Source organism: Vicugna pacos, chromosome 24, assembly GCF_048564905.1.
Source record: "Vicugna pacos chromosome 24, VicPac4, whole genome shotgun sequence".
Taxonomy (NCBI): domain Eukaryota; kingdom Metazoa; phylum Chordata; class Mammalia; order Artiodactyla; family Camelidae; genus Vicugna; species Vicugna pacos.
Genome location: NC_133010.1, coordinates 5752138 through 5819973, shown reverse-complemented (window position 1 = coordinate 5819973; position 67836 = coordinate 5752138). Strand labels below are relative to the sequence as shown.

Sequence of the window (67836 nt, the reverse complement as noted above, 5' to 3'; positions counted from 1 at the left end):
TTCAAGTTAAGCCATAAAGCTTAGACTATGGCTGGAATCACATCTTTCTTTTAAAATTTTTTTCAGTAAATATTAGTTGACCTGAGTAAAAAAAGAACTTTTTTAATTTTATAAATTTGAGCATAGAATCATTCTACTGTACCATTTATCAGGGGCAGAGGGTAGTTTAAAATTAGTAATCATATGTGTGTCTGGATCTTTTGTCCCAGCCAGCTGTCAGCCCAGGGTCTACGCCTTCAGCCTGATAAGGCTGTTAACCAATATTGATTGAGTCACTTAGCTCCATTGATAACCCACAGGGTGGAAAAGGTAGCCAAGCTCTGGCTTATATGCAGGGAACTAAAACATGAGATTTACCTAAAAACTTTCCATTTGTGTAACAAATGTTTTAGGGGCATTGATAATTCTAAGCCATTGACACATTTGATAAATGTCTTTTACTTTACTTGTTTTTTGAAATTGATTTTAAACTTTGTTGGAGAAGTTTTAAGGCCCCTCATTTAGTAATACGTTCCAATCGGGAATCCAATCCAAAGCCTTTCCATTTCCATTTTGATTCATTTTTCTTTGTGTAGGTTATAGGTTTTTGGCGACATTAAGATGAAAACAACACAATTCTTAAATATCAGTTTAGAAAATTAACAAATAATGAGTACTAAAACACTTTTTATCAAAATCAAAAGTTAGAGTTCTTTTGTTTTATGAATAAACAGCCAATCGGGTGCACTTTATTAAAAATGTAAAGTGAGCCAGGGGAAGGATGATGAAAATGTCTATCATGGACCCACAAAAGCTGGGATTTGAGATTGGTGGAAATGACAGGGAGGGGTGAATACTCAACCCGGTGCCACAGCCTCAGCACAGAATTCTGTCTTCAAATGGAAAGCATCTTAAAACATCAACCATGTGTTTTACCAGATGAAGTAACTTTGTCCAGTGTGGCTAAAGGTTTAGGGACACACAAACCAAGCAGTGACAGCTCTGGAAACAGACACAAGATTTCATCACTTCCTTAACACAATCAATTAGATCTGTTAAGTTACAGAACTAGGTGGAATCCAATCTTCAATTTTGTTGGAGAAAAGTAGAAGGCGGCAGGGGTAATCCTGGCATCTTCCCAACTCCAGGAATCTCAGTTCACCACAAAGTCATATACCAGAATATGTAATAAACTAACAAAAGCTTTTATTAAGCATTGGTTTCAAGTGAGAGTAATGCGTGGCCTTTTCAGAAGAGAGTTAAGTGCGTTTATTCTTGGTGAATAACGTGTTCTCCTGACTGCAGTAGTTCTAAGTAATGAACAGTTGGGACGTGACAGGTCTCTTTTTGCATCCTATTACTAAACAAGGCACATTTTGCTTAGGATAACATGGGAATTAAGAAAGAAATGCAATTTCAGACAGAAAATGGTACTTGGATGCCAGGCAGGTCTCCATAAAACATTTAAAGAACACTAGAGCAAGATGGTTTCTGGAGGAATTTTTCTGGGTTTGTATGACGTGTTTTAACACACAAAAAAAGTCTTTCACAATAGTTTTTAAAGAACAATGTTCCCAATAAAGACCCTTTTTTAAGAAAAACCACATCAAGTTCTGATGCTCAATGAAGTAACTGGCCACGTGTCACTCTAACTATAATTGAACCAGAATCTGTATATTCTATATCATCACAATAAAAATTCAAATAGATTTATTTTATTAAAAGGTCCTAAGGTTTACTGAGTTTTACCATCAGAAGCTCTGTCCTGCCCCCACTTTGACCTTTTCTAAGCGTGTAAAATTAATCACAAGATGACAACTTATTTCATTTTCAATAAGCGTTTTTCTGTTTTTGTGTTCATTTCTTTATGCTTCCCTAAAGTTAACACTAATCAGTACGACTTTCTGGGATGCAAAGAAAACATCTTCAACCATTTGTACAGTTACTTTAACAGTCATCAAAGGGGTTTATCTTCTTCATTCACCTGAATAAATAATCTTATTCCCACTCACCCATTCCACACTCTGGGTTAGAAAAAACAAAATCTATTAGAGAAATAGATTTCTATGCTATTACAGGTCGTGTGGAAAGTAACAAAAGATGGAAAAAGAGAGTAGAACCAAGCAATTTTTAACTTAACTACAATTAAGGAAGTTTTTATAGATAACACAGCATGTGGGTGACATAATGAGCAATACATAGAACACATGAAGGCAGAAATGACAGATGAGCATCTTTGATTATATACATAGATAATGGCTTAATTCAAAGCATGGAGTTGAAGTAGGGGAAAAAAAAACATGGCTAAGGTATTTTTAGTGAGTAACATTTATGTTTAGGCTATAAAATTATATTCACATCAATAGGGTGCTTTAATTGTAAGGCAATGGATTTTAACTTACAGTAGTATTTCTCAAATTTAAGACCTTGTGGATCTTCCAAAAAAATTCCAGTGATCTCAAAAACATAAATTCTGGTCAAATTAAAAGTTGAGTGAGGACAACCTAAGTGAATACTTGAAGCATCTTCATTGTAATAAAAAATGGAAGCATTTGAACGAAAACCAGGTAGCAAGTGTGGATTACAAAATGGCTGTCCAGAATGATCCAGAATATGTTTGCATTGACTTATAAATTGCTATTTAAATGAATTTATAAAATTATAAAGGAAATCCATAGAGAGATTTTATACCCATATGGCAAGGATCTGTAAGACTTAATTTGAGTCACCGTCTTATGATCAATGTAAAGCCATTGAAAGGGAGCAGGACCCTGTGCCCCACCCCCTGTCTCTTGTTTATAGAAAAGCTGAAGGCCCCCAGGCCTCCCTCAGTCACAGAAGAGGAGGCTCCAGCAGCTATCAGGACAAGCCTGCAGGTTGGGAGGGATGGCAGCGACTCCGATCACCTAGCTCAACAGTTAACTGAGATTATCCCTTCCTTTCCTTTTGAAACTTTCAAGGCTGAACAGAACCCTTGGGAGATTTTTTTTTCCTAGTGGGGGGGATGCTAGGTCCACTAGAGTACAGGTGTTTTGATTAAAAACTTTCCTCTTTGTTACCAAGACTGTTGCCCACGGAATCATACCCCTGCCCCTCCCTCAAATAGAAATCAATTACTCTTATCTAAGTCTCAGGAGGCAGCTGCAGAGTAGAAATAAGAACTGGTTGGAACCCACCCAGTCTAAGACTGGTGGGGGATTTGATGTCCAGTGGACCTCGCGCTTCATTACATGGCCATTGAAATGTATTAATGTGCTGAGTGATACACCCACCAGCTTATGTTGACAATTGCCATGACAACCACCAGAAAAACCCATACAAGGACTGAAAAACTTGGACAAGGACTGACTGACTCCATCACACCCAGAAGGAGGACATATGGCAAAAATCTTCTCATAAAAGTCCACGTGCCCAACCCAGGCCAGAGCTGTCCCTACCAGCCATCTTGGCTGATTACTCACCACTCGAGCACCTTTTCTTCGCACCAGTGCTTTTCTGTCCTCCTCCGTCCTCGGGCACTTTCCTTCCATTTCCCCTTCTGAGCATTAAAGTGGCTGTTTACTTCATCCCTCTGCTGCTGCTGTGCAAATTGTTTCATAGTCAGTGGCAAGAAATTTAAAGGTCCCCCCCACCATCCGCTAACATCATTAAAGTTTAAAAGTACAATCAAATTGGCACTTCAGAAGAAACATTCTAGAGAATTTCCTTTTAAGGAGGCACTGGAGAACTTTTGAAATTACTTGTTAATTAAATTATTCTATTAATTAACACTTAGCTGAGGCCCTGGATTCCACCTAGATGCTACCTGCTAAAGACAGAATGATGAATACATGGTCCTGCCATAAAGAAGCTCATGGTTGGGGGGGAGGGTGTAGCTCAGTGGCAGAGCTCATGCTCAGCATGCATGAGGTCCTGGGTTCAATCCCCAGCACCTCCTCTAAAAATAAATAAATAAATAAACCTTGCTACCTTCCCCCAAAATAAATAAATAAAAATAAATTGTACAAAAATGAAAAAGAAGAAGCTCATGGTCTAGTTGACAAAAATAGTCCTCGACATATAAAAATAATAAAATATGGAGATGCAGTGGTGAAGAGATGGGCAGAGAAGTAGCATTTAACCCAGCTTGGAAGCCAGAGAAGACTGAATCATTATGCTAAGTGGTAAACAGCAAATTGAAACTGTGTTTAAGTTTGGGGCAGCGGGGGGTGTTGGTTGGTTGGGGGTGGGCCCCTTAAAGATGAGAGGACAGCGTGAATAAACTTCCCTTTGGTGTTGCTAAAGTGAAAAGTTTGAAGCTGCTGATATTAGGGAATGAAACTGGGCAGGTGAAGAGCAAGCAGCTAGATCCCTGTGGTTTTAGTAAATTGGTGTTCGGGTGCTGACTTTGTCTTTGAGCCCTGGAGAGCTCTTAGCAAATGGGATGCAAGAAATGACATAGCTGACTTGGTATTTTAGCAGGATAACTCGAAGGAGAATTTAAAGGGAAATTCAGAGGGGGCAGATGAAGACTATTATAATATTACCCGAAGTGATGGCGAGTCCCTGCGCTGGGATACTGGTGATGGAGACAGAAAACAGAAGGAAAAAATTACATATAAGAGGTGAAATCAGTAGGATACTAACTATGCATGGGGAGTGATTGAAAGGAGGAAATAAAGGATGAACGAGTTTTTCAGCATATAGGTATCTATCAATTGAGAAGAAGAATATAATGACAGGAAAAAACATTGAAGAAAAAATGAGTTTAGTTTTGACATATTGAGAGAGTACCATCTGAGGATTGCCCAGTATTCTACTGGCATTGGAATATACAAACCTGAAACTTGGGCAAATACATTTTTAAGATTCAACAATTTAATAGTTGAACAAGTTGAGGATGTTTAAGACAGGTGTTAATTATTGAACAATTAGAGAAGACTGAGCTCTTTCCAAAGTCCTTTAAATGAACTATCCCATTCAAGACATACTACAAATATATGGAGCAGTTCCTAGTAATGTTCCCATATTACAGATGAGTAAACTGAGGATTGGTGTCAAGAGAGGAACTGACCCAAGTTAACAAAGCTGGCTAGTTGGGGCTGGGGCTCAGACTGGAGCTCAGGAAACCTGACTCCATGGAATCTAACCATAACCAGTCAACTAACTATACGGTTTCTCTGAGAAAATGTATCATGAGAAGAGCTGTGGGCAATAGCAAAACCCTGGAGAATGCTGGAATTTTGTATTTTATATTTATTATTGTACTAGAAAGTGAACCTATGAGTGAGGCAGAGATCAGAGAGATTCATAAAGAACCAGGCTGCATCGTGTCATGGTGGTCAGCAGACTGGAGAAGCAAGCAGTGGTCAATTATGTAACTTGCTTGAGAAGCCAGTGAAAAGTTAACATTTGATTTGGCAGTTAAGAGATGACACTTGTGAAAGTGGCTTCAGTAGAAATTTTGGAATATAAGGGATACTATCATTGGCGAGGTGGGAATTGACTGATGTGATAGTAATGACTGTTTTGGAAGTTCAAAAGAGAAGAGAGAGAGGGGTTCAGGGAGACTGTATGTTTTGATTTGTGTTGGTTCCATTCTGCATGGTTCTGTAACGTCCCTATCTTCCCTAAATCCAGCTTGTTCTAAATAACCCTTAGTATTATTTCTGTTAACTTGGAAATACCACAATTTATCGCCTCCCCTTTAATCTCAACTGGGCTCAACCTGTCCCCACCATCTAAGCAATCCCCCTGCTTTTGCAAGGACAGAACAAGCCAACCTACAGTCTATTCTTCATAGAGCAGCCAAACATAAACCACGTCGCATCTCGCTCACATTCTCTAATGTCTTCTTATTACGCTTAATGCAAAATCTAAAACCCTTACCAAGGCCGCCATGTCCTTCCTGATCTGGCCCGTGCGACTTCTGCAACTTTACATCTTAATGACGCTTCTCTCTGGAGTATTCTTTCCCCAAATATTTACACACAACTTTTTCTCTCATTTCCTTCTGGCCTCTGCACAGATGTTACCTTTCAGAGAGGACGTATTTGAATTCAAGACGATAGTAACTTTCCCATTACTTTCTACTCCTCTTTTCCTGCCTTTTTATTGTGTGTGTGTGTGTATATACACACACACACATATGTACAATTTATATTTTAGAAGAAAGAAATATATATATTTGTTTCTTCTAAAATACAAGTTCCAAAGGTCTCTACAGCTGGAACAAAATCTTACCCAGAATACATCTCAAAAAATATACAAATGAATAGACAAAGAAAGGAAATAACGTTTATAACAATGTTGCTCATTGCTTGCCCCCATTAGAAGTTTCCTTCAACTAGGAAATAATTTTCCATGGCTATATTTATCATCACATGGTCAAGCCGACAACATGAGGTAGCAGGACTTGATCATCCATACAGTCCCACTTCTTCACCAAGGTCTGAAACTTCAAGAATGCAAAGTAAAGCTCTAAGCACCGTTTTCTTTTCTTCACATAGAACAAAACCTGCTATGGTTCTCTAACTTCTGTATTTAAATTGATGCAGAATGAAATTACAAGCGTGATGATTTTAGTTCAACTCAAACTAGACCCTGAATGCCAAGGACAGTGTCAAATACCGACAATGAAGTGCCATTTTAGAAAGGGAAATCATGGGATGATCGAAAAATCATGTCTGTTCTCAGGTCACGCAGGGTGTATTTTTAACCAGACTGAATGCAGCAGAGGGTAAGACAAGCAATCTTTATTTATCTTGTTATTGATATGAAATCATGGTTTGCCTGTTTACCGCAATATCCATTAAGTGTATCAGCTATTATGTAGTGAATTTCTCCAACACAATGAATACATTCAGTTGAAAATCACCAGAGCAACCTTTTATGGAATGATAATGCCTGTGAGAAATACAGCAGCAATTCAGTCGGTTAAATGTCTGCCCATAGAATTGGATATTTGCTATAATGGTCCACACGCTTCCTGCAATTCCAAGCCACCTTTATATTTATCAGTTTGTTTTCCATACACAACCAGTTTAACCATCCCTTAAACCTCGGAAAGGAGCTGGTAACTAACCCTTTCTTGTTACACTTGTATAAAACATGACTCCGAAAAAAAACTAACAAAGAAATGAACAAGCATATTAGCTTTTCTTGTGGTTTATGTTACTTCAAAGAAAAATGTTTATTTTTCTCAACAATTCCCTGGATTCCTCCAACTGAATAATAAAACTCATGTAGACTTTATTCCACTGCATCTTTGAAGAATGAGAATTTCCAGAGACTTGTTTCAATGGTTCCATTTCTTTGAAATTTGGAAGTCAATATTTTTAATACTCCTAAAGACCCACTTGTTCAAACCTGCCCTGAAGTCAGTCTTAATTTTATTTGATAACTCTGAATTATTAGAGTTTAATGTTTTTATTTTAACTCTAACCTATAGCATTATCCTCAGAGAGGCCAAAATAAACCCAACCAGATCACAGGTTCTCGATTTAAGGGGTCTACAAATTTGAACGGAACTAAAAGAGAACATATTTCTTTTCAACTAACCTCTAGTTAAGAGGTGGCATTTGTTCCATTGTGAGGGTAGACAACCAAAAGGAGAACTGTGAACAGTGCTTGCAGCGTTGTCACCAATAGAAATAACAGTTTTCTAATCATCTGTAGTTTGTGCCGATTCCTTGAGGTAGAGCTAATGATTATCATTTCTTTGAAATTACAGTATTTTGCCTTCTAGTTGATTTTATTTTATGTATTATTAAAGGAGCATTTACATTATTATATCACATCTTCAGTTTTGTGATAAATGTATTTCAATATAATTGGTTTCCTTTGAAACTTCATCTCCTTTATTTTACATCTCTAAGAGCATTATTCTGAGACTTATTCATGGTTCCATGGACTTGGCCAGTTTGTCAAAGATATCTGCCACCCAAATATGGCAGTGGAAGCCTGATTTTTTTTTGTTCACATCCTTCGTCTTCATTTGAATCAGACAGCTGCCAAAAGAAGTTGTCACCTTTCAAAATATTCCTCAAAATCTCCAGGTATTTTAATTATGGGTACTTTATTCCTGAGCAGTTCACCAAGAAAATTCTAGATTTGGGGTCTTATCTTCTAAATCTTTTTCCAGATCTGCTCCTTAAAATTGTTGGCAGAGTTAAAAATTCAGTTCATCATTTAAGGCTGAGAATTCTTTGGAGATTTTTATGACTGATACAGAACTGCATAAAGGAAATAAAACTTCCCTTTTTGTGGTAAATGGAAAGAAGTCCTTCAAGTCCTCAGGAAATCACAACCCTAATGTTACAGTGAAAAACAAAACAATCATTTAGCAAGCTAGTCATCGACTCCAGCCAGCCAGCTAAGATGAATTTCTGGTCTAGTTTTTGGTTAGAGGACTTTGGGAATTTTTCCCCTATGCTGTTTTTGTTTTTTCTACAAAAATTTCCTGTCTCAAAATCTCTGCTTTTACATTCCACCTGCTTATACAGCATCTCATTTTCTCAGGATTTTTGCAACCTCCTATATCTTCCAAGGTGATAGCTAATTAATCTCTTAATAGAATTGATGCTAGTAGAAAAAAGAAAGAAAAAACCCTTCACATCCACTTAATCTTTCATTCAACATTTATTTAGCATTTTCTAGGAGTTAGGTTCTATATGGAGAAACAGAAGGATAAAGCGTGGTGCCTCTCCCCAAGTCCATCTTATATACCCCAGTCCACTCCTCTCTGCATTATTACCCACACATCCCCTTGGCATGTTTTAACAGATACCAAAAATAACTGAATTTTTTAAGTGAACTTAGAGTATTAAATTGCTATCTCTAGCTATAGAAGTGTGACTTATGTACTGGACTCTCCAAAGGGCCATGCTTCAGCTGTCTGAAGAGACAGCAAAAGGGTTGCATAAATGAGAGCATTTAACGTCCCTATCTTCCCAGTCAGATGAAAATCCAGCATCCCGCTTCTTAGTGTCAGTCCTTGTGGATCCAGGGAAGATTGCTCCAACTTCTGTAGGTATTTTTAAGCAAAAATGAGATCACACCATACATACCATTTTTAACAACTTTTTCAGCTAATAAGTTCCATTTTCCATTTCAGTAAGTGTTTACTTTATCTAAAATTCAGACATATCAGATGTCGCCAATGATTCCTGAAATATATTTTGTAGCTAATTTGTCCAAACTAGGATTCTATCCGTAACTATCATTGTCCCCTGTTGTTTTGTGACTTTAAGGCTTTTGAAGACATACTACCAAAACGTGTCTTTAAATCATTTATCATTCTTAGCTTTGTAGTTGTTGTCTAAAGCCAAATACATCATATTTCGGTATCATGCTTACACGTTCCCTGAGAATAGTTCATTTGAACATAAATAGTGCTCACTCTTTTATTCCTACCATGGCCACCATTGCCAGTGAAAAATCCATTCCTTCATACAAATCTATGTATGATTCAAGCAATAAAGTAAAATATTAGTCTATCCTCTCATGAAGGACTATGAACAGCTGGCATTTTTTTCTATATCCATGAATGAATTCTTTGACAAGAAATTGACTCTTTTGTAAATGTGAATGTTTAATTAGTTGGGAAATTGTAAGAGGCTTGGATATAGCCAATCCTGAGCAAGCTCAATACACACATATCTTATATTATTGAAGACTGGCTTTTTATAGGAAATTAAATTGAATTCTGCCTTAAGGCACACAATTTAAAAATTCAGTTCCTGTATACTTCTGATTGTTTCTCAGCTTAAACATACATGGATATTATTTTCAGTGTAATTTTATTGTGATTGAAATTGTAGTCACAACCATCACTCAAAATTGCTGCCATCTTGCCTCTTGCCAGAAAGTTTCACCCTGCCTGCCACCCCCCAAGTTTGTCTAAGGACTCTGTCAGTCTCATCAAATGAACAGACATGCCCTCGCTTTTTAAAACGGCACTGCACAAGAAAGAAAGGGGAGAAGCATGGGCTTTTTGAAGATGATTGAATTTTGTATAAATCCAAAGCTCATTTCCTTTTTGGCTTTAGTGAATAAAAAAGATATTTGCAAAATCCTGCAAGAGCAAATATCACTTTTTATCATTATAATGTGAAGCCAATTCAATAGGAACAAGCTGAGATGGAGGACAATTAAATAGAGGTCTGGCTTTAGAGTGTTATTAGCACACCTAGAAAGGTCCCTTTTTCTGACAATATCTAACTTCTATTCAATTTCCTCTACTTTATATTGTGTTACTTACAGCTTCACATTATTTGGAATCTGAGAGTATATTAATTCTTTCTTCTAAAGAGCTTAAAATGGAAGTGAAGCTTAGATATACAGGAAGATGGCAGAAACAGGGCAGTCCTCAAAAAGTGTTGACTCTGATTTCTGCAGCTTAAGGTGCTTATAAGATGTCCCTCTTCTAGACCTGCATCTCTACAGCCTTCTCTCCTTGACATTAATATTTTTTCCATTAATAAGTATTTACTGGGCATCTACTCTATGTCAAACTTGGGATACAGCAGCAGTAAACAGAGTAGAAAAAGCAAAATCCCCGCCCTACATAGTTTATAGTCTAATGCGATATGTGTGGCAGGGGAGGGGATGAGGGTGATAAGACGTAGACAATACGGCCAGAACAAAAATTATAATATGAATCCTATTGGGGTATGGTAAGTGACAAGGAAACACCTAATGCTGAGAAAGGGGCGATTACCAGGGACAGCCTCATAGAGAAGGTAACATTGGAAGCCCTGCAGGTGGTAAAAGAAAAAGCAGCTCTCTAGGTATCTGGAGGGATAGCGCTAGCCATGGTAAGACATACTCCTGTAACCAGAAAGGGCTGGGTATAATATTACATCCTCGGGGAAGTCCAGAATTTACAGGATACAATCTCATTCCTTTTTGCTGCCACTCTGAGTAGTTTGCTGAGCGACTGGATCACGTGGGAGGCTCCAGTGGATTCTACTTTTCCTTTTCCTCCTGAGTGATAATAAAAATCATAGCTACTTGAGTTGTCAACTCTTGTCAAATATTTTTAACTTCTTTACATATAGTGTTTATTTTAATCCTCTCATCAAATTCCTTGAGACAAACTAGGGCATCTTATGTACCAAGGGCACTGAAATCTGTGCTCAGCTAGCAGACATCAGAGTCAGATAAAAACCCGGATCCAAAGCCCAGTGCCTGCCTCCATTCTGGGAACTACTGACTTCTCTGCCATACAAATACCCACACATCCTGAGATATGTGTGGGGATATATTCATATACAGGATGGATGACGTTTGTATAGGATAGTCAATTTTGAAAATAACATCAAAGATTTACTAGTTTTTTTTTAAGAGGCTCAGTCCAAAATTTTCAGTCAAATCTGATATGACCTATAATTTCTGTTTTGTTTTTTTTTCCACAAAATCTGTCAGAATAAGTCCAGGAATGCGATGATAAGAAGTAAAGAAGACCTGTAAGAAAGCTTTCTATATTGTGCATAAGTAGATGTTTTTCTATAGAATCTTCCACCAAAAGTAAGAAAGGGTTGTGTTGGAGGGAAAATTTTCCTCTACCTTTCTAGATTCATCTGATTGGTCTAAGAGTTAAATTGACAAGAGACAGATTAACAGGAAAAGACAAAACAGAAGTTTAATAACATGTAGACAGGGCAGAGACCCAGAAAAATTGAGTAACTCCAAAATGGGTGAAAACCTTACCTTAAATATCATCTTCAGTTAAAGTAAAAAAAAAATAATAGATGTTAGGGCACTGATTTGGGAATTCAAACGGGAGGAAGACAAGTCACACGGAGATGGAAAAGCAAATGTTTGGCAAACAAAAGTTAGCTGGGCCAAGCAAAGACAATGGACACAGAAAGGAATTTTAATAGACATTACTAGATTTTTCCATCTGTCACATCTAGTTAACATTGTAGTTATCTATGGTGATAGCCCTCTTCCTGGAACTGGTCCTCTATCTACATCATTTAGGCAGTTAGAGGGGGAAGGTCAAAGTTTCTTCCTGAGACTTTTGGACCTTGACTATTTTCAGCTCAAAATAATCCACATACCAAAGAGACATTTTGGGGTGGAAAGTTTGCTCCTCAACAGTAGCTAATAATGTCTAGTTCAAACTCACAGTTGGGGCAGAATTTCTTTGCTCATGTCCCTGATCAGATGACCAACATATTTCTTTGAATCTTTCCTTCTGTGACATTTTGTTTTTGGGTAGCTTCTATCCCAAGGAAAAACTGCTTCACGTTGAGTTTTTCTTGACCTTTGTAACTTGATATCCTATCTGTTTCATCTTCATTACATTTTTACTAAGACTATGGTATTGCCAGGAGGCTAAAATTCTAGTCCACTGCTGAACACTAACAAGCTTTACATTATAATGATTCATGTAACATCTTTCAAATTTAAATTGTAACATAAGCAACATAGCGAGTCCTCTTTTACGTGATAGCCTTTCACTTATCTGACAGCTACTATGCTTACCATTCTGTCAAGATGTCTATTATTTTTCCTTTTTATTAACTGAAGTATAGTTAATTCATAATATTGTGTTAGTTTCAGATGTACAACAAAGTGGCCCAGTTATATATACATTTTCCCAGATTATTTTCCATTGTAAGTTATTACAAGATACTGAATATAATTCCTTGTGCTATATAGTAAATGCTTGTTGTTTTATCTATTTTATGTATAATAGTATATATCTGTTAATCCCAAGCTCCTAATTTATCCCTCCTCCCATTTGGTAATCATAAATTGGTTTTCTATGTCTTGAGTCTATTTCTGTTTTATAAATAAGTTCATTTGTATCATTTTTTAAGATTCCACATAAGACTGATATCATAATGATATTCATCTTTCACTGACTTACTTCACTTAGTATGACAATATCTAGGTCCATCCATATTGTTGCAAATGGCATTATTTTATTCTTTTTAAAGGCTGAATAATACTCCTTTTTGTGTTTTTATATATTTTTATTCATATATATATATACACACACACATACTTTATCCAGTCATCTGTTGATGGACTTTTAGTTTGTTTCCATGTCTTTGCTATTGAAAATAGTGCTGCTATGAACATTGGGGTACACATATACTTTCAAATTAGAGTTTTCTCTGGATATATGCCCAGGAGTAAAATTGCTGGATCATAGAATAACTCTATTTTTTTTATTTTTTAAGGAACCTTCATACTGTTATCGATAGTGGCACAGGAGCATTACCACCAACAGTGTCAGAGCATACCATTTTCTCCACATTCTTTCCAGGAATTATTTGTAGACTTTTTCATGATAGCCATTCTGACCAGTGTGAAGTGACACCTAATTGTAGTTTTGATTTGTATGTCTCTAATAATTAGCAATATTGAGTATGTTTTTGTGTGACTGTTGGTCATCTGTATGTCTTCTTTGGAGAAATGTCTATTTAGGTCTTCTGCCCATTTTTTGATTGGGTTGCTTTTTTTTTTTTAAGTAGTATAAACTTGTTTGTATATTTTGGAAGTCATCCCTTGTCAGTCATGTCATTTGCAAATGTTTTTTTCCATTCTGTAGTTTGTCTTTCTGTTTTGTTTATGATTTCCTTTTTTGTACAAAAGCTTTTAACTTTGATTAGGTCTTGTTTGCTTATTTTTGTTTTTATTTCATTACTCTAGGAGACTGATGCAAAAAGATACTGCTGTGATTTATGCTGAAGAATGTTCTGCCTATGTTTTCTTCTAGAAGTTATCTGGTCTTATATTTGGGTTTTTAATCCAGTTTGAATTTACTTTGTATGTGGTATGAGAGAATGTTCTTATTTCATTCTTTTACATCTAGTTGTCCAGTTTTCCCAGCAACAAATGTTGAAGACTATCTTTTCTCCATTGTATATTCTTGTCTTAGATTAGTTAGCCATAAGTGTGTGGGGTTATTTCTAGGCTGTCTACCCCGTTCTGTTTTTCTATGTGTTTATTTTTGTGCCAGTACCATGCTATTTTGATTACTGTAGCTTTTTAGTATAGTCTGAAGTTGGAGCACATGATTCCTCCAGCTCCATTCTTTCTGAAGGTTGTTTTTGCTATTCGAGGTCTTTTGTGTTTCCATACAAATTTTTTTTTAAATGTTCTAGTTCTGTGAAAAATGCCATTGCTAATTTGATAGGGATTGCATTGAATCTGTAGGCTGCCTTGGGTAGCATGGTCATTTCAACAATACTAATTCTTTTATTCAGAGAACAGTGTTGTCCTTAATTTCTTTCATCAGTGCCTTATCATTTTTGGAGTACAGGTTTTTTCCTGTTTAAGTAGATTTATTCCTATGTATTTTATTCTTTTTGATGGAGTGGTAAATGGAATTCTTGGCTTAATTTCTCTTTCTGATAGTTCATTATTAGTGTATAGAAATGCAACAGATTTCTCTATATTAATTGTATACCTTGGAACTTACCAAATTAATTGATGAGCTCTAGTAGTTTTCTGTTATCATCTTTAGGATTTTTTAAGGATGGTATCATGTCGTCTGCAAACAGTGACAATTACTTATTTTCCATTTTGGATTCCTTTTATCTCTTTTTCTTCTGTGCTTCTTGCTGTGGCTAGAACTTCCAAAACTATGCTGAATAAAAGTGGCAAGAGTGGGCATCCTTGTCTTGTCCCTGATCTTACAGAGACTGCTTTCACCTTTTGACCATTGAGTATGATGTTAGCTGTTTTCATATATGAATGGCTTTTATTGAATATTCATAACACTTCCTTATGCATTTTTGAGAACAGGAGCACATTTTTCTCATACCATGCATGGTTATTTCATAAATATCATTATTATTTTTAAAAAAGACATACAAAGTAATGTGAAATATCACCCAGCATGAAATCCAAGGGAAAAAATGATTTTCTTAAAGCTTATTAAACAATCAGTTGCTGTCTCTCCATTCTCCTGACTCATCAGTATAATAGTCCTTGTACTTTTAAACGTCTTGCCAAATACTTTGAAATTAACAGCTAAAGCTAGCTAGCCCCTGGCAGCAGTATTATTATTGTTGTTGTTGTTGTTGTTAATTATTCACTCTATAGAATTGCCTCTGCAGGTCCTTCCTTCTCCATCATTTGATATTAAAACACCATTTTTAACAACTCCCCCTGCTCCCAGCATTCCCATCTTGTACTCGCTGGCCCCGCCTGGTGAGCTGCTGAGGGAACAGCTGGCTTCATTTTCTACCTCCATCTTACCTGAGGAACCAGAGGAGAAAAAAGAAGGAAAAAGTTGCCCAGTCAGGTGCTTGCTCAGATATTAAGCAACTCTGAACTGTGTCAGAAAAAGGGTTAGTATCAGGGGAAAACATAAGCATCCAGCTGGCTGCTGATTCCCTGCTACAGCAGGTCTCACAGCAACCACTTCCATTGCTTCTGATAAAAGTATGGCTTTTATATCCCCCTTTCTTCTGGTCCTTTACTCTTTCACATCTCCCACAATTTCTCTCATCCCTCTCTGTCTGTCTCTGTTTGTCCCTTTGTCTGTGTGTGTGTGTGTGTGTGTGTGTGTCACTCTGTTTTCCCCTTTCCCTCCTCTGTTTCTTTTTCCAAGTCCCTTCTTTCTCCTTCCCGCCCCCTGCACAGCTGCAGTTGTTAGAGGCACACATACCTGGCTACCTTCCAGGCTGGGCTGCTGGAATGTAGTGAATCTGAGGCTTAGTGGAAGATGCCGTCTCACTGGCTGACTTCTGTAGCTACAGCATCAAAGACACTATTTTTTGTTTAACCAAAGTCAATTAATTAAGGAATATGTCTATTATTTATCTGCTTCTTATACATCATCTTTTGCACAGTTCTCACTCTGAGATAAAGAATGCCACCAACTTGGAGGAGAAACACAAACAGCAAATCAGAACCCTTAAGGACAGGTCTTTGGTGCTGAAATTGTAGCTGGCAAGCAGGAATTATTTCAGCTCACTCAGCAGTTACAATTCTAGCATAAGGAGATGTTTGAATTAGGTCATTGTCTTGTTTGGACATGGATCAATCTTGTTGACACTAGGTTATTAGGAACGTCTTAAAACATAAGGATCCTGACATGCATGAAGGAGATACTTGATAAATAATTCTGGTAACATTAAAAATCATAGAAGATTGTTTTTCAAAAGTCCAAACTTTTTCCTCTGATTTGAATTGTTTTAAAGCCTTGAAATCCTTGCTTTTCTCTGGTAAGCTCCTAAACTATAGGGGTCTTAGAATGCTTTAAATAATCTCTGCATTGTGAAATTGGATTATGATGAGATGCAGTCAAATGTTTAGTATTCATTGGCTTGTCTTTTTAGCTAGATTTCAAACTCCTCTAAGAAAGGAACTATATTTAATCAGTGCCTTATGACTCTATAGTGTATGACCATGTGTTGGGCACACAGTAGGTGCTCAATGTATTCTTGCTTTTAATTGGACAGGTGGCATAGAGTCAGAACCAAGAGCATGAGCTCTGGAGTCTGACTGCTTGTGTTCAGATCTGGCCTCAGACACTTGCTAGTTCCATGATCTTGGGTAAATTACTGCATCTCCCTATGTCTATGTCTCTTTCATAAAATGTATTATTAAAACCCTTCTTTACTAGCTCATTAAGTGAGTTTAACGTTTGAATAGTGCTTAAAACAATGTCTGGCAAATTGTAGCACTATGTAAGTGTATGACATTATGACCATTTAATTATTATTTTGAGTTAATGATGGCCCCAGCTGACTGCTTTTAGTCACTCACCAGGACAGAAAATCATCTCTTCAAGTGTTTATTGGCCATCTGTATACATTCTTTACTAAAGTATCTGTTCAAAACTCTTTATTTTTGTATCAAGGTGATTGTTTTCTTATTATTGAGTTTTGATGCTTCTTTTATATTCTGGATGTAAGCCTTCTGTCAAATATATGTTCTACAAATATTTTCCCCTAATGTGTGGTTTATTTTACCAGTATCTTTTAAAGAGCAATAGTTTAAAATTATAATAATAATAATAATAATTATTATTATTATTATTATTATTATTATTATTAATGGAGGTACTGAGGATTGAACCTAGGACTTTGTGCATGTTAAGAATGTGTTCTATCACTGAGCTATACCCTCCCCGGAGCTTTAAATTTTGATGGTTGAGTTTATAACTTTTTTATGGATGATTCATCAGGTTTTTTTTATGGATGATTCATCAGATTCATCAGGTTTTAAATGAAATCTTATCCAATGATTCTTTTCTCAATTCTCCTTTCATTTTCTTTACTACTTCACTGAAATTTCACCCATTGTCACAGTTCTATTTATCACATTTTTGTGGGTAATTAACTGCCAAGTTTGTAACTTTAGACACAATTTTCCTTCTGAAATTTAGAAGTGAATCTGTCCCATTAGACACTCTACTTTTATCTTAACCTCAGTACCTCAAAAACAAAGTCAACACTTCTCTGTTTTTTTAGGGAGCATTATGACCCTCTAATTCCTAATTTAGTTAAGTCTCTTCTTGTATTTGACTTCCATGACTGAAACAGCACCATAATTTATCCTCCCTGAGTACCACCTGCCTACCCTTTCCCCTTTCACACTGCTCAGTTCATCCTGTACACTAATGTCAAGAAAATCTACCTAAAGTGTCAACCTGACTGACCCTACTGTTCACATAGCCATAAATCAAATGCCAATAACTTAGAATGGCACATAGGGATGCAAAGGATTTATTTCCAGTCTCCCGTCCTTACACTCAATACAATACAGTCAAGCAAAGTAGACTACTTGTCTCTCCCTCAACAAATCTCTCATTTCCATAGTTGAATATAATAAAGAATTGTAGCTATAGCATAATTATCACATAATCAATTTATTGAAACTTTATTCCCCAATGAAAAATGATATATAAACAACAGCATTAAGCGTCAAGATGTTTCTGGTTTTTGTTTCTCTTTTTGGCGCAAAATTCTTCTGACCTTGAGCAAATCACTTACCCCTTTAGCTATGGGTCCCTTGATCTGTTTTCTGTGTCAGCCATTCTGATTTGGTGGTAAAGCCCAGGGATTGTCATGCCAGCTGTGTCTTTGGCACTTTTCTTTCTCTGGCACACTTATTTTCAAATTGCTTAAGATGAAAGAGTACGTGGAAATGTCCTTTTACAATATGTAAGTGAATGGCTTGCCGAGTATCAGTGGACACTGTGACTGGAAAACTTAACCAGTGAATTGGCTTTCATCTCAGTGTTTACTGTATCTGCTCATATTCCTCAAACTGAAGTCAGTAAGTTTTCCTAAACATGACGTGTTGGGGGTACTTCCCTAGCTACAAAACCCTTTTGCCTACCTCTTCTTTGACATTGTGAGGCACTCCACTCCAGTCCTTTCTTCTGAGTTACTATGTGCCACAAAACCTCCTGACAGATGACGGTTCAATTTTGGATCATTCAGATGCTACTGATTTTCAATCTTTGTGAATTTGCATGCCTTATGCATTGACCAGTACACCTTAGAGTCTGAGAGGTGTGTTCCATACAAGAGAGAGGAAAAGAGAGAGAAAGATATCTTCCAGGTGTGTAAATGATGATCAAAATGGATCTTTAACTAATCAGATTCATAACATGGCAGATTGCTTTGCTCTCAGGGAAATTATTAGAAGATTGAAGTTTGCATTTGCTTCCTCTCACCCGCTCTGGCACTTGCCATCCTTTTTTAATGTCACACGATTCCCTTTGAGTGCTCATCTCCATCAACGAAGACCCAGGTGTTCAATGTTTATTCAGAGCCACTCAACTCCCTAAGCACGATCCAAGTACAGGCCACCTCAGCTCCGTCAGCTGCTGCTCACCTTTCCAATCCTTCTTAGGGGACAAAAGAGGAAACTAATTTAACCATCAATTCCTTCCAAGGAAATGCAGTAATACTTATCTATCTATCTATCTATCTATCTATCTATCTATCTACCTATCTATTTCTAAACTTCTTTGGAACTGCTAAGGCACTTGGTCATTGTAGATGACGTCCTGTTTCCCTGGAGAAGGAAACTTGACATGCTCAGAGTTCTTTTCTCCCTCCTTTAGTCTCTCACAGACAAAGCTCATGACATCCTTGTTTGCAAAGCCACTCTTTCCTTTAATAGAGCATTTATGACAGGTATTACCGTGATTTATTTACATTCCAGTCCACCTTACTAAAAAGTGATGACCTTACCATATTCATCTTTATCTCTCCAGGGTTTATCACAGTGCTTGTTATGTGCTAGATGACTAAGATTTTTTGTTGTTGTTAAATGAGGGAATTAATTGCATTTAGTGGGTGACTCTTGCCACTATTAATGAAATTAACCTGACAAACAGGATCATTTACTACTTATACCTTAATGAAAAGATAAATCAGAGAAAGAAGAAATAGTTAGCAACTGAGTTAACAACCTCTGGGTAAATTAATATTTGGCATACACATACTGAGTATGACATTTAAGATCTTTGTAAACAAGAAGACAGCACAATGGCTCATGACAAAAGGATGAACTGTCAACATCAAAGCCAAAGGATTAACTCAGAAGAGCTAATTTTGCAAACGGGAGGCAGAGTTCCACCTACTCAGTACAGACTTCTCTTTCACATTGATCTCATAGGCATATTCAGTAAAACTCAGAGTAGGCGTTAATGCCTGTCATTGTAGATGCACTTTCTTCCTGCAGACTTAAGGTTAAAATATCTGAAAAGAGGAATCTTTCATGTCATTTAAATAATTTGCATTCATTTATTCACTCAACATGGATTTATTCACTAAATATAGATTAATTTGTTCATTCTCGAAACCATTCATTCAAATGTGTAGGGTTTTTAGAAAAGTAAAGGAAAACGTAATATAGTCCGTGAGTTCAAAGTGATTATTATACCCCTGGTTTGGGGAAAGACACCCACATACCACTGTCTGCAATAAACTAGAATGTGGCAGGTAATTGAATAAATGAACGAGCAGAGTCTGATAAGAACATGAGGGAAGGAGAGACCAGTTCCAAATAGGAAAGGAAGGTGAGATGAAAGAAAGGGGGACTATGTGTCCTAGATTTAAAGAAAGACTTCAAATGGAAGAAATTACTAAAAACAAGGACATTCAAAGTTTAGTGAATAGGGTATTAGGTGAATTGCAAAATAATAATACATGGTTGAGAGGGGCTTCAAGATGGCAGAATAGAAGGATGAGGGGCTCAGCCTCTCCCATAAATACATAAAAAATACAGCTACACAGGGACAAATTCCCACATAATGCATACTGAACTCTGGCAGAAGATCTTGTACAAGTGGAAGTAAAAGAAGAATCATCATGACACTGGGTAGAAGAAAAAAAAAACAAAGAAAATCAGAATGGAACCTACCCCTCAGGCATAGAGCTGCCAAAGAGGAAAAGTACCTTCACCTCCAGAGAGGTTATTTGGGACAGAAGGGGGGCTTTTGAGGCTCAGAGACGATCTCAAGACCTGCCTTGTGGCAGGCAGAATGGAGAGAAACCAACACCGAGGGTCTGTGTGGTCCCTGGCCTGAGACGCAAGCTGACTGATGCTTGCCAGGAATGGGTGCCATAGCTTGGGATCCAGAGGGTGGAACTGGAGAAATGATGGGGGTTGACTGAACAGAGGTAGTCTTGGGGGTTGGAGCGTGTTATAGGCTGAGGCAGGAAGTGTGTGCAAAAGAGCCTGGGTCTGCCATAGAAAGCTCCCCTGTCGGCACACACAAATGGAGGTGTACAATGCTGCCTACAGGGTGTTGCTTGACCATAAAGTCTCCATTGTTGATATGTTCTTGTGAAAGGAGGAAAGGCATGTTATCATAGTGACCCCCTTCCCCATGAGCCCACAGGGCATTCCCTGGCTATAAAGTCCCCATTGGTAATGAGCTCTGTGAGCCCCCACTGCAGGAGATAGATACACCATTGAGAGTACTTCCCTGTGGACGTCTCCTGCAAAGGAATACTCAGCAAATTCTCTCCCACCAGAAACACTCTAGTCCTGCCTTTGAAGCACAGCAGCTCAGAAACAGACTTGGGGGCTTCTGCTCCAACAACTGGGGAGCAGACTCAGTCCCTGAGAGAGCCATAATAACCTCACAGCAAAGAGGGAGCCTCACTCAACAGCCAGTGCAGGCTCTGGACAGCACGCCACCAGTCACATCCCCAATCACAGGGATAACAGTGAGCACACATGAAGGAAAGACATGGCAGCCATGCATACTACAAACAGCCCTCACAACGAAAAGATGCACACAGTCTGGACAGGGACGTTCCCACATGAAAACCACCTTTCAAGACCACAGCAGATATCTGTTACCCCTAAATCCATAGAGTTAGAAAAATGTAAGTAAAATGAAGATGCTGAGGAGCAATTCCCAATTAAAAGAACAAGAGCAATCCCCCATAGCAGGACCACGAGCTCACCCTTCCCCTTGACTACATCAAAACCACAACTGACTACTAAACAACCATCCAAAAAAAAAAAAAAAAAAAGACTGGAATCTAGTAAAAAGATCCTCTTCAACTGGAAACAAAAAGAGCAAATCTCAGTGGGATGGTAGGAGGGGTGTGATCCCGATATGACTGGCACCCATAACCCCCCAGTGGGCTACCCGCAAGCTGAAGAATAATTAAATTGCAGAGGCCCTTCCACAGGAGTGAGAGTTCTGAGCCTGACATCAGGCTTCCCAACCCGGGGTTCTGGCATAGGGAGGAGACTCCAGAACACCTGGTTTTGAAGGCCAGTGGGGCTAAACTCCAGGAGCCCCACAGGACTGGGGAAAGAGAGACATCACTCCCTTGGGAAGCACACACAGAATTTCACGTGCACCAGGTCCAAGGGCAGAGGCAGTGACTTTATAGGAACCTGGGCCGGGCCTGCCTGCTGGTTTTGGAAGGTCTCCTGGGGAGGTAGAGGGCAGCTGTGGCCCACCCTGGGGTCATAAAAGCTGGCGGCAGGCATTCAGGAAGTGCTCCTTTACATGAGCTTTCCTGGAAGCTGACATCTTGCTTGAGTCATTAGCACCAAGACATAGCCCCACCCAACAGACAGTATCATAAGTGCTGGGAAGACTGCAGCCAACCACCATAATGGGTGGGAACACAGCCCCTGTGAGCTATAACTATGGACAATTATATGGCAATAAATTGGACAGCATAGAAGAAATGGACAAGTTTCCCGAAACACAGAGTCCACCAGAACGGAATCAAGAAGAAACAGGTAAGTTTAACACACCAATCACTAAAAGTGATATAGAATCAGTAAAAAAAAAAAAAAAAAAAAAACTTTCTGCAAATTAAAGTTCAAGACCAGATGGTTTCACTGGGGAATTCTATCAAACATACAAAAAAGAACTCATACCAATACTTCTCAAACTCTTCCAAAAGATTGATGGGGAGGGAAAAAAATGAAACTCATTCTATAAAGCCACCATCACCCTGACACCAAAACCAGGAAAAAAAATAACAGAAAGGAAAATTACAGGCTGACATCTTTGATGAATACAGATGTAAAACTTCTCAACAAATACTAGCAAACAGAATCCAACTCGTTAAAAAATTATACACTACAATCAAGCTGCATTCATCTCAGGGACACAAGAATGGTTCAACATATTTAAATCAATCAGTGTGATACACCACATCAACAAATGAAAGGACAAGAGTCCCATGATCATCTCAATAGATGCAGGAAAAACATTTGATAAAATTCAATACCCATTCATGATTTAAAAAAGCCAAACCTCTTACCAAAGTGGTTATAAGGGGAACACATTTCAACGTAAGAAAGGTTATTCATGACAAACCACAGCCAACATAATAACTCAATGGTAAACATTTGAAAGCCTTCCCACTAATATCTGGAACAATCCAAGAATGCCCACTCTCACCAATTCTATTCAACATAATATTGGAAATCCTAGCCATAGCAATCAGATAATAAAAAGGGATCCAAGCTAGAAGAAAGAGGTAAAATTGTAACTCTATGCTGATGACATGATACTATATGTAGAAAACCCTAGAGGCTCCACATAAAACCTATTAGAGCTGACAAAACAATTCAGAATGGTAGTAGGATACAAGCTTAACATACACAAATCTGTTGCATTTCTTTACATTAACAATAAAATACCAGAAAAGGAAAGTAAAAACATGATCCTTTTAAAATCACATTAAAAAATACTTAGAAATAAACCTGACCAAGGAGGTGAAAGACTTACATGCAGAGAACTATGAAAAATTGGTAAAGGAAATTAAAGATGATTTAAAGAAGTGGAAAGATATCCCATGCTCTTGGATTGAAAGAATTAATATTGTTAAGGTGGCCATACTACCCAAAGCAATCTACAGATATAATGTGATCCTTATCAAATTACCCAGGGCATTTTTCATAGAACTAGAACAAATAATCTTAAAATTTACATGGACTCACAGAAGACCCAAAATTGCCAAAGCAATACTGAAGAAAAAGAGTGAAGCTAGACAAATAACCCTCCCAGACTTCAGACAGTTCTACAGAGCTACAGTCATCAAAACAGCATGGTACTGGCTCAAAAACATACATATGGATCACTGGAACAAAATGGTCCAGAAATTAACCCACACACTACAGTCGATTAATCTTTGACAAAGGAGGCATAAATATACAATGGAGAAAAGGCTGTCTCTTCAACAAGTGGTATTAGGAAAGCTGGACAGCCACATGTAAATGTGGTTAAATGAAGTTAGAACACTCCCTCACACCATACACAAAAATAAATTCAAAACAGCTTAAAGACTCAAACATAAGACATGACACCATGAAACTTTTTTAAGAGAACATAGGCAAAACCTCCCTTTACATAAATCATAGCAATATTCTCCTGGGGCACTTTACCCAGACAATAGAAATAAAAGCAAAAATAAACAAATGGAACATAATTGAACTTATAAGCTTTTCCACAGCAAAGGAAATGACAGGCAAAACAAAAGTCCATCCTACAAAACAGGAGAAAATATTCACAAATGATGAGACAAACAAGGGCTTAATTTTCAGAATATACAAACAGCTCATACAACTTAATAACAAAAATCCAAACAACCCAGTCCAAAAATGAGCAGAAGACCTAAACAGACATTTCTCTAATGAAGGCATACAAATGGCCGATTTGCATGTGAAAAAAATGTTCAATATTGGTAATTATCAGAAAAATGCAAATCAAAACTACATGGAAGTATCACCTCACACCAGTCATAATGGCCAAATGATTTTTGTAAGATTCAAGTGAGATGATATAAATTCAGTGCCTGTGAAACTCACTAATGATATAAAATTAAATATTAGAAAGTTCAGTCATGAAACACCTCCCAAGAAAGGAGAAGTGGGTCTGAGACTCTTGGTCACCCCACTCCCATGTAAGATGAACATTGATTAGAGGTAGGGAAAGATGTGTGGGAGAGGCACAAAGGTTGTTCATACAAAATCATGGAAGAAAGGGGATCTAATGCTTGGGGACCACTGATCTGTCTAGTGTGTGCACTGCACAGGAGGACAGCAGAAGAGAAATCAGGAAACATAGTTTGGAAGTAAATTGATGGCCTTCTGTGCAATCCTGAGATGTTTGAATTTACCCAGCAGGTAATATGAAGTTGTTGATGCTTTTTTAAGCAAAGATGTAGAATTAACAAGTGTGTGATTTATGAAACTTGCAAAGATCCCTCTAGAAGTAGAAAGAAGTGAATTACAGTGAGGATAAACTAGAAGCCAATACAATGGCTAGGTGGCTCTTTCAGTCAGCAGAGAGTAAATAATAATTGGAAATAGATGAATTACGTCTATGTCTGAGGAACTGGGAAAGGTGAATGTGACCCATCTCATTACTAGAGAAAACTCAGCAGGTGTCAGTGCTCCAAGGATACCCAAGCCAAAGATGGCTGAGGACTTTTTTTTTTTTTTGCTTGGATCACTGGTTGCACCACGGATGTTCTATTATAACTCAAGCCATGGCTTGAGATACAGAATCAAGAAAGAGTGAGCAGAAGTGAATGAATACCTTCACATTTTGATTGCACTAAGTTTGAAATAATTTTGGAATATCTATATTGGTATATAAAGACAGCAGTTTCAAACTGTGGGTAGAAGGTTATAGATAATGGATAATGGATTCAGAAAACTTTAGCTTATTAGAAGTGAAACACACACAGCAAGAGATGAGATTCTCTATGGAGTGCTTGCTAGAAAGAGAAGAGAATAAAGGATGCCTTCTCTATGAATGGACCAATCAACCAGGATGGTATTTGTTGAGTTCTCTGTGCAAAATACTTTGATAAGAATGTTTGTACATTTTCCTATCAAATTTGCACAATAATCCTAATAACATCTATAACCATAATAGTGACAGGATGAAGAAGAAATATACAGAGACTGAGGAAATTCACCAGGAGGACAGAATCCAAGAAAGGAGAGACTTCATGAAGCAAAAGCTGGTCAATCTTGTCAACTGAGTCATATTAGTCATGTAAAAATAAAAGTGACAATATGTCATTCCATTGGGGAAGTGAGAGTTTGTTGGTGAACAGTGTAAATATGGCAAAAATTTAGAATGTAAACAAATAATAACATATAAGGGAATAACAAATAAAGATTTCAGGAATTAAGCACAGATGTATACTTTTCATTTCAAAAATCTGACAATGACAGAAGAGTGTGGTAAGATCACATATTGTCCTTGTTAAAAATATGACTTAAAATGTTTATAGAATTGATTGAAAATCGCTTTCAGGATATAGCGGGCACCATATTAATATGTAGTGATAAATGTTCTTCTAACTGTATGTATTTAAAAATAGATTGTCAAAATTCCTACAGCTATGGAACAGGAAATATCAAGACTTGATCTTAATTTTGACAATGATTATTTAATAACCATTCATCTTTTTTAAAAATATACATTATTTTCCTATTCTGGCTATTGTTTTTAACTATATTTTAATCACAGATCTGTGATAGATCTTGACTCTTATGTGTTAACTTACACTGTTTGGCTTTTGCTATTTTGGTTTTTGCCATCAGTCTTGTCCTATTATTTTTTGTGGCTGTAAATAATTCACTTTGTTTATTTTGTTACCTTGATATTTACTGATCATGTCACAGAGAGCCTCCTTGGAAGACCTCTCTTTTGTAGGCTGTATAAATTTAGTCCCTTACGTTTGAACTCATATGTCTTATTCTCTAATCCTGGAATATATTTTGTTGACCTTCTGAATTTTTTTCTCACCTCCTTTCTATAGCTTGCCAGAATTACAAAGAGAAATTATGGTGGAAAAGTAGTGGTTTGAAATAATATCTAGCAAAGAGCAAAGAGATGGCTTCTTCAAAATTCTAACCAAAATATTTATGAAGATGTGAGGGGGGAAAAAACACACAGAAACAATTACATTGAAAGCAAATGCAAGGGATAATAAGGGTACTAGAGAAAAAAAAAATCACTGACATTTCTGGACCTGGCTTGATGAAATCAATGTGTCTGCTGTCTTAAAATCAGTATGGAGAATTGTGAAACATATACATTCCCTGCTCCCTCCCCCAGCTTATAGATGAGAATTTGAACTAAATATGAAATCCTAAACTGATTATTCCACTTTCCTACTGCTGTTTTTTGAGATGGTAAGATGCCTGCTTATTCATCACCCTTAAAAAAAATCTATACACAATTGCAACTCACAGAAAACGGCAGTGTGTCATGTACATGAGAGGGGCGAGGATAGTTAAGCACTGTACCCCGGGGACTTAGTTTCAACAAAACTAGAGAAATGAATAACCCTAGAAGGAAGACACACTATTGTGGATTATCTAAGTATTCTCATTCAGAAAAATAGGAGTGAGGTCGACACAATCTGGTCAAATAGGTTCATACAGATCTGCACATTTGTGGATGAGTAACCAGCAAGGGAGTTTCTGAAAAATACTGTGGCACAAATTTTAAAATATATATATTATCACAATGACATGGACAAAAATTAGATCTCTGGAACTCTTAAAATTCTGCAAGTCTTGCTTCAAAAGAATGTTCAGATTCTTAAGAATGTACCAGAATATGGCCTCTAAAGTGAAAGCTATAAAAAGAGAAGAGTCTGTATGCAAAAATAGAATGCTATATAAAGAGATGAATATCAGATTACAGTACAGTTGTGGGAGGTACAATGTAACAATCATAAAATAATGCATTTTACTTTAGTACCAGATACCAGAACGGGCACAGAATGGGTTCTTGTTAAATATTAGCTTCTATATGGAATGACAACCCTCATAAAAATTAATAGAAAGTAATACTGAAAAATGCACAGAAGTTTCTATTTCAATAATGGAGTCTGAAGATGGTAAAATCAGATTTGATATTATTAAAACTTAAATCAGTGTAGTAAGGAAAAACTTAAGAGCTCTTCCCAGGATGCAGAGGAAAGGGAAGTGAATGACAATCATGAAAGGAATGATGGAGCTGGAAGACACTGAATTTTCCTTCATTTTATCCTTCCTTTCACTATGCCTGTTAGAGCAGTGGAGGGTGGGTGCACCAGGCGTAGTGCTGGGTTTGATGCAGTGTATCAAGTTAAACTACAAGGTCAGAAGCCAGTTGCTGCAGGAACCAGTGTAGGACAGGTAGAAATATTTTTTTTCCACTTAACTTCTATGTATGTTCCTCAGGGAAGAAATATAAGGAATAACATCTTGGTAAGAAATCAAAACAGAAGTCAGAAGTGGTTTGTCTGAGGACAGAGTCCAACATCACACAAATAGTGTGGAAACAAACCCCAGGGGGTGAAAAAAAAAAGAGCACAAATCAGACACGGTGGGGATCCAGCCAGGAGAAATTTCCTGAACTGGCAAATTCATGTTTAATCAGATGCCTTCACATGTTATATGGGATGTAGCTCTTCCAGGGGCCAACCTTGCCTAGAGAAGATCTGATTTCCAGAAAATATGCTATTTATATCAATCCAAATAATCAATTCATGTGCCAGTTTGGTTTTGAGCCTACATGAGAGGTTTTATTTTGCTACTGGGCATAGCTTATTAAGATTTTTTAATTTTGTCTAGATAAAGATGGATGACCAGCAAGAAACTTAAAAAGTGAAACAGGAGTTAGTGGAGAAAGTGTTGCCAGGGCCTTGGCCCATGTACCTTATATGTCAGACCAGGAACCTCTGTTTGTGATGGAGAGAACTTGAAGTCAAGTAGGACCCTGTAGGAACACCCTGGGGACAGACCTTCATGTCCCTCTTGTCTGTAGAAAAATGTTAGCCTACTAGGCCTCCCCTGAGTTCTAAGGAGCAAATTTAATCAGAGAAGTGAGAAAACATAGAAACAAAGGAAAGCAGTCAAGCAAGACAAAACAATAAGTGTTTAGCCACAAAACAAAGTCTAGAATCTTTAGTTCCTCCTCAAGAGCTACAGATAATACCCTAGGCCATATCCTTGAGTTGTTTAGCAGATACTAAAACCTCCACCATGTGGAAAAAGTTTATTGCCTGCTGACCACCAGCACATTGACCCCAGACCCCTCCCCTTTTATTTTTACCTAGAAATGATTTTATTGTTACACAGGGAATGCAAAAGATTTATTTTGCCCCCACGACACAGTCTTCTGTTTTGTGTAAGCTGTTTCCATCTCCAAGCACTGTCTCTGTCTTGGGGTACCAGTAGAACCAGAGGTTGATGACTGAGATTCCTGAAATATCACCCTGTTACCTCACTATCAACTAATCAGAGAATGGTGCATGAGCTGATCAGACACTCTGTAACTCTTACCCTCACTGTCTTTAAAAACCCTTCCCTTCCTGAAGGCCACTGGGAAGTTCAGGTCTTTGGAGCACTAGCTGACCTTTCTCCCTGTTTGGTACCCTACAATAAATGCTGTGCTTTCCTTCACCACAACGTGATGTTAGTGGGTTGATTTGCTTTGTTTCGTGTCGAACAAGTGGACCCAAGTTCAATTCAGTAACAAACTAAGAGCCATTAAAGCCACTTGGATCATGTTAATTCTGTGCCTATGGGGCAGAATTCTTGTTTAAATTTGTCCCTACAGGAAGGTAATCTGAGTCCTGAACTCCAGAAAGACTTTATCAGCTGTCTAAATCCAAGTTCCCATCTTAGTGACATCCTTCTTCACATCCCAGATTTACATGAATGTAGCTTTGTCTTGATACTTCAGAGATGTGGAGCTCAGGGTGAGCTAATTCAGTGTTTTATCATTGTGATTATTGCAAAGTGTTGATTTATGTTGAGATGAAATCTTTTTCTTGATATCTTCTACTTATCTTAGTTCTGTTCTTGGAAGTGAGACGGAAACAGTCTAGTCCCATTTTGATGAGAAAGCTCTTTGCATCCTTTATCACATTTATTGTGTCCTCTTTTGCTCTTCTTTGCAGGCACAACATCGCAGGTTTCTGTAGCAGCTTTGTGATATGGATTAAAGACTTTTCAGTATCCTTCTTACCCTCATGTAAAACTCTTCTTCGTAACTCTTTCTGTTGCTGTATCTTAGAAAACCCATATAATGTCTGTCTGTCCACCCAGATAACAAACCTAAATGTGATCCTTCTCAAAGGAGACTTGAAGAAATGATAAAAGTCACCTGCAACTGTAGTATCCAACAAACATTCCATATTGTTCTATGTGGCCCCAAACCCCATCTGAAGTAATTTTGGGGTTTAATTGCTATTTTATGGACATATGGGCACAGCCTCCATTTTTTCCAAATGCGTATTTGTGCTTTGATGCAGAAATGCCTTGACCATTTCCTGGACAGCAGAAGCCATGAAATATTCACTAGCTGTGCAGCTCTCCTTGCATGCTGACGCACTTCGTTCATCTCATAAATACTCCTAAACAGACCAAGGATGTAAAGTATAGTGGATTTTGGTGGTTAAACTCCAATGGGAGGAAACATTGGCGACTCTAAGGGGATAATGTGAGCTAAAAGTTAGACAAATTAAAAAGTAAGATAAAGTTCTTACTGAGATCGGTAGGTATTGATTCATTGTAACTCTTAAGTACACACGTTAAGCCTCTTAAACCATAAAAAATGCTGCTGAAGTATTATTGAGTTTTCAGGATACAGACCAGGGTACAAAAGGGAAAGAATTACCATTGACCAAGTCTTGACTCTCTGAAGTCTCAGAAAGGAATGAGGCTGGCTAAGAACGGAGGCAGAGATATCATTAGATATCCATTCAATGCTTAAAATGGAGAGTAAGGGTCTTCCAACCTGAAGCCCAGTTGGGCTTTTCACAGACAGGAGCCCTTAGGAAACTTGGATTTTCAAACAAGAAAATGAATCTGTTGAAAATAACATATCTAAGTCATGATTAGGCGTGAATAAGTTTAACAGAAGTTGTCTTATGAATCACTTTGAAGATTCTGTAACTGCTTTTTAAAAAGAAAAAGAAGAAGTCTTGGAGCTGCATGAGTGTTGAGAGTTTCTCTTCAGACAGCTGAAGCACGGCCCATTGGAGAGTCCAATATACAAGTCACACTTCTATAGCTAGAAATAGCAATTTACTACTGTAAGGTCACTTTAAAAATTCAGATATTTATGGCATCTGTTAAAAAAATGCCGAAGGTATATGTGGGTAACAATGCAGAGAGAAGAGTGGACTGAGGTGTGTAAGATGGACTTGAGGAGAGGCACCATGCTTTATCCTTCTGCTTCTCCATAGAGCCTCACTCCTAGAAAGTGCTCAACAAAAGCTGAAGGAAGGAATAAGTGGAGGTGAAAAGTTTCTTCTTCTATCTTTCTTTTTTCTACTAGTGTCAATTCTATTAAGAGATTAATGATCTACCACCTTGGAAGATACAGGAGGTTGCAAAAAGCCTGAGAAAATGAGATTCAGTATAAGCAAATGCAATGTAGCAGAGATTTTGAGATGGGAAAGTCTTGTAGAAAAGAAAAAAACAGCATAGGGGGAAATTCCCCAACATCCTCAGATCAAAAACTAGACCACCAATTCATCTTAGCTAGTTGGCTGGTGTTGATGACTAGCTTGCTAAATGATTGTTTTGTCTTTCACTGTAACATTAGGGTTGTAATATCCTGAGGATTTGAAAAGCTTCTTTCCATTTACTCAAAAAGTGATGTTGACAATTCTGACTGGTGTGTGGTGATACCTCATTGTAGTTTTGATTTGCATGTCTTCAATAATTAGCAAGGTTGAGCCATGTACATGTCTTCTTTGGAGAAATGTCTATTTAGGTCTTCTGCCCATGTTGATTGATTTTTTTGTTGTTGTTCAGTTTTTTTAATTCACATTATTTTTTATTGAAGTATAGTCAGTTTACAATGTTGTGTCAATTTCTGGTGTACGACATAATGTTTCAGTCATACACATACACACATACTTTTTTATATTCTTTTTTATTATAGGTTATCACAAGATATTGAATACATTCCCCTGTGCTATACAGTATAAACTTGTTGTTTACCTATTTTATATATAGTAGCTAATATTTGCAAATCTCAAACTCCCAATTTATCCCTTCCCACCCCCTTTTACCCACTGGTAACCGTTAAGTTTGTTCTCTGTGTCTGTGAGTCTCTTTTTGTTATGTAAATAAGTCTATGTGCTTCTCTCCTTTTTTTTTTTTTTAGATTTCACATATAAGTGATATCATATGGTATTTTTCTTTCTGTTTCTGACTGACTTTATTTAGAATGACAATCTCCAGGTCCACCCATGTTGCTGCAGATGTCATTATTTTATTCATTTTTATGGCTGAATAGTATTCCATTGCATCTATATATATATATATATATATATATATATATATATATATATATAGATGCCACATCTTTTTCCAGTCATCTATTGATGAACATTTGAGTTGTTTCCATGTCATGGCTATTGTAATTAGTGCTGCTATGAACAGTGGGGTGCATGTGTCTTTTTGAATTATATTTTCCTCCAGTATATGCCCAGGAATGGGATTGATGGATCATACAGTAAGTCTATTTTTAGTTTTTTGAAGAATCTCCATTCTGTCCTCTGCAGCAACTGCACCAATTTACATTCTGACCAACTAAGTGTAGGAGGGTTCTCTTTTCTCCACACTCTCTCCAGTATTTATCATTTATGGACTTTTTTTAATGATGGCCATTCTTAGTGGTGTGAGGTGATATCTCACTGTAGTTTTGATCTGTATTTCTCTAACAGTGATGCTGAGCATCTTTTCATGTGCTTGTTGGCCATTTGGGTGTCTTCTCTGGAGAAATGTCATTTAGGTCTTCTGCTCATGTCTTGATTAGGTTTTCTGTTTGTTTGTTTTGTCATTGAGTTGTATGAACTGTTTGTATGTTTTGGAAATTAAGCCTTTGTCAATCACATAATTTGCAAATATTTTCTCCCATTCCATAAGTTGTCTTTTTTGTTTCACTTATGGTTTCCTTTGCTGTGCAAATGCTTATGCATTTGATAAGTCCCTTTTTTTTTAATTTTTGCTTTTATTTCTATTGCCTTGGGAGACTGACCTAAGAAAACATTGCTATGATTTATATCAAATAATGTTTTGCATGGGTAATTTGATAGGAATCACATTAAATCAGACATTAAATTGAGTCAAATTAAACTGTACTTGAAACTTCAATAGACTGCTCTCTAGCTAATGTCCCAGCACCCTCCTAGAGTTATTTATTACACAACTTAAGAAAACTGGAATTATAGGAAAGAAAAAAAGGAGGGTCTGCAAAGATCATCTGCTGCCTCCAGTGCAATTAACCTCTGTTCAATAAAGCCTGGACTGTGAATATTCAGTATTCATATGTAAGCCACACAGTAATATTCCCATTGCAGCACAAAGAGGCTTGTGAGCTGGCTTCTCTTTAAGAAAATGGATAGACCTTAATCAAAACTTGTGGGGTAGGAAGGGATAAACTGGGGGTTTGAATTTGCAGATACTAATATATATAAAATAGATAAACAAGTTTATACTGTATAGCACAGGGAACTATATTCAATATCTTATAGTAGCTTATGATGAAAAAGAATATGAAAATGAATATATGTATATTCATGCATGACTGAAACATTGTGCTGTACACCAGAAACTGACACAACGTTGTAAAATGACTATACCTCAATTAAAAAAAAAAAAACTCGTTACTATGTTGGCAAATAATTATTTTCCCTAAAAAGTTCACTTTCCAATGGACACCTTAATAGTATCCCAGTCTCTCAGTACCTTTAATTGTTTCCAGCCATTTGATTAAGATGCCATGGGGGATGAGGATAAGGGAAAGTGAAACTTAAAGCTAAAGGGTTTGGAGCTATTTCTAATTGAAGGCCAATCAGGAAAAAAAATATATTGAGCATCTTGCAGTGAAGATCTAAGTCAGCGAGTGACCAGCAAAAGTTTAACCAGGTAAATGTTGTGTCTTCACAGAGAGCTGTAGGAGGCACGGATCACATCAGGTAGAGATGCTCAGTCCACACCCACCCCCCTGATACTGAACAGGGCTGCCCCTCAAAGTTACAGTGTATTAAAATGTGTCTCAGCACTCAGCTTGCTCTTCTATGTCCACAAAAGACAATTTCATTCGTTCCATCCTCTGTAGGTATGTGACTTATAGACTTCATTCTTATATTTGGTTCTTTTATTTATTTTCTTTTCAGCATTCTTTATGCTCCAAAGCATAAACATTTTCTATCCTTCTATTTTTAAAACAATTTTAGGAAAATATGTAACTCTCTGGTAGCAGAAACTCTGACATATTTATTAGAACAGGAGATCTTTAGTTTTTTTTTTTGTTTTTTTTTTTTTTAGGCAGTTGAAGACTTTCTTGTCACACTCCTTAAATCTGGAGGTGAGCTTCCATAGAGGAAGGTTTAATTAGGTCAGTTATAAGATATTCAAGAATCACCTAGCTCCCTCCTTGCATCTGCAGTGGTAAGAAAAACACTGAAGATTTCCACCTCGGTAGTGCATCAGACTGCTGCAGCTGAGGGAACACACGGATTTCTGGGGCAAAATGTCAAGTTAGAGTCTCTGGATTGTGATTTTGAGATTAATAACACCCTCAGGGAGCTCCACTGGAGACGATTTGGAAGATATTAATTTTTTTTTCAAATTAGGAAACTGGACCTCTTAGAGCAAGGAGTCTCCACTCCAAGCTGTCTAAAAAAATTAGCCTGTCACTTTCAGCTAATGACATGCGGCTCTGGAGGAAGATTTAACACTAAAAAGTGTTTACACTTTTAGTTGAGGATAGTTGAATGTTACAGAATAACCCAAATCTACTTAATCAGCTCTTTTGTTTTAAAAAAAGGAAAATTAAAGTCAATCCTTCTTGCAGACAGGCCTAATTGGAGTTTTCCTTCCTGTTAATTTTTCCTAAATAAAAACATTAGTTCTTTAAAAATAATAAAAATTATATCTGTGCACAGTTTACAGAGTCTAATAAGCCCAGAAAGAGTAGAATAAAAATTAAAACTTAAACAAAAGCTTACATTTTGAAGAGCAACGTGGAAACCCACAACACTAGATATGGCCTTATTTTTTCATGAAGCCCTATTTGAAGTAAACCGACATGCTGGAAAAAATCCACTTTACACTTCATAACAGCATATGTCACAGGTGAATGATCTAATTTTAATTTAAATGCTTCATTACCATTTCTAAATAACAAGTTGATGTAATCTGAATTTTAATTTGGATGGAAAATGGGAAAACTTTAGTGAAAAATAAGAAAAAAAAATTTACTGTGATGTACAAAAGCATGCCAAATTTTGATTACCAATAGGCAGATGAAAAATAATTCAGGTATTTTTTTCTGATTATGTTTTAAAACCAACTCTCTTAAAAACATTTCTCACATACTCTCAACGTGTACAACGTGGCTTTTCTGTGTTACTGCTTCAGATAGCAACTCGTGCCTGGTCTCTTATCACTTATACAATGAGTTAGCATACTTTGCTTAGGACTATCTAGCTGGGATTGCATGGGAAATCTTGCGTAAATTGGTTTTACAACAGAAACATAATGTCTGTTCACCTTTATGAGGGATTTGAGACTACTAGGAAGAGAATCTTGTTACCTTCAAGTGTCCGTAAATATGAGTTTGCTATTGGAGCTTTCCAGAGGCCAAGGATGGTTGGAACATGGAAAGATGGCCCAGTTGACAAAAGGGGAGGAAGAGAGAAGACCCCTAGACCAATTGAATTGCTCTGTCTCAACATTGCTATAGAGCAAATGCAGCTAATGAGAAAATATCAAATCAAACTTTTGCAGCTCTCTTAAGACTGTGGATTCTCTGATGATGTCTTTTGCATTTTGATCATCCCTCTGCCATTCCTGGTTGTTCAGTGTCTAGAAAAAGAAATGCTATTTAAAAAAATGAATGCAAAGGTAAAAAAAAAAAAAAACACTGGATCCATTCACATGCCAGCTCTAGAGCAGAAGTGTTCTGCACGTTGAAGGGTAAGCCACAGGGAGATGACACAGGCAGGCCCTGGAAGCTTCTTTACAGTGTGTAAGTGCTTATACTTTCCTATTCCTTTCTTTTTTTTTTTTAACTTTTTTTTATTGAAGTATAGTCAGTTTACAATGTTGTGTCGATTTCTGGTGTACAGCACGATGCTTCAGTCATACATGAATACATGTATATTCACTTTTCTTTTTAATAACTGAAGATGTCCCCCATCTAAGTTTCTTAAGTGGGTTATAATTACGCCTTATTTGATATTTAACATAAAATGCCATTAGCCTGATCAGTATAAATGGAAACCTGAATCAGCTCATTTTTGATGAGTCACAAGTTGATTGATTAGCAACAGAATAGTAACTGGGTGACAAATGCAATGGGTTTCTCCAGTGGGCAAAAATAAAAAAAAATAAAAAAGACAAGAAGGACTGAGGAACTGAGTGGGAAAATAGGAGGGAAAAAATAGTAGCAGAGAGGATTTAAATAAATTGAGTAGGAGCCACCTTTACCCTTTATTAATATGCACTTTACCAGCCCTCTAATTTTAACAAGGAGGAACCATAGCTAGATGAAGAAGTGGCTGAAGACCATCTGTGGGTAATATTAGAGGGGGGACTAGGTTGTAAGTATATATAATATATGTGAGCCCTGTTGCCAAGGAGTAAACACTCCCAGAGGGTGATGGCCATGCAAATAAACAACTCAAAGGAAAGTAAACGTGACAAGACTGTGAGGAGACTATTGACAGGTCTTCCAAGAGAAAATCTCTTAGACTCTGGGGAAACAACAAAATGTTGGGGACATGTACACTGAGAGAAACTAAAGAAAATTTAGTCTAGACATAGAACTTGAAAAGAGTAGCAATACGAGGCACACTGGATCTTAACCAGATACTGCATCTCCTCTCCCATTTAATTCTCACCTAAGTGTACACGAGGTAAGCATTAATATTACCATATATCAACAAGAAAACCAAAGCTCACATTGGCTTAGTAACACACCCAGGATGACCATGACAGGGACAGGATACAGACTTTTTGGTCTACAGTCTTTCAATTATGCCTTGGGGCTCCTCAGTCATTCTACATAGGCGTCTTATAAAAAGCAAATAGAGATTGCACATTTTCTGATGTTTTCTGCTATGTGCTCTGGCATGATAAGGATATATTCCTGCAGGGACCTTGCCCAAAATGTGGAGGAGAAACCAGCACCCTTGTGTCCCCAGGATCTCTCTACTCACTAGGACATAATCCTTCCCTAGGGGTCTGGCACTGGTTATTGTAGGTGAGAGGGACTCCCACTTCGTCAACCAAAGGAAAATTTATTTTTGGAATCTTAGACCTCTATACCAAAAAACTCAGGAACCATAAATCAGTGTAACTCTACAGTCATAAAACCACAAGAAAGTAGAACATTTTTGTTCTTTATTTTGAAGAAAGAGAAAAAAAGACCTGCAAAAACAAACCCAAAACAATAAAAAAAATGGCAATAAGAACATACATATCAATAATTACCTTAAATGCATATGGATTAAACATTCCAATCAAAAAATACAGCCTGGCTGAATGGATACAAAAACAGGATCCTGTCTACAAGAGACCCATTTCAGAGCTAGAGACGCATGCAGGCTGAAAGTGAGGGAGTGAAAAAAATATCCCATGCAAATGGAAACCAAAAGAAAGCTGGAGTAGCAAGGCTTTTATCAGAAGAAATAGATTTTAAAATAAAGATTGTTCAATAGACAAAGAAGGATGCTACAAAATGATCATGGGATCAATCCAAGAAGATATAGAAACTGTAAATATATATCTACCCAACTGCCCAACACAGAAGCACCTCAGTATGTAAGGCCACTGTTAACAGACAGAAAAGGGGAATTGACAATAACACAATAATAGCGGGGGACGTTAACACCCCACGTACATCAATACACAGATCATCCATACAGAAAATCAATAAGCAAATACAGGCCCCAAATGACACATTAGACCAGATGGACTTCATTGACATCTATAGAGCATTCCACCTGAGAGCAGCAGAATGCACATTCTTCTCAAGGACACGCAGAACATGCTCCAGAATCAATCACATGTTGACCCACAAAGCAAATCTAAGTAAATGTAAGAAAACCGAAATAGTACCAAGTATCATTTCTGACCACAACCCTATGAGGTTAGAAATCAACTACAAGAAAAAAACTGCAAAAACTGAAAACATGTGGGGTCAATAAGGTGAAGGAGAAGGACCATGAGCTCGCCTCTCCTGGAAACTAAAATGAAACCACAACTGACTGCTAAACAACCATTAAAAAAAAAAAAAAGAACCTAGCAAAAAAGGACTTCTTCAACTAGAAACATAAAGAGGGAACCACAGCAGGATGGTAGGAGGGGCGTGCTCAAGATATAATCGGGCCCCATACTCCCCTGGTGGGTGACCCACACGCTGAAGAATAATTAAGTTGCAGATGCCCTCCCACAGGAGTGAGAGTTCTAAGCCTTGCACCAGGCCCCCCAGCCCGGGGTTCCAGCACTGGGAGGAGACCCCAGGACATCTGGTTTTGAAGGCCAGTGGGGCTGAGCTCCAGGACCCCCATGGGACTGGGGGAAACAGACATTTCATTCTCTTGGGAAACATACACAGAATCTCAGGTGCGCCAGGTCCAAAGGCAAAGGCAGTGATTTCATAGGAACCTAGGCCGGGCCTGCCTGCTGGTTTTGGAAGGTCTCCTGGTGACACAGGGGGCTGCTCTGGCTCACACAGGGGACATAAAATCTGGTAGCAGACATTCCAAGAGTGTTTATCTACATGAGCTTTCCTGGAGGCTGACATCTTGCTTGGATCATTAGCACCAAGACCCAGCCCTACCCAATGCCTGCAGGGAAGCCTCAGGCCAAGTAACATACAGGGTAGGAACACAGCCACACCCATCAGAAGACTTCCTAAGCCACAAAGGCCTCTAGACACAGTCCTACCCACCAGAGGTCCAGGACCAAGCTTCACCCAGCAGTGGGCAGGCACTGGCTGTTCCTGCCAGGAAACCTGCATAAGCCTCTAGTCCAGCCTCATCCACCAGGGAGCAGATACTAGAAATAAGAAAACTACAATCCCAAAGCCTGTGGAAGGAATCCACAAATGCAGGCCAGACTCTACATTAGGACCAGCTGAATCCTGGCCCTTGCGTGACAAAAGAGGAGTGTACTGCTGGAACATACAGAATGTCCCCCACAGGCCATCTCTCCAAGGTTGAGAAGTGTAACTAACTTACCTAAAAATACAAATAGAAGGGTAGACAATTTGAGGCATCAGAGGAATATCTCCCAGGCCAAAGCACAAGATAAAATCCTAGAAAAAGAAATAAGTAATGTGGAGACAGGCAATTTATCTGAGAAAGAATTTAAAGTAATGATGGCAAAGATGTTCAGAGAACTCAAGAGGAGTATAGATGCACAGAGTGAAGCTTTTAACAAAGAGTTAGAAACTATAAAGAATACCCAAATAGAGTTGAAGGATAAAGTCATTAGAATGAACAACACAGTAGAAGGAACCAAGAATAGACTAAATGAGGCAGAGGAACGGATCAATGAGCTAGAAGACAGATTAGTGGAAATCACTACTGCAGAACAGAAAAACAGAATGAAAAGAAAGGAGGATAGTTTTAGAGAACGCTGGGACAACATGAAGCACACTAATATTCGCATTATAGGGTCCCAGAAGAGAAGAGAGAGAAAGAGCTTGAGAAAGTTTTCAGAGAGATAATGACTAAAAAACTTCCCCAACTTGGGAAAGGAAACAGTCCCCCAAGTCCAGGAAGCTCAGAGAGTTCCACACAACCCAAAGAGGAACCCACCAAGGCACACAGTAATCAAACTGACAAAAATTAAGAAGAAGAAAATATTAAAATTAGCAAGAGAAAAGCAACAAATAGCATACCAGGGAACTCACATAAGGCTATCAGCTGCTTTTTCAGCAGAAACTCTACAGGCCAGAAGAGAGTGGCATGATATATTTAAAGTGATCAAAGGGAAAAACTTACAACCAAAAATACTCTGTCCAATAAGGCTCTCATTCAGATTTGATGGAGAAATCAAAAGCTTCATAGATAAACAGAAGCTAAAAGAATGACCAATAGGCACATGAAAAGATACTTAACATCACTAATTATTAGAGAAACACAAATCAAAACTATAATGAGATATCACCTTACACCAGACAGAATGGCCATCATTAAAAAATCCACAAACAATAAATGCTGGAGAGAGTGTGGAGAAAAAGAAACCCTCACACACTATTGGTGGGAATGTAAATTGGTGCAGCCACTGTGAAGGGTAGTATGAAGACTCTTAAAACTAAAAATAGACTTACCATATGATCCAGCAGTCCCGCTCCTGGACATGTACCTGGAGAAATATATATTCAAAAAGACACATGCAACCCACTGTTCACAGCAGCACTAATTACAATAGCCAGGACATGGAAGCAGCCCAAATGTCCAATGACAGAGTGGAGAAAGAAGATGTGGTGTGCATATATCGTGGAATACTACTCAGTAATAAAAAATAATAATAAAATGATGCCATTTGCAATGAAATAGATGGACTTGGTGATCACCATTCTAAATACAGTAAGCCAGAAAGAGAAAGAAAAATACCATATATCACTTATGTGTGTAGTCTTTAAAAAAAAGGACACAAGTGGACTTTTCTACAAAACAGAAACAGATTCACAGACATAGAGAACAAACTCATGGGTACCAGAGGGTAAAAGGGGTGGGGAAGGAAAAAACCGGCAGTTCGAGAGTATAAATAAATAAATGAAAAATAAATAAATAAATAAATAAAATGAATTTGAATTTAAGACATCAGCAACTTCAAGCAATCACATATGTGTCTAGACTGCCATTCCAGGAACTCCTGGTAGCCACAAAAAAGAAAAAGAAATCCAAACATAACAGTAAAGACAGTCACTAAATTACAACAGGAAAGATAGTAACCAACTTACAGTAAAGAGAGTCACCAACATGAAAGAAACACATAGGCTCATAAGAGGCTAAAAACTTCCAAGAAGCAAAAATCCAGGACTAGAGGGCTTCACAGGGGAATTCTACGAAACGGTTAGAGAAAATTTAACAGCTATGCTCTGAAACTACTCCCAAAAGTTGCAGAGAAAGGAACACTTCCAAACTCATTCTAGGAGACAACCATCAAAAGGTATTACAAAATAAAATTACAGGCCCATATCACTTATGAATATAGGTGCAAAAATCCTCAACAGAATACTAGCAAACCTGCTCCAATGATACATTACAAGGTTTCCACAGGACCATCAATAAGGACTTATCCCAGGGTTACAAGGATTTTCAATATCTGCAAATCAGTCAGTGTGATACGTTACATTAACAAATTGAATGATAAAAACCATATGATCATCTCAATAGATGCAGACAAATCTTGTGATAAAATTCAACATCTGTTTATGATTAAAAAAAAAACCCTTAGTGGGCATAGAGGGAACATATCTCAATATAATAAAGACCATTTACAACAAAGTGACAGCTGACATCATGCTCAATGATAAAAAGCTGAAGGCATGTCTTCTAAGGTCAGGAACAAGACAAGGACGCCACCCTTGTTTGTGAGAGGAGACTGTTAATATTATGACTATTGCCAATGAAATACTAAAGGGCCTCATTTTATTTGAAAATACTGTCCATGACAATTTTCTATGAGCATTGTGCGGTACACCAGAAACTGATACAGCATTGTAAACTGACTATACCTCAAATTTTTTTAAAAAATTAATTAAAAACAAAAAAACTATTGCAATGTATATTAAGAGAACATTCAGTCAAAGAGAGAGGTCGCCTGACGAATTGAGTTAAGCACAACGGGACCAGATGATCCAGGGGGCAGGAGCCCCACTTGGTGTGCTATTCATACACATATTGAAGAAATCCTGTTAAGAATCTTTACAAGGGATTCTAATTCTGCAAATAATGTGGACATTGAGCTTGTTTCTCTTCATCCTGAACTACAAATGCAACAATAAGGGACTTAGAAAGTGGACTTCACTTCTAAAATAAAACTGTAAAACTTAAAGTTATCATTGAAATAGTCAATGCCTTGGAGACATTATAATTTTTTAATGTGTTCAAAAAATGTCGGTGGAGGTCTGCACACAATATAGAGCAGACTTTCAATATCAGAGCAAAAATTATATTTTCTTCTTATCATGTGTTTGGCTTCACTATGAAGTAAATATATCACAACTTTTGGTTACAGAGAACAACCGAGACCACTGAGATAATTCTCAAGGAGTCTTTTAAACTGTATTGGTATGGGATTAATTGCCTTTTTTCACACACTGTGCTAAGCATGTGCCGTCCAGGCCAGGGAGATAAAGTGAACATTATTGTTTGAAATCACAAGCAACATTAATTCTCATACAGCTCCTGAAAGTGATGAGAGAAACCTACCATTTCCCACATTTGTTTTTCTTTTAGAAAAGTTTATTTAACTGCCACATGACTTCTATTTTCCTTCACAAAAGGGTGCCATATACGATAAGGATCCAATAAGCCAAAAGCTACTTTCAGACCCATCGTCTCTTTTGTGTTAACGAAGCTTCATAAAGGCAGATGGATCGCCCAGGCCAACTTCTTTCTGTGACCAGCCAAAGATAAATACTCTGTGCCTTATCAGCTGAAAGGGAGATTCTTCATTTTTATCAGAGGCTGTAGTTGCTTTGTTTGAAACAAAAATCAATGGTTCCATTTGGCATTTTTTAAATCTTTTTTTATTATTATTATTAAAGCAGAGAGAAGCGAGAATTCCCAATTATTTCCCTCCCACATAAATCCTGAGTTGAACAGCAAATGCTAATTCTTGGCGAACAAACTCAATAAGATGGAAGTATGGATTATATATAAGCTATCTCAGGAATTTTAATGAGAACATAAAACTAAATTCTCTCATTATAATCATTTCAAATAAGTCATAAGAAGTTTGTATCCCAAATTGATACCCAATATAAGGCTCACATTGTACTATTTCTCAGACCTCAGCCCAGTTCATCCTTCACAGACTTCTCAGACCCTATGTCCCTCACCCCTCAGTTCATAGTAATACCTTATCTGTTTAATTTTTGTTTTTTAACACAATCATTGAGAATCGTGTATTGCAATGTCCTGGTATTTGGCTTTTGACATGGGCCACCCTGCTTCCTTGAATGGACTGTAATGTTCTCAGAACTGAAAGCTATTGTCAGCTCAGTGCACTGTTCTGCACTCAGGGGTGTTCCGTAAATGAGAAACGACACTAACACAATGAACATTTGCAAAAGTTTGTATATCGAGGTAGTAGAAGACTTCGAATCAAAACCCAGGTTGCCCTGACTCGTGAGGCCAGATTCTTTCTCCTTTATTACCTGTATCCACTGCATCTCATTCTTTGGGGAAGGCCTGAAAAACTATTTAACCTATAAAATGCCTAAAATCTCTCTCTTCCTTATTATTTGCATTTTAAAGGCAGTAGGAAGAGAAATTCATCTTCTGGAAAAAAATTAATAATGAATCTCAGGTGTTACAGTTGTTTGGGAGACGACTTTCATCAAATGGGGCCTTTCTCAATATCGTAAGTTGTATAAAAATATAAGCAGCTTCCAATTCTGTTTATGTAAAGGCAGTTATCTCCAGGGAGTGTGCTGGGATAATGCTAGTGCTGTAGTCAAAGCAAACGGGGCTCCTCTACCCTCAGGGCATCCACGCTGGACTTAGAGTGTATGCCACCTATGTCATGTTCACCGTGATTTCTCCTAAAGCCGACAGGACATTCTGGCTCTCTAAACCCTGCATGTCAGCATTATCTAATGCAACACAGCAAAAGAGAGTCTAGAAACATAAAGAGAAAAAATAATCAAATTCTCCAATTGTCCATTTTTATTGATGAAATCCTTATCATTTCTACTGACTAAATCTAAATTAATTACATGGAGATACTAGTAAATTTTAAAAGTTCAGAATAATTCCCTGTCCAATCACTTTTGGTGGTTTTGTAAGCAAAATTTGTGCTCGAGCTCTCTACTGAACAATGTAAAAGAAACACGAAGGAACACAAAGGGAGCATGAGGAAATGTCTGGTCTCCCGGGAAATGATAAATGTGGGGAAATCTCATGGTGGTAATTTACACGAGTCAGATGAAAAAGAAAGGTACCATATGCAGTTATAATTATAAATAAGTATAATAAAACAAGAGTGGTTCAAACATAAAATAATTATAATTAAAATAATTATTTTAAATTAGTGAACTAAAAATAATTAGTGAAAATTTATGAAGTATCTCTTACAACACAAGGGTCTCAGCTGTCACTTCTGTTAAATTTCAATCCACTTTCTTCACATTTCTTTCTTTAATGATTTTCTTCATATTGGCAGTAATGGCTATAATAACAGTTACAGTTGTATTATTGATACATGGCTTATCAGGAGCTTTCTACATATGACTGGCACCAATCTAAACACTTTCCATGTATTAAAAGATTTAATTCTTCACAGCAACCCTATGGACTAAGCACATCATTAAGCCCATTTCACGATCAGTAAATTAAGGTAAAGAGAGGTTAAGCCACTTGCCTGTGGTCACGCAGCGATTCATACTCATGGTCCTCACCCATTATATGCTATTGCCTCTTTCACCTATCCAATATTTTCCCCTTTCTTTTAGATATATTTATGGAGTATGTGACTAAGCATTTATTTGTTTTCATGTCCAGATTATAAAATATTGAAGAAAAGTAAAAGTCCAGCTGGCAGAAAACTTAAAACTTAGAACTTGTAGTCAGACGTTAAACCATCACAATACAAATGATCTTGTTTCATCAACGAGTAATTACAAAGTAGAGCCAAGGCTTCTGCCAGGAACCATTGCTTCCAGACATTAGCTCTTGCCAGCTTGATTACCAGAAATTAGCCTGTTCAAATGTTTCCTGATTTTCTGTAGGTTCACAAACAGGCTTCTCATGTCTGTATGTTTTTGCTGCTTACTACTGTGAGCATGGCCCTCTTAAAATTACCTTACCCTGGACACAGCTACCCTTCAGCTATCACTACTGGGCCACCAATACCGTAACACACCCAAAGGGCCTAGAATTAACAGATCATCCTATTAATTTGACCACTTTTGGTAAAATCTTGCTAAGGATAGAAGATATAGTATAAAGGGGCATTTATTGCTAACTGAAATAGCAGTAGTATTTGGACTTTTCAAGGCTATGATGGAGTATTTCTATCCAATATTCTACATTGTGCAAACTCTGCTTAGACCTACTAGAAATGTCAGGATCCATCATGCTCTTTAGCTCAGGTCCAACTGACATAACATCTCAGCCCATCTTCCAACCTCTAATATTCTTTAATAGAATTGATTCCTTTTACTGATAATAAACATTTAAAAAACCCACTTCCATGAGTTACTATATCAGTGTAGAATTTTCAATAGAACAATTTAAATTAGGTCAAAATATAATGAACTATTCTCTTATATTCAGCACCTTATAAATTAGTGTTATATCACATCACTGATCAACATAGCTACTTTTTCTGACTCTTCTCCCATGTGAAGTAAAGCTCGTGACTTTTGGCAGGCTGGAGGCACTGGGCTGGATGAGCAGAGATGTCAACTCTTTTTCCTGCTCAAGCAGGTAGGAACTCACATGTACCGGTCAGGCATGGACAAGAAAGGGATGAAAAACAAACACACAAAGGTCATTAATGATCCTCTAATAAAGACTGTTTACAAAGTTGAGCAGTAGTAAAGGAGGCCAACAAGGAATGGTAAAGCTAGTGACAGCAAGGGAGCCATTATAAATGGAGAATCTTTCATGGACCCAGTGAGCCCCATAGATAGGAGACACCCCACAGAGGATAGAAACTCAGCCACCACTGCACAATTACCCATCAGCAAGGGAGAGAACTGGGGAAATACATACTCCAAACTCTTTTTTCGCCCTCCTTCTTATCTCTTGCTGGTACATTCCCTGGCTGAGCCCAACCAGAAGCAAAGTGCAAGGGACCCCGCTGATGACATCTTTAAAGATCAGCACTGAAAGAAGGCAGGAGACGAGATGTGGAGCAGCCAATAGAGAATGTCCACCAAAACACATAACTCAGTGTGGCCAGTCAATAGTTTACAATATTAAGGGAGCATGGACAAATGCATATGTAGCTTTATATACGGAAAGCCATATTCAACACCACCGAGGTATGGCTCTGCTAAAAGATTTTCTGAGAATAAAAAGCAATAATTTACCTTAAAGTTCATTTTTATTTTATATTTAAATTAAATTTGCTCAAGAGGACAAAGATGGTTATACATTTTAGTTACTGTGGTAATTATTATTGTGTGTACTCTTTTTTAACTTATCAGGTTTCCCAAAAGGATCTTAGATATAACAACACATTCTTGCAAAGGGACAAAAATGAGAGCCACAACTAAGTGGATACGGTAATTCTAATGGAAAATCTCAGTTAAGAACACTTGTTGAAACTGGGCATGGGTCTGAGTTCAAAGCACCCTGGAAAAGTAGAAATCTGATGAGTTATTGATCTCATGCTAAAGTAAAACAAATTTTTTTTCATGAGAAACATACTTTGAATAAAATAAAGAATACACATTTGTCTGAAACAATGAGCAGTTACAATACTTTCAAAAATAAAAATTAATAAAATGTGGTATTTTTATTCAATAGTCAAACAACAATGTGGTACTTTTGTAAAACTTCATGGAAGGATTAATGGAATAAAACTGGTAATCCTGTACCACTATATATATAATATATATATTTTTATATATAATATTTTATATATATTTATATATATATAAAATGAAACTATGCAAGGGAAGAGAACTATCACATTATTTATTACCCAACACATTACTTAGGAGAATAATCAAATTATCAGGTCATACCATATACTAAAAGATTTTTAGATAAATTTAAAAGTTAAAGTCAAAAAAATACAGAGGAAAAGAATGCAAGTGAATATTTAACATGCTTATTCTTAATGGTTCGCATTAACTCAGGACCTCTGTGAAACAGGACTGACTTTCACAAATTACTTTTTACTCTTTCAATTTGCCTTGGCTTCTAGCATTAGAAATAAGCAATCTGTAAGAGTTATGACCACTAAGGGGACAGGCATAAAATATTTTAAGATGTCCAAAACAGTAAATTCCTTTTGTCTGAGCCAGTCAAGAAACCTAAATCATTTGTAGTTGAGTTTCCAGAAACATATGGACCATCAAATTTTCCCCAAAATGGAGTGACCAAATTTAGAGCTTGACGAAGTCAAGATCATTTGGATATAGGACTTATTGCTGTTGTTTTATTGGAAACGTATTTTCTCTACTTTTTATTCCCCTGAAATTTTCTTGAACTCCTTAAAAGTTCACTTTGAAAATAATACATTATTTATTGATTTTAAAAAAATACTGACTTCTGGGGCGGCCTGGGAGCTTGCAGCCTGGGGGTCTCCTCTGGCCTGGCCAAGCCACTCCTGAACCCGCAGGAGGACAAGTTCCAGAAGAAGGTGGCGCAGGTTTTCAGGCGCACAGCCAAGTAACAGGAGAAAGAAATACCTAATCCTGGAGCAATATATGTGGGCCACTTACCTCCGTGGCTTTACGAAACCCAGACCAGAGCATATTTCTCCCAGTTCGGCTCTGTTATGAGATTCAGACTGTCCAGGAGTAAAAAGACTGGAAACACTCAGGCATATGCAGAATAGATAAACAAGATTATACTGTATGGCACAGGGAAATATACACAAGATCTTATGGAAGCTCACAGAGAAAGTAATGTGACAATGAATATATGCACGTTCATGTATAACTGAAAAATTGTGCTCTATGCTGGAATTTGACACAACATTGTAAAATGACTATAACTCAATAAAAAAAAGTTACAAAATAAAAATAAGTAAACTGAAGAAAAAAAAAAAAGACTGGAAACAGCAAAAGCTGTGTCTTCTTGAAGTTTGAGTCTGAAGATGTTGCCAAAGTAGCTGCTGAAACAATGAGCAACTACCTTTTTTGGTGAAAGACTCTTCAAGGGTCATGTTTTACCACCTGAAAAAGTACATGAAGAACTTTTTAGAGAGTGGCACATGCCATTTAAAAGGCCGTCTTACCCAGTGGTGAAATGGTATAATCAGAATAGGATACTTCTTTAAAAGCTGAGGATGGAGGAGCGATTTAAACAAAAGGGAAAAATTACTCAGGAAGAAATTAACCAAAAAGGGAATTAATTATGATTTCCCATCATTAAATGTCATAAAAATGAGGAAAACGCTCCAAACTCAGATCTTCGGAATTCCAGAAAACACCAGGCTTTATGTGGGACGAAGAAAAAAGAAGTTTCAGTCACTCCCAACCCTCCTGAGAAGGCTGTGGATAGCCAGGGCCCCAGACCAGTTTGTACACCAACATTTTCAGAGAAACAAAAATCCAAAGCAGCTGCAATGACTGAAGATAAGGATGAGGAAATCATCTTCAAGCAGCCCGTGTCTGGTGATGCAGGAGAGGAGACACCGGCGGCTCAGACACCTACACGTTCAAAGAAACAAAGAGGAAGAAAAGCCAATAAGTGATTCTCAATGTAGTTCTCCTGAAATATGTGATTTTACTTGTATTGAACTAGATAAATGGAATGCAGCCAGTAACAAGATTTTTGGAGGAAAAAACTGTCACTTCAAGTCAACAAGAAGGACAGTCTAATTTTGGCTAACCCACTGTCCTTTCTGAAGTCCAGGTTGCCTGCCAGCTTAGCGCCAAGCCCACGCTACTTTGTCCTGGTCTCCTCTAGTTTTCTTTGCATCTTTCCTAGCTGTCTGGCTACTCTGCCTCGATAGAAGGTCACTAGTTTAAGTACTAAACTGTAGCCTTTGTTACCATCAAATAAAGAACATGAAATCTTGCTTGACCATCTACATTGGTTCTCTGTTAGGTAAAGGACATTTAATCCATCAGATGGCTGAAGCTGGAAGTTAAATGATGTGGAGTGAGAAGGCAGTGCAGATGTTAACAGAGATCACTTATGTACATATGATCATCTTTACTGATGTTTGGTTCGTTTGGGGTGGGTTGGCATGGGATTAATTAATAACCACCATTTTGTGTCAGTTATCATCAATCTGGAATTGTATTTCAAGATTCAAGTGGTGATCACCAAGTACATTTTTTTCTATATTAAAAAAAAATACTGAGCTTCTGTGTGAAAGCTTCTGGAAATAAACAATAGCTAAAACAGAACATTTTAAAATCTAGGTAGAGTTTTTAATCTCTGAGACACTGTTCAAAGAATCACTGACACATCCTTGGGTATCCAGAGTAATAGAGTGAACACAACTTCTAAATTAGACTTTCTTTCAATATTTAGGTCAGCCTTAGAAACTATCGCATGGCCTCTTAAACAGAAAACTCAGGCCTGCTGAATTATCACAATACACTTATAAGCCCCTCTTCCAAGGCCAACCCCCTAAAACTGCTTTTTGTGACATTTCCTATCCCCACTAAAATAATCTCTTACTGTTTATCAGTGTTTTGCCTCTTTGATTTGACAACACCTCAACACTGTGCCCACACTGTATGTTTTGTCCAGAGATAGAGATCATTTTAATGGAGATACAGGAAATTCTATTTAATCTACAAATTTCTGGGCATACTTTCTCGATTCATCTAGTCTTATTTGTAATTGTTGACGAGAGATATTATAAACTATTGTGTTTCAACTCTGTGTATATGTTGTCTCCATCTGCTTGCCTATTTCTCATGTATCTAATCTCTATGGTCTTCCACGTTCCAGTGTTTTATAGCTTTACTTTTAATAAACAGCTAAATCAGCATTAGACTTTTTAAAGTAGTATATCATTTTTGACTTTTCAAAAACATAAAATCTGTGTCTTACCAGAGAAGACAGTGAGATAAGATTGCAATAACTGTTCATCAGTGGAAAGAGGTAGATTAGAGGTACAGAGACTGGAGATTCATTTTTCAGTAATATCCATCCTTGACAATTTCTGTCTGTTTTTCATTTCAATGATGAATGTGACTGTAGGAGTGTCACAATTATACTAAGCACTTTTCAAGTAATTTCATGATTATGTTCTGCTGGAGAGAATGGTGAGTTATGGTGGACAAAGAAGAGGTAGATAACACTAAGGACTTACCAGGGGCCCATGACAATGTTCAATGAGCTTTAAAGACCATAAGTATGAATGTTCTTATATACACAATCTCAAGAAGGAAGAAAATCAGTAAAGACATTTATATTTCAAGGAAAATGCAAAAATACCATAAAGTGATTGCTCGTATAAACAAACACTATTCAGTAGACATTAACCCCAATCAGTATATGGATTTTCCATGTTAATTTTAATTAGGAGATTAAGTTCAAGGGCAATCGTTGCCTGATTTCATGAAAAAGTTGTTTCAAGAATTGGCTAATCCTATAGTTATAAAGTTTACCATATGATTCCATTTGGTTGTAGGATTTATTACTTCCTTCTAATGTTTAATATTTTCTTTAATGTCTATAAATAAATAAAATTTATCAGCCTACTCTCTATGCGCTACTGGGAGGAGGAAGTAGATTATAAGGCATCCTTAAGCTCCCTGGTCAGAAGGTTAATGTCAGCCAAGGCAAATTCTCTAGGAGAAGTTACAGCTCACATGTTGTTCGTTAGCACAAATTAGTGTAACTATGTTAGGGGACAATTTTACCATATAAAAATTAAAGTTTACAATCCTTTTCATCCACATGGAGGAATGTACGTCATGGGTGGCTGCAGGGTGTCTCCCACTCCTCGTGACCCTCCAGCAGAGAAGCTTGCCTCTGTATGGAGGTTCAAGTCTTCCCAAGACACACTGGCAGAAGCTTGGTTCTGTAAGAGATACAGGCTGAAAACGAATGAGCTCAGTGTCATTTCTGCCACCACGTATCCCCTGATCTGTGTCCCGGGCCCAGCCAGATTCAGTGTGGAAGGGTGCGAGTCCCCATCTCTCCCAGTAGGTTTCATCCTGGGGCCTTCTTTGGAGACCAAGTAGTACAAGTGATCTACCAGCATTTGTGTGATCGGGTCCCTGGGCCACCCTGGCCTTCGCCTCCACCCTGCCCAGCCCAGCCCTGCCCCATCACTGTGCTTTGATGAGCCAACAGTGTTGCTAAGGCACTGCACTTAGACTTGCCAGTGCCCCTGTGGGAGCAGACCTTCCCCAAACACCAGTGTTCATTTCAATCAGATGACAGTTCAGATCTCTCCTAAAACAATACTCTCCCTTGTCACACTCTATGTCTATGGCCTACTTCATTTTCTTTTCATTGTGCATTTCTTTACTCAACTTATTATGTATTTGTTCACTGTCTTACCGTCATTGGAATATAACACCATAAGAACGAGGAGTTTGACTGTATTTTGTTGCTGCATCCTCAGTGTAAAGGATGCTTGGCTTATATCATAGTTGCTCAATGACCATTTGTCAAAAGTAAATACATTTAAAATTGTGCATAGTATTTTATCTAGAAAAAAATCTTTATTTTAAGCATTTATCCTCAGGAAATAATAAAATAAGTACATGTATAAAAATTAATATTAATATTGGAACTGTTTACAACATCTCCTTCATTTATAACTGGAGTTCATTAGTAAATACGATGATAAAATAATAAGCAATTTAACAAGTTATTTATGGACATTGAAAGCCATATCTACAAGATGTACCTAAGAATAGAAAAGGAGCATGTTGAATATTTCTATGTGCCTACATGCACATGCACACACACACACACACACACACACACACACACACGGAGAAATGCCTGGAAGTTTGTTTAGCAAAATAGTGATTAACTATGTGTGATGGATTTTAGATGATTTTTATTTTCTCCAGGATTGTTTTCCTTGCTGATCTAAATTTATTTGTGACTGTAAAATATGTATGCCTTAAACTGGAAACAATAAATTCACTTTATTTAACTTGTACTTTCTTTATGAAGCCTATTGCATTTTAAGTCTACCCCAAACCATTTAATAATTGATTGCTTTTTCATTGTCATTTATGCCTCTTTTGTTTGTTTATTTGTTTGTTTTGTTCTAAAATAAAGCCTGTATGAGGTTGTAACATAATAGACAATTTCAGGTAATCGGCTGAAAATTAGCCTTTTCTGGGATTAAATAATAAAAGTGTGAATATTTATTACAGCAGTAAATAAAACTGACCATGAAAATGTATTAATAATCACCTTTTTATTAAAGGAAGACCCATCCTTTACCTTAGCCTTTACGCAGTGCCAAAGAGAAAAGCATAATGATATGATGGTTTTATGGAAATTTTTGTAGAGAAATCAGGGATTGATAGAAACAAAGTTATAAAATTTGCAAAGACTGTAAGAAGAAAACATTCATTTACCCAAAGTCTATCCACTTTTCACTTTGTCTTTATGTTGGAACCCTGATTCCCACCTATTCCCCCCACCTCTGCTTTTTGACTCATGGTGTTTCTCTCCATCATTACCTTGCACCCCTTTTTTTCCCCTTACCTTTTTGCTTATAAATATCCTCTTCTGGCCTTTCAAAATTAAAATTTGGCCCATGGTGTCATCTCACTTCCATGAATTCTTAAATCACCACTCAACAACCACCCACACTTTGAAGACGCTGGACCCTCAGAGGCATTTTGTAAATAATAGTTGAATTCAGGACCTTCTCTTTATGTTCTTCCAGATTTCTGGATTGGCCAATACTGCTGGTCACATTTAAATTAGAACAGATTTACATTTTCGCTGTGAAAATGCGTTGTGTTTGAGACATAGGTGTTTTTATTACACTTCCTCCAAAAGATGAGTAACCTGTGCATCCTACAGCCACTCGTGAAACAGTCACAGTATTAAAATGTCATACAATTTTAGTGAAATAATGTATGTGACACAGTGCCTAGTTCTAGGAAGTTCTCAAAACATGTTAGTTTTATGCTTTAACTTTGCCCTCTCCCAGACCAAGCTCATTTTATAAAGTATAAATGGGACTCACTAAATTTTAATACAAATTTCTAAGAGAAGTTTTGAAAAGCACTGGCTTTATTTTCACCAACTTTAACAAAGAACAGACCAAAGATAATAGGATCCTGTAGCACAAACAGGTAAATATGAGAATTAGTTAACAACAGATGTGTATATAATGTCATTTATATAATAAATCCAAAGAACAATTGGAGGTGAACTTTGACGGCTTTTTGGCCACCACAGTAAACTTTCTGAGCCTTACTCAGCAGTGACAAGTGATCATCACAAATCACTCTAAATATGAACTTGTAGTTGAAGAGCAGGATGAATGTTACTCCAAGCAACTGTGGTTAAATTGGCAAATTACTCTCCACCATAAATAGCGTAAACTTGGAACGCTGCTGAGCCATACAATTTGCATCACTAAGACAAACGATACTGAAAAAGGACCCTGTTTTAACCAGCAAAGGGGGCCAGCAGTCTTCCTGGAAGATGAGTAGAGATTAGCCCTGTTTGCTGGTTCACAGGAAATCATGTAGTCCTAAACTTCTCCTATAGCAAAAATACTACTCCACAAATGTTAGGCACTCTCTTTAAACATAGATCAATATTCTTCCACTTCTTATGGTTACGTGAATTCTCATTCTTATTTCAACTGTAATAACAATTTTGGATACATCATGTTCAAGCCCACTTTAAGGACACTGCCGTGTCCTAGACTTCCAGCACTTCTAGGTGAATTGTATTTATAGCTTATTTATGTATCGTGCTGGCAAATTTATTTTTTCCTCTGATATATTTGGATAGATTATATTAAAAGTGCTAAGAAGTTCAGTTCAATACGAGGCTAAACAATTAATTATGAACCACCATTTATCTCAAGTTTTATAACATCATAAAACTATCGAGTTTCATTTTTCATTTTCTCAGGTTTTGAAAGTTGATATTATTATTACTCATAAGCCACACTTTCTAGTTAAGTATTATATCACCATACTGGTAAATATAAATATTATTAATAAGGATTAAAGCTGTACCTATATATACAAAGGGATCATATATTATGGACCTAATTATCATAAATAAACATACGAATTAGCTTGAGAAAATATTTTCAAAAGTGGTTTCATTTAACATTTCTCAAAACAGAGAAATCATGTCTTGTGCATTTTTTCCTAATGTACTTGCTTATAAACGTAAGAAGAATAAGGCTGCCTAATTTTTTTTTTTTTTAAGAAACAGGGCAAAGATGATGGAGCAGAAGGAGCTGGCACTCACCTCCTCTCACAGGCACACCAAGATCACAACTAACTGTGGGACAACTATCCATAAAAAACACTGGCAACTCCCAGAAAAGGGCTTCTTTAGCTAAAAACTTGAAGAAATCATGACAAGACCAGTAGGAGGGGCAAACTTGCAATATAAACAGGTCCATGCACCCCAGGTGGGTGACCCGCAAACTGGAGAATAATTATAATGTGGACGCTCTCCCACAGGAGGGACAGTTCTTAGTTCCATGTCAGGCTCCCCAGCCTAAGGGTCCAGATCTCAAAGAGGAACTGCCAGAGTGCTGGGTTTTGAAGGCCAGTGGGGCTTGATTACAGGAGCTCCATGGGACTGGGGGACACGTAAGGGTTGCACAGAAAATCTCACATTCACTGGGAACAAGGGTAAAAACTGTCATTTCATAGGATCCTGGACCAGAACTACCTAGTGATCTTGCGCACCTCCTGGGGGTTATGGGGTGGCCCTGGCACACCCTGAGGGCATAGACGTGGTGGCAGACATTCAGTGGTGTTCAGCTGGATGAACTCCCATTCCAGGAGGTTGACATCGTGCTTGGATGCGGCTCCACACAACAGACTTTGGGCTCAGTGCTGGGAAATTTCAGGCCAAACAACTAAGTAGGTGGAGATATATCCACACCCATCAGCAGACAGACTGACCCCACAGCTGCCTCTAGACACACCCCCAGACATGGCCCAGCCCACCAGGTGGCCAAGACCCAGCTTCACCCACCAGTGGTTAGGCACCAGCCCTTCCCACCAGAAAGTCTACACAAGCCTTTAAACCACCCGCAACCATCAGTGGGCAGACATCAGAAGCTAGAAAACTTTGATCTCACAAGCTGCAAAACAAGGCCACAAACACAGGTTAGAATTTACCCAGGGATTGGCTAGCCATAGGACCATGAGCGAGTAGAGGACAAGAAATGCTGGGGTGCATAGGATGTTTCCTATAGACGGCCACATCTTCAAAGTCAAAACATAACTAACCTGTTTCACACATACAAATACAAATAGAAATTTAGACAAAATGAGGCAGAAAAGGAATACCTTCCATACAAAGAAGAAGATAAAACCCCAGAAGAAGAACTACATGATGTGGAGACAGGTAACTAACTACGAAAGTGTTCAGGGTTATGATCATAAAGATGATCACAGACCTTGGGTTTGGGGGGTGGGGTGGGGGGAAATGTACAAACAGAGTGAAAAGATATAAGTGGTTAGCAAAGAGATAGAAAAAATTAAAAGAACAATCAAACAGAGATGAAGAATACAATAACTGAAATGAAAAATGTTCTAGAGGGAACCAATAGTAGACTAATGAAGCAGAAGAAAAAAATCAGTGAACTGGGAGACAGAATAGTGGAAATCACTGTCAACAAAATCACTTTGAATATAGATGCAAAAATCCTTAACAAAATACTAGAAAATCTGCTCCAACAGTTCATTAAAAAGAACATAAACATGGACAAGTAGAATTTATCCCAGGAAGGCGAGGATTTTTTCAATATCTGCAAATCAATCAGTGTGATATATGATATTAACAAACTGAAGAATAAAAAGTGTATGATCATCTCAACAGACACAGAAAAACCTTTTTGTAAAATTCAGCATCCATTTATTATGAATACTTTCCAGAAAGGGGGCATAGAGGGAATTAAGAGAAAAAAAGAAAAGAAAAAGAACACAAATTGGAAAAGAAGAGGTAAAACTATAACTGTGTGCAGATAACATAATACTGTATACAGGAACTCCTAAAGAAGCTACCAGGAAACTACTAGAGCCTATCAATAAATCCAGTAAAGCTGAAGAATACGAAACTAATCTACAGAAATCTGTTGCATTTCTATACAGTAACAACAAAATATCCGAAAAAATAAATTAAGAAAAAATCCCATTTACCATCACATAAAAAAGAATAAAATACCCAGAAATAAACCTACGTAAGGAGGCAAAAGACCTGTACTCCAAAAACAGTGAGACACCGATAAAAGAAATTGAAGATGACACAAACTAATGGAAAAATATATTATGTTCTTGAATTGAAAGAATCAATATTGTTAAAATGGCTACACTACACAAGGCAATATACAGATTCAATGCAATTCCTATCAAATTACCAACGACATTTTTCACAGAACTGGAACAGAATTTTTTTTTAATTTGTGTGTAAACACAAAAGACCCCAAATAGCCAAAACAATCTTGAGAAAGAAGAATGGACCTGGGGGAATCATGCTCCCTGACATCAGACTATACTACAAAGCTGCAATAATTGAAACAGTATGGTACTGGTACAAAAACAGATGCACAGATCAATGGAACAGAATAGAAAGCCCAGAAATAAACCCACGCACTTATGGTCAATTAAAATTCCAGGATGAGTTGGCTTTACCGTGGAATTCTACCAATCACACAAAGAACTTATACTAATCCTTCTCCAATTCTTCCAAAAGATTGAAGAGGAGGAAATATTCCCAAACTCATTCTGTGAAGCCACCATCACCCTTATTCCCATACCAAACAAAGACACTAACAGCAAAGAAATTTACAGGCCAATATCACTGATGAACATAGATGCAAAAATCCTAGACAAAATATTAGGAACAGAATCCAACAGCACATAAAAAATATCATACACCATGATCAAGTTGGATTCATCTCAGGGACACAGGATGGTTCAACATTCACAAATCAATCAATACGATACACCACATCAACAAAAGAAAGGAGAAAAATGATCATCTCAATAGATGCAGAAAAAGCATTTGATAAAATTCAACACCCATCTGTGTTAAAAACTCTTATCAAAGTGGGTAAGAAACATATCTCAGCAAAATAAAAGCTTATATGACAAACTTACAGCCAACATAATATTCAATGGTGATAAGCTGAAAGGCTTCCCACTAACATCTGGAACAAGACAAGGATGCCCACTTTTATCACTTCTACTCAACATAGTTTTGGAAAAGCTAGTCAGAGCACTCAGGCAAGAAAAAGAAATAAAAGGGATCCTAACTGGAAGAGTTGAGGTAAAATTGTCACTATATATGGATGACATGATAGTATACATAGAAAACGTTAAAAGCTCCACACAAAAACTTAGAGTTGATAAAAGAATTTGACACGGTAGCAGCATACATGATTAACATACAATAATCAGTAGCATTTATTTACACTAACAATGAAATGTCAGAAAAAGAATGGAAATAAACTATCCCTTTTAAAGTTGCATCCAAAAAAATAAAATACTTAGGAATAAATCTGACCAAAGAGGTGGAAATCTTATATGTAGAGGATGACAAAATACTGATTGAGGAAATTAAAGAGGACTTAAAGAAATGGAAAGATACCCCATGCTCTTGAGTTGCAAGTATTAATATTGTTAAAATGGCCATAATACTCAAAGCAATCTACAGGTCTAATGAGATTCCTATCAAATGACCCAGGACATTTTTCACAAAACTAGAACAAATAACCCTAAAATTTAAATGGAATCATAAAAGACCCAGAGTTGCCAAAGTAGCACTGAAGAAAAAGTTTGAAGCTGGAGGAATAACCCTCCCATATAGCAGACAATACTACAGAGCTACAGTAATCAATACAGCATGGTATTGGTACAAAAACAGACATATGGACCAATGCAACAGAATAGAGAGTCTAGAAATAAACCCACAGATCTATGGTCAATTAATCTTCAACAAAGGAGGCAAGAATAACCATGGAGAAAGTCAATCTCTTCAGCAAGTGATGTTGGGAAAACTGGATAGCAGCATGTAAATCAATGAAGTTAGAACACTCTCTCACATCATACACAAAAATAAACTCAAAATGGGTTAAAGACTTAAATTTAAGACAAGACACTACAAACCTCCTAGAAGAAAACATAGGTAAAACATTATCTGACATAAATCTCAGCGATGCTCTCTTAAGGGAGTCTAACCAGGCAATAGAAAGAAAAGCAAAAATAAACAAATGGTACCTACTTAAACTTGTAAGACTTTGCACAGCAAAGGAAACCACAAGCAAAACACAAAGACAACCTATGGAATGGGAGAAAATATTTGCAAATGATGCAGCTGACAAAGGCTTAATTTGCAGAATATATAAATATATAAATAGCTCATACAACTCATTTTAAAAAAAAAACAATCCAAAAAGGGATAGAAGAACTAAACAAGCAATTCTCCAATGAAGACATACAAATGGCCAATAAGCACATGAAAAAATGCTCAATATTGTTAATTATCAGAGAAACGCAAATCAATGATACAATGAGGTATCACCTCACACCAGTCAGAATGGTTGTATTTTTAAAGTCCACAAATTATAAATGCTGGAGAGGCTGTGGAGAAAAAGGAACCCTCCAACACTGTTGGTGGGAATATAGTTTGATGCAACTATTATGGAAAACAGTATGGAGATTCCTCAAAATAGTAAAAACAGATTTACCCTATGATCCAGCAATCCCATTCCTGGGCATATATCTGGAGGGAACTCTAATTCAAAAAGATATATGCACCCCAATGTTCATAGCAGCACAATTTACAATAGCCAAGACATAGAAATAACTTAAATGTCCCTTAACAGATGACTGGATAAAAAAGCTGTGGTATATTTATACAATGGAATACCACTCAGTGATAACAAAATAATAAAATAATACAGCAACATGGATGGACCTGGAGATCATCATTCTAAGTGAAGTAAGCCAGAAAGAGAAAGAAAAATACCATGTGATTTCACTTAAACGTAGAATCCAAAAAAAGATAAACAAAGACACTAATCAACTCATCTACAAGACAAAAACTCACAGACATAGTAAACAATCTTATAGTTACCAGGTGGAAAGGGGGTTGAAAGGGATAAATTGGGAGTTCGAGATTTGTAAATATTAACTATTATAGATAAAAATAGATAAAAGCAGATTTCTGCATAGCACAGTGAACTGTATTTAATATCTTGCAGTAACCTACAATGAAAAAGAATATGAAAATGAATCTATACATATATGTATGACTGAAACATTATGCTGAGCACCAGAAATTGACACATACGTCAATGAAAAAGATATATGCACCTCAGTGTTCATAACAGCATTATTTATAACTCCCAAGATATGGAAACAACCTAAGTGCCCCTCAGCAGATGAATGATAAAATTGTGGTATATATATATATATATATATGATGGGGTACTTCTCAGCCATAAAAGAGAGAAATTTTGCCATTTGTTGCAACATTGATGGACTTGGAAGACATTAAGGTAAATGACATAAGTCAGCCAGAGAAAGACAAATACTCCATGATGTCATTTATATGTGGAATCTAAAAAATGCAACAGACTAGTGAATTCAAGAAAGAAGCAGACTCACAGATACAGAGAACAAGCAAGTGGTTACCAGTGGGGAGGGGATTGGAGCAATATAAGTGTGGGGGTGGGAGGTACAAACTACTGGGTGAAAGATAGGCTTGTGGATGTATTGTAAAACATGGGGAATATATCCAATATTTTTTAATAACTGTAAATAAAAAGTAACCTTTAAAAATTGTATTAAATTCTAAAATTTTTTAACTAAATAAAACTTTCTTTTGTTAAAAGATAATTTTTTAATTAAAAATAAATAAATATAGAAATGAAACAAGATTGAAAATTCAGATAGATGTTTACATTTTTTCTTATGGAATTTTGGAAGTATTCCCACTCTTTAAAAAATTGCTACTACAGAGCTGTAGCATTTATCTCATAAATGATTACATATACTATTTGGCATCTGTTATGTTGTGTCTAATCAAATAAATGCTTCTCTTTAAGTTTTCTCATATCCTTACAAATATAAGTACAATTTATTATGCAATTTTATAATCATGAGCAACAATTACAATACTTTAAAACTGGGGAGGGGGGACAACCTTGAGGTTTATCAGATTTCTTCATTTTATAGATGTTAGCAGTGACCTGCACAACACCATCTTCATTATTACAGGAAATTTTAAGAGGAAACTGGGTATCTAGCTTTTTGCCTTATGCTTTTTCCTGTCATTTATTTGGCAACACATGTGAATTTGGTGGTTAGCTCTACTTCAGCAGTCCTCAACTTACATTCTGAAGAGAAGATATCCAATCCAAAAATAGACCATTTTGCCTCTTTTGGTACAATCTCAGTACATGAAACACACACACACACACACACACACCCCGTGATATCTAATTGCCATAAATTATTTGTAAATTCACACTAGAAAAATGCACTTACTCGCACAATATACCTACATCTTTTTTGTGAACTCACAAATCTTTATTTCTGTTGCCTTGTCATCGCTTATTCACTAAAGCATTCCGAGTGACAGGAAAAAGTGTGATCTAGTTACAGTAGAAGACAAAGTTCTCAATGGTAGATTTCAAGGGAGAGAGAGAGAGTCACAGTCAACATCATTACCTCAGCATTTGTTATTTTCCATTATTCCCGGTACATGGTAGGTACACAAATGTATTTGTTGACTTGGTTTCAATTTTATTTAAAAATGGAATATCTGGCAAATGTTGACCAAGCATTCATGGTGGTCTTATCACTTACGCACTGATTTAACGTGACAGAACTTTATTCAGACTCCTGTCTCCCCCACAAGACCCTGATCTTTGGCTTGCCTCACCCAACCCAGTGTGAGCAAGCACTGAGTATAGAACAATTCCTCTTTATAGCTCATTTTGATGGTCAGCTGACCATAGATAAAAATATTCTCCAGCAGACCACCTTGATCAACGAGGTCAGTTTACCTTCATTAGCTTGTCCAGTTTCCCCTGAAAAGTTCCTGCCAGCCCTGTGTGCCCCTCCTTATAAAGACAAGGCTCTTTCTGTTTGATTTTGCAATGACTGTAAATCCTGAGGTTAGAGCTCTGCTGCACTACTCTTTTCTCAACAAAGTTTCTCCTTCCCCAATTCCAGATCTGTTTCCATTTTACATCATTAGACTTAGGTCACAGAGGAGGAAATTTCCTTTACCATGTCTTTCTCCTCTGAAAGCAGTGATCTAGTAACATTATATTTGTGGTGTTAGGACACCTTATAAATTTTTTAAAAACTATATTTTTATTCTTAATAATTCCTTTAACATATTCAAGTAATGGTATTGGTGTCAGAGGGTTTGTAGTAGAGAACAATGAGGTATTCTGAGCTGCTGACAGCAATGTCACACTCTTAAATATAACTGCAGGGGAGCCTAATCAGAATTCACATTTTATATCCAAACTGTATTTCTGAACAGCAGTAAGATAAGCTATGTCAGGAAAGTCAGCATAACTAAAATCAGTACACCTTCAGTGTCTTAATACCGTCTGCGATGCGCTCAAGATAGCTGCTTCAGGACAGTAAGGCTTGAAATATGGTTACTGGTTTGAACTTCATGTGTGAAGAAAAAAAAAACATTTAACAAAGAAAATAATGTAACATAAAGTGCTCTAAGGAGAGACTATAATGTATCTGGCATTAAAATTCCACATGTCAGAACATTATTATTGAATTATTTTTCTGTGTCTTATTTAAATACCACATTATTTCTAAAGCAGTTACTATGAGATATTATCTTCACTTTGCTACTTACTCTGTTCCAAGACTTCAAAAAACCTTGGAACTACTTTATAGAGTTAGCTCCTTTATAGAGTTAGCTCCTTTATTAAGGTATGGGAAGATGAAGTTGTTCAGGAGACAGCGTTACAGATTGGGAGAATGACTGGTAGCTCTTTTTTTTTTTTCATTTGCAGCAAAAATATCACAGTTTATTAGAGTTCACCCAAGTGAGTCCTTATTTTAATGGAATCTGAATTCTACTATACATGCTTTGTAGAAAGTGATATCTTCCAAAAGGTGGAAAAGTTGAGACCTTGGCTTGGACTCAAACACTTGGCTTGGCATTTTTATTATATTTTAAAAGATATTATTCATGGGCTATGCTGAAATAACTATGGATATATTTCAACCATTTCTACTTTTACCTCTGAAATTTTGGAACATCAGTTACAGCACAATGAAGGGAACAAAGAAGTGTAAACCACAAGGAGGTTTTTGTTTTAGTTTTTTTGTAGAGGTACGATTTATTATAAATTAGTCATTATAACTAAAATGCCCAGTCTTAGGCCTTATAAATTGCTGAAATAGTTCTCTCTCTGTATGTATGAATATATATATACAAATATATATAGATTTAGATATATATCAAATATATAATGTGCAATACAATTTAAAATACATATAAAATACAATAACATAATGTACAAAAACACAGAGGAAGGAACACACAAAGTGTTTTAAGGACACAAAGAGAAGTCAACTTGGATGGATCAGGCAGGATAACCAATCACTGAGAGAGAAAACTAATGGAGATGCTTAGGACTAAAAAATGGGGTCTTCTAAAGTCAGGTGAAGAAACTTGTACTCCTTCTTGTGGTCTGTCAAGATGAACTAATGACTGGTTTTAATACACTTAATTATTTATACAAAATTAATCTGTTGTGGATATTCTGAAAGGTTATGGATGATAAAGCTGAAGGCCTGGAGATCATTTTGAAGGAAATTTCACATAATTCTTTTATGAAATAATGAAAGCCAAGGAGGAAAATGGTAGAGTAGACCAAGCCTCTGGTCTTGAGTCCATCAGAAGAGGGTTCAAGAACAACCATCAGTGAGTTTCTCCAAGTCTTTTTTACCTCATCTGTAAAATAGGAAAAGCAGTATCTTCCTCATTCTATTGTCATGAGCATTGAATAAGACAGCTCACACAAAGTTGTAAGTACACACTGTGCTTTAACCAGAAAATAACACTGCATGAGAGCACCAAGAAAGAAGTGATTAATTCTAGCCAGAGCGGACAAGAAGAGGGTGAGGAACATTTAAAGAAGAGGAGATACAAGAATTCAACTTTGAAGATGATCAGACTTCCAATAATTGGGTTTCACTTATAGGTTTGCAGCCTAGCATGAATTTGGGAGGTCTGAGATGCAACTGAATTATAAACTATCCCCATTATCTTGTCTGTTTCTGTGAGAAGGAGACTATTCTGAAAGAAAGAAGGACTGGCCGTCCCCTTTACACAGGCCTGAGTTTGCTTCATGTGAGTTTTTTTTCTCATCAAATGTCTCTTTATCACAACTTAATTTCCCTAGGATTAAAAATATTTAAGACTTGAAAATCCCCCCCAAAAAATTATTCATAATTATCCCATTTTAAATATTGGTTTTTAAGTGGCCCAGAGCATGATTAGATTATAAATGCTCATTCCCATGATCATGTCTGAGACTGGTGTCACAGTGAAGACCTCCTCATTCACGTGTTAGAAGTTAATGATGGCTGTTGTCTGGTACCTCAGTTGGAAATTTGGGCTGGAACACCTACATGGGGACTGTGAATATATCCTTGGCCCCCAGAGAACAGCTGGTTCCCAGGAGTGAGCCTTCCAACAGAGCCAGGTGGAAGCTATGCTATATTTGATGACTCAGCCTTGGATGTCACATAGCATCATTTCCATCACAGTCATAGAAATTCCTAGATTTAAGAGGCAGGAATATTCTCTCAGTGGGAAAGAGTCTATGTCACATAAGAAGAGTATACAATATGGATAATTTGCTGCAGCCATCTTACAAAATACAATCTCTGTTTGCTGTCTGATGGAAAATAATAATACTACAGCTGCTATGGATGTAAAATATAAAGTTTTTGGAACATTTTAAGTACCCAATAAATACTAATTATGTTCTCCCTTTAATAAGCAATGAAGTAATTATTCACTTATTATATACTCTGCTTATATTTGATTCAAGTCTCAGGAAGCATCAAAAATCTCATGTTTTGTATCACAGTGATTACTTACATTTATTTTTAAGTTATTTTTTGTTATGTCTGTTGCATATTGCTCCAGTAATGTGTAAAAAGTAGCCAGAAGACGTGAGTAACACACATAGATTTATTACTCAAATGTGTGAAGTCAGGTGAGAACTCGCTAGGAAGGTTGGCTGATCCTGACTGGTTCTGCTCATGTGTTTGGGAGTTGGCTGGTTGATGTCTGGGGAAACTGAGGTGATTTGACTCTACTCCACTTACAGTGGGGTATACTGACAAATTGTCCCTAAAGGAAAAAAAGGAAGTGCAAAGAAGACCTGATTTGTAGAATTTGCTCATTTCTGTGACACAAATACTCCCATCGTGGCCAATTTCAAGCTATCAGTGGCTTAACAATTGGCTCACAAAATTCTTAAATACTTAACAATAAAGTCTTGCAAACCTGTACAAATCAATTTTAGCATATCATCGTGACATACCTCTCTTTCCAAAAGAGAAGCCTGGGAATGTTTTCATGTTGATAGCAGAGTTTTTAAAAAAGGTAGGGCCCAAATATATAAAACCATTTCGAACTTTTGCTTGGGTCATGTCTGTCACTTGCCATTAGCCAAAGCAAGTCACATGGTTGAACCCAGTGTCAAGGGGTGGTGTAAGTCATTCTGCTCATGGTGGGAGGGCCCTGCAGAGTCACATGACAAAGGAATTTGGTCTAGATTTAAGGCCATCATTGTAATCTACTACACTGGAGAGTCTTACATTTTGTTTAAAGAACCTGCTTTCTGCATTTGTGTATTAATTTTAAAACTGAGGCAAAAATATCTACAATGATTTCATAATTTGACAACATATATTTTGAACAACCAGGGTCATTTGCCTGACTATTTTGATGAAATCAATTTGTCTGAATTTTTCTTCTTATTGGGACACAAATTCTGTTACTGGTATGAGTTTATGAACATGTAAGAAAGTCCAGAAGTGACACAGAAATTTTATTTTATTATTATTATTTTCTTAGTCTGAGATAACATAAATTTTTTCCCACTTTGAGGAGATCATTTCTGGCAGCCAGCAATCTTGTGGTTGATTAGAATTCAGGAGAGATAGGCTGCTAGCATGTGTAATGAAAAAAAAAAAGAGTTTGGGACTGTTTTCAGAGGATATTAAATGTTGATGGTCCCTGGAGGTACTGTTTGCTTTCTTAGGATTGAATTACCTTGTGTTTATAAACATTAAACCCTGGCTCAGTCTAAAATTCTGAGTTCAGATTTTTTTTTTAATTTGTTAATAATGCCTATTTGATCTTTACTTGGCAAAGAAGAATGAACCAATTCTGAAAATAGAATGCTGTCTACTGAGACCTAAGATACATAACCTTACTGTTAAGTTTAATAGCACATTATCCATTGCAAAAGGCGTTGCCTCTGCTGGTATGACCATGACAGGTTCATAATTATTTCAGTAGGGTTCTTTCTTCATCTTTCTCCTCTCGTTACTCCTTCTTTTCAACCATTCAGAAACAAATTTTGTCTTGAAATATTTAAGAAAATCCTAGCTTTTCTTTGTAATGTATGGGTTAAACTGGCTTCAGGCAGGGGGTGGGGGCAGTTGTCTAACTCAATAGAACATAAAATGCTGCAAATGCTCTGACAAAAGCATAGATAAAAAAAAAAAAAAAAAGAACAGATCTCTGTGCTTTGTGAGGAATTTACCCAAAGAGCACTGAGTGGCTCCTATAGAAAATAAAACTGTATTGTAAATCACTAGTCTATCATCCCTGCTTGGAGCATATGTCACTTCCAGATGACAGCACAATGAATTAAACACTTTTAACAAATAGTAATAAGTTAATAATTCAAAACTGTTTCCGTCAAAATATCTTAGGGAGTTTCATTTGCATTATTTGATTTAGTTACTGATTGAAAGGTTAGTATTATTACCCTTTTTATTTTGTTTTACTGAATTTTATTTCCTCCCAATTGATAATTTTATATTTGTCAGTTGCATTAGTAATTCTGGTAGTAGAATTCATAGGATATAATTAATATAATATATTTTACTTAATTGCAATGATAGAATAATTGCAGGATTTATAATATGAATCACATATTTTCTACTAGAGGCACTTTTCTTCTCAAGATCCCCTCTGTTCTTTGACATTTTATTTCATTTACATTGTTTATTAAAGAATTTTACTGAACAACTGGTTCCACATAGCTCTTTGCCTACTGAGTTCTCTACGTTTCTTTCTGGATCACTCAGGGGTTACATTCCCAAAGAAGACTTCCCTGTGTAATTCAACATTTTTTTTCTTTTTAAATTTTGAGAATATTTCTATAATAAGCCTCAAAATGATATATATGTGTGTGTTTGTGTATATATACATATATATATATATATAATTTCTCTCAAAGGTTGAATCTATTCATTGTTCTTCAACAAGATTGCAATTCTATTGATGCACTGAAGACAATTTTGATTTATACTTTTGGATCTGGCAGAAACTCATGTTTGATTGGTGCCCTCACTGAGAATACTTAGAAGAGTTGGATAAAATATCCAGAAAAACTCTCTGAAGGTGTTAGAAAGCTACCATGCCTCCAAGATCTGAAGGGCTAAGCTCTTTGACAAAGGGAAGTATAGACAGATAAGCCTGATGCTTGGTGCTGTGTGTTTTCTTGTAGCATTTTCAAACTGAAAAGCAGTGTCCTAGAAGCTGAACAGAACTTCAGGCTGTCTGCCAGGATAAAGAAAATAGCTGATAGAGTTTAGACTCTGCCAAGTGGAGGAGCCAACTTAAACACTCAGCATTTTATGGGGGACTCCAAGGGCCTGCATTCTTAGATTAAGTGCAAAGCAGCATTCTTCAAAAGAGCACAATCAATCCTTAATTCAACCCCTGATATAAATTATGGTAAATTGTCCCTAATTCACGTATACTCAAGAAACAAATTTCTACAAAGCAATAGTAATCAATCAAGTAGCAAATCAACATTTATGGTCAGTTGTTTTTTGACAAGGGTGCCAAAACAATTCAAAGGGGGAAAATAATATATTTTTTAAGAAATGTTGCTAAAATAAGTTGATACCCACATGTGAAAGAATAAAGCTGAATCCCTACCTCACACCATATACAAACATTAACTCAAAATAGATGATTAAAAATCACATATCTGATAAGAAACTTGCATGTAAAAAACTTTAAAACAATAAAAAAGTGATCTCAATTTGTAAAAGGCAATAGATCTGAAAATATATTTGTTCAAAAAAATACACAAATGACTAACAAGCACATGAAAAGATGTTCAGTATCATTAGTTAAATTCCAATCAAAAACACAACCAGTACCATTCCACACTCACTAAGGTGGCTGTAATCAAAAGGCAGTAAATATCACACGCTGGCAAAAACCTGGCGAAACTGGGACCTTCATAAACAGCTGGTGAGAATGAGCCAGAACACTTGGCTTTGAAGACCAGCAGGGCTTACTTTCAGTAGAGCCAGTGGGCTGTGGGAAATAGAGACTCCATCCTTGAAGGATATAAGCAAAAATCTCACACTTTCCAAGACCTGGGGCAGAAGCAATAATTTGAATGAAGCCTGGGTCAGACCCATCTCATGATCTTAGAGAGCCTCCAGGAAAAGCAAGAGGCAACTGGCACTCACTCTGGGGACATAAACAATGGTGGAAGCAATTCTGGGGGGCTCATCCTTCCACAAGGACACGGATGCTGGCAGGCACCATTTTACAAACCTCCCTCTAGCTTGTCAATGCCAGGACCTAGCCCCTCCCACAGTCTGCCAGTGCCAGTAATGAAACACCTCAGGGCAAGCAGTTAGCCAGAGAGGGACACAGTCTCACCCACCAGCAGGTTGGCTGCCTTAAGACACAATGAGTCCCGAGCTGCCATGGGACAAATCTCTACCCACGTGGGGGCCCAAGGCCCAGTTCTGCCCAGCAATGAGCCAGCACTGGCCTCTGGACCCTGGCCCTGTCCACCAGCAGGCAGCTGCACAGCTGACCATGCCAGAGGGCAGCCTGCCCACCAGTAGGTTGGCACTAGCCCCAGGATGCTCTGGGTCATGACCTTGCTTAGTAGCAAGCCACCCCAAGCTCTGGGCCACCATGGGCCCCTCAAACAGCCTCCTCAGGATCCAAACACACCCACTAGGGGGCCAACACCAGCTTCAGGATCCCCTGGACCTCATAGCCAGGAATGTCAAGAATGGGCCCCACTCACCAGGAGGGCAATATTAGAGCCCAGAGATGTAGATTGTCA

General features: G+C 37.1%; 1 pseudogene; it reads left to right on the top strand.

Annotated features, from left to right (window-relative positions):
* Positions 1 to 22031: 22031 nt before the first annotated feature.
* On the top strand, positions 22032 to 48033 carry LOC102533816 (MKI67 FHA domain-interacting nucleolar phosphoprotein pseudogene; annotated as a pseudogene).
* The last annotated feature ends 19803 nt before the right edge of the window (positions 48034 to 67836 follow it).